General features: G+C 42.2%; 3 protein-coding genes across 5 annotated transcripts; 1 reads left to right on the forward strand and 2 right to left on the reverse strand.

The window, feature by feature from the left end:
* Nucleotides 1-11,714: 11,714 nt before the first annotated feature.
* Nucleotides 11,715-18,924, forward strand: klc3 (kinesin light chain 3). Of its 2 annotated transcripts, none has more exons than XM_085370418.1 (13): nt 11,715-11,924; nt 12,526-12,591; nt 13,570-13,734; nt 14,339-14,414; nt 15,367-15,512; nt 15,601-15,683; nt 16,339-16,426; nt 16,683-16,784; nt 17,364-17,537; nt 17,658-17,808; nt 18,373-18,556; nt 18,643-18,709; nt 18,825-18,924. In XM_085370418.1, the coding sequence occupies exons 1-13, from the start codon at nt 11,715-11,717 to the stop codon at nt 18,906-18,908; spliced, it is 1,596 nt and encodes a 531-aa protein (XP_085226544.1). In that variant the 3' UTR covers nt 18,909-18,924. The 2 variants fall into 2 exon arrangements, with proteins under 2 accessions (XP_085226544.1, XP_085226545.1); XM_085370419.1 differs by having other exon boundaries at nt 17,658-17,757; nt 18,382-18,556.
* A 3,258-nt stretch (nt 18,925-22,182) lies between these two features.
* ercc2 (excision repair cross-complementation group 2) lies at nt 22,183-30,414 on the reverse strand. Its single transcript, XM_085370417.1, has 23 exons — nt 30,271-30,414; nt 29,922-30,021; nt 28,924-29,001; nt 28,780-28,842; nt 28,540-28,653; nt 28,331-28,447; nt 27,787-27,903; nt 27,429-27,552; nt 27,206-27,302; nt 26,874-27,007; nt 26,490-26,658; nt 26,265-26,383; nt 26,090-26,159; nt 25,848-25,917; nt 25,247-25,348; nt 25,044-25,107; nt 24,798-24,919; nt 24,379-24,471; nt 24,165-24,237; nt 23,948-24,018; nt 23,603-23,746; nt 23,326-23,469; nt 22,183-22,863 (listed from the first exon to the last, which is right to left on the reverse strand). The coding sequence occupies exons 1-23, from the start codon at nt 30,273-30,275 to the stop codon at nt 22,771-22,773; spliced, it is 2,283 nt and encodes a 760-aa protein (XP_085226543.1). The 5' UTR covers nt 30,276-30,414; the 3' UTR covers nt 22,183-22,770.
* Nucleotides 30,415-31,522: 1,108 nt separating this feature from the next.
* LOC146619356 (cdc42 effector protein 3) lies at nt 31,523-41,247 on the reverse strand. 2 transcript variants are annotated; one of them, XM_085370627.1, is made up of 2 exons: nt 41,135-41,247; nt 31,523-34,688 (listed from the first exon to the last, which is right to left on the reverse strand). In XM_085370627.1, the coding sequence occupies exon 2, from the start codon at nt 34,214-34,216 to the stop codon at nt 33,308-33,310; it is 909 nt and encodes a 302-aa protein (XP_085226753.1). In that variant the 5' UTR covers nt 34,217-34,688; nt 41,135-41,247; the 3' UTR covers nt 31,523-33,307. The 2 variants fall into 2 exon arrangements, with proteins under 2 accessions (XP_085226753.1, XP_085226752.1); XM_085370626.1 differs by having other exon boundaries at nt 41,131-41,247.
* Nucleotides 41,248-54,366: the final 13,119 nt, after the last annotated feature.

Genomic DNA, 54,366 nt, shown 5'->3' on the forward strand with positions numbered 1-54,366 from the left:
GCGAAGCATTCATACAAACATGCAAGATCTCATAACAATCAAGGATGTGGCCTTTACCATTATGTTGATGTATCTGTTAGCACTGCAGGTTTATTTGTGCTTTTGAGCAGTTATGCTTCCTGATTCCCAGACATTGTTTTGAGCATTAAGGCAAGAGACACGGAGTATTTCATAAACTCTGTTTGGGTCGGCTTCAGCGTGATAGTAGATTCTTATTCACAGCAAAGGCTTCAGGGAGCAGCTGAGGGCTACAAGCATTCACACATTCACACATGGGTGTTGCCAGGAACAGCTGGCAGCCTAGGCCACTGATGGCATCCCCTGATGCATGTTTGTGATATTTCTTTCTACGTTATTAAACAACAGCTTCTTAATTTGCTGTTGTGGTACTTGTATTCAGAGAAGAGAGATAAATAAAACCCAGAGGATTGAAAGTTTGTGACGCTTCAAAGGCGTGGTGTTGTTTCGAACTTAACCTGAAACAAAATCACCTCTTAATCCCTGGGATAACTTCATTAAGTCTCTCATGAAAGATGTTAGAAATCTTAGGAAGTGGCAGCAGCCAGGATTCGGGATGCTCGTGCCTTCTTAGCTTCTGATCTGGACTAACAGCTTCGAACTAACAAGTCCTGAGCCAGAGGAGCAAAAAATTATGTTAGCAGCTTGCGGCGCCTGCAAATAGACTCGGGCATTTGTAAGACAACTCTGTGGACCTGTGTGGATTGTGTGAAGGTTAAGGCTGTTACACAGTGGAAAGTGCCGGGCTCACTGAAGAAGAATGATGTATATGTATGTTTTAGTTTAGGGTAAAACACTGATGAGGACAACAAGATGTGCACTGAAGAAAAGCAACTGCCTTTTCTTTATCTAGGTGCACTTAGGTTATTTTAAAAAGTTCTGCACGTGAGTAATGTCACCTTCCGAGGTGTGTGTTATGTTCACATAAAATTCATGTTTAATTTAATTTAATTTCTATAATCTTAGTTTAGCTCTTTTTTTTAAATAAACTGGAAGTACAGAATTTACTCCATATGTTAGGAGATGAGATCTTAGTTTTTTCTTTTATCCATGTGTCCAGTGACTGCACACTTACAGGAACACTGGCTTTATTAACATTTGAAGAGCAGCACTGAACAGTCACTGATCATTGCAGAAGTTGCATTCGTGGTGGCCTGTTAATACGCTGTCCTACAAAAATAAAATAAAAACATTAGAAACTATCTGACACATTTAGACGAATTCAAGTCTGAACACAACATGAGTGGAAAAAATCATCACAATCACAAAGAAAATATTTTTCTTGAAATAACTGTGATGAATTTTTACACATCAGTGCAGAAATGTTTCATTATTGAAAAACAAAAGTAGAGATGCTGAACTAAACTAATACGTATGTGGCCGCAAAATGCAGAAAACGCAATAAATTCAATTTTCAATTCATTTCAATTTTATTTATATAGCGCCAAATCATAACAACAGTCACCTCAAGGTGCTTTATGTTGTAAGGTAGACGCTACAATAATACATACAGAGAAAAACCCAACAATCATATGACCCCCTATGAGCAAGCACTTTGGCGACAGTGGGAAGGAAAAACTCCCTTTTAACAGGAAGAAACCTCCAGCAGAACCAGGCTCAGGGAGGGGTGGGGCCATCTGCCGTGTCCAGTTGGGGTGAGAGAAGTAAAGGTAAATACATTTTGAATCAAGTAAAAAATTTATTAAACTTAATAAAGTCAAATGCACGAACTTACTCTCAGTAAGGAGATGATTTGCATGTATGGTTGGTTGAAATTAGAACATTTTTCAGAAAGTTCTTCCTGATTTTAAGAGACTCGTCTGTGTTTGTAAATCAAAGTCTGTCCAGATGTTTGGAAGTGTGAATCCTTATAGTCCAACCTGACACTGTGGCTAATGTATTAAATATATGTCTTTGTATTTTCATTTTATTTAACAGTAGAAAGTAAAAGATTTCTTTCTTAAACTTGCCTAAACTTTAAACACACGAAAATAAAACCTGAAAAATTATGTAAGTCACTGCTATCAGGGGTTGAATGTGCCCTCATGCAGCATCACCGGTTCTCAGAGCGTGTTTGTCAGTCTAGTGTCCACATTCAGTGATCAGTAAGTGATATCAAAACCAACAGAAAATGGACACAAAGCAGGGAGATTTATCGAAGAATGACAGGAAGATGATGAGCCATCACTGCAGCATCACTTTTGTGTGAGGAACACAGTGGGAGGGGTTTTTCTGAATACAACATCATGCAACTAGTTTATACGCTTTTCAGATCCCAGTTTGCGACTGTCTGTGATCTTGGTGTGAATCCTGTGGAGGCTGTGGAGGTGAAGCTTCAGTGAAACACGAGCTGCTCGTGAGGGGAGCTCGAGGGTGAACCATGGAGGTCTATCTTTAGCCCCGCCTGACCGGCCCTCGGATCTCCAGTGCCAGTTCTCCTGATTGAATTGCACTGACTCAGCCGTAAGTCAGGCGTTCCCTCGCTCTGTTCATTCATTCGCCGTCAGTTGAGTCGACGGAGAAGAAGACGGTTTAACAGACACACACCAGGAAACAGTTAATATTTAACAGTTTTGTTGTAAAAGACATTGACGATTTATCTGGGATTAACTCACAGTATTTATTATTCATAATTTTCCTTCACATGTATGTCTTTATTTACTATCATGAACCTGAAAAGGCTTTTTAGGCACCTGCATCTTGTTTTTTTTAGCCATGCCAGCAGCACAGGGATAGCCCTGTTGGGTGAGCAGGCCACCTCTTTGGTTCACACCTGCTTCATGGATTGCAGTAAAACTTGATATTCAGAAGATGAATCATGTTGACCTTGATGATCTTGTCCTTTACATTTCATCTGCCCAGCTCTTTGGTTTCCAACTAAATGAAACATATTTCTGCCCAGTGCTTACTAACACAAATTATACAACCATGCTAAAATGAGATGAGGAATATAGCCTCAACATGCCCTCAGTGTAGAGCGAGCAGATCTGACACATATGTTCTGGCCTTGCCCACGATCGTCTCCCTTATGGTTAAGAATTTTTAACATTTTCAAAGACAATTCGTACATTATGCTCTTGCATAATCAACTACTTCAAAAATCAGTAAAAATTAATCTAAAATAAGAAAGGGGGGAAGAGCGATGTAGCTTCTAAAAACATGGATGTTGTTTCTGAGTCTGCAAATTGATGCTAATTTAAAGTGCTCTAAAGCTGCATTTTTAAAGGCCATCAGGGGGCGACACGTGTGGTTCCTAAAAGACTTCCTATAGCAATCTCTGAGGGAACAATGCTCTGCCCTGACCTTCGTTCACGCTGAGACTGAAGAAGTCACTTGGACGAGTGACGAAATGTTTCTCCCACTGAAAACGCTACGTCCAGATGGACAGAACCTTTTGGGACTTTTATGGGGGGACAATAAAGTATATTGTATGGTATCGAATTACTTTTTTCATTTTTGCTATGTCCTGCTGGGAAAATCCCCATGAACCTGCACTATTTCTGATGACCAGCAGGGGGCAATCGCTGTGGCTGCAAAAGAACAAAGAAGTCCATAGGAAAACAACTCTACTGCCCTAATTGGAGTTGAATGTATGTTATCTTTTATGTACAGACACCAAATACCTGTGGAATATCTGCATGCTGAACTTTTTTTTCTCTACCTTAGTCTTAGTCTACCCCCGATCATTTATTTCTCATTTTAAATCAGCAGTGTTGGCCAGACCGCTGTGTGTGTGTGTGTGTGTGTGTGTGTGTGTGTGTGTGTGTGTGTGTGTGTGTGTCCGTTGCATAATTCTTTGAGCATGCTCGTTTACATAGTGAATCCCTGAAGTGTTTTAATGTGTATCCTTGTCCATGACTGTGCATGCAAACAGGGTGCAGGGACTTCCTTCCTGTCAGCTGCTAGTTGGATCGCCAGCATAAAATACCAGCACCTCTGTAATCCCAGCTTTGATGTCAGTTTCTCATCTACCTCGCCTTTGCACCCAACCCCACCCCCGCAAAAAAAAGAAGAAAAGAAAATAGCATTCAAAAAATATTCAGACATCTCTTGTCTTGTGTCGCAGTCACAGGCGACTCCATATCTGTCATACATGTGATATTTAGCATGTTATGTGTTCGTTAAAAAAGTGTAGAAAAATAATTAAGGATGCAGAGTTTTAATGTTGGTATTTTTAGTGTTGAGGCTGTAATGATAGGCAGTGCTGCTAATGTGTCCTCAGAGCCAGTCACAGTGAGGTGACAGCAAAATGAAATGATATAGGATATCCAGTCATGAAAGTAAAGTGTGTCTCATTAGAGATGTGTGCGTATGAGTATGTTTGAAGATTAAGCCCCTCAATAAAAAAGCTTTCGTTGACATTATATTAAATGATTTAATAAATACAAATTTTAAACATGCCAATTAGAAATGGAACACTTTGCAGAACATTAAAGAAATAAGGCAATGAGTAAAAACTGCTGCCTTAAAGCTGGCATGACTTTACGTTTCGCTGACTCAGCAGCCAAGTCTTAACACATTATTATGAAGGTCATTTTGGTTTATAGAAAGATCTAGAGGGCTGAACTGATTCGGTGGGGCTTAACCTTTGCAGTGCTTGTCCCCACAGGTCCTCAGTGTATAGTTTTAAGGTAACACCAGTGGTTCCAGTGCAGTTACAGTCAGAGAACAGTTACTATTCATAAGCTAAGCCATGAACCAAGGAGAGAAAATTAACCAACCATCAGCTGTCACGGTGCAAAAAGCAGGCTACAAACTGGAAAGGCCACCAGTCTATCACAGGTCTAACACAGAGACCATTCACGCCTACAGCTGATTTAACCTAACATGCATGTCTTTAGACAGGCATGGGGAAAAGATGCATAAAGGCTCCAATCACCTGGTGGAGTCAAGCCCAGGACCTTCTTCCTGGGAAGAAACTGTGCTACCCACCAAACCAACATGCTGCCCTGAAAATAAAGCAATCATTTTCATTGTTTCTTAAGTATATACTTTAAAATGATTGCTTTGTTTTCAGTCGTTGGAGGACCTTTGTAATAAAAGTATATTATTAATACAAACTGCTGCATATGACTTCTTTCTTTTCATGCTTTTGACTATTGCCTCACCCCCAGTCCTTGTCTGGGGACTTACAAATGTGAAAATATATGGCCTAATAAAAAGACTCACTTTCCCACAATCCTTCTCTACCTCTTCTGCTCTAGATGTGCATGACTAAGCCCATTAGGTCCTCCTGTGAGTCATGATAAATCTAAGTGACAATCTACAGTTTGAATTACACATTAAAAGACACTTAAACGTCTCAGTCTGACTCCTCCATCAGCTGGTGGGCGGCGGATCTTTACTGATTCAGTTTCAGAGGCAGGACAGCTTTGCTCTTTATTATTGTGTTTAAAGTCGCCCTCCAGAGACCAAAGAAATCCCTCAGAGGAGTTACACAATGGCCTTAATGATCGACACTATTTTGGTCTTTAGAAAGTTCCACTCAGCCTTAAAGGTTGATCACTCGTCTAAACAGCTGTGGTTATATACATGTAACGCCTCATCAACATCCCTTCATTTATCAGCATTTGCTTTATTTTTCATAATATGTTACTGTGGTTATTCTTGTATTGTTTTGTGATATTATGGTTAAGTTTAGCTGTGCTGCCTGCAGATGATCAGCTGTAAACAGTTTGCATACATCATTTCCACCTTGACAAACACCAAATGTGGTTTAAAGTCCATTGTAACTAATAAAATCAATTAATTTTAGTAAATTTCCAGTTTTTGCTGTTCCTCTGAGGCTGATGAGTTTCCAGGATGCACTGCAGACTTCAGTGATTACTGGGCTTCCTGTATTAAAGTTTATTTCTTTATTACAGCTGCACAGAATACTGAACCTAAAGTTATGTTAGGAGCCAGTGATGTTAGTAAAACTATTTAAATTAATTCTGGAACTGACTAGCTCTACTTTAAGACGTATGACCTGCGTTTACCTGCAAAATGTCAGCGAAAGACAAACAAAGAGACTGCTTCTAGTTATTCTCACCCAGTCTGCCTTTGCTCCTGTAAACAAGGGTGTGTGAATTTTACATTGTCTCACACTTCCCTCTACACACACAGACCCACACATACACATTTTTCAGATCCTGTTTGTTTGCAGTTGTCTGTTGTTAAGCTGCTGAGCCGCAGCCCCGGTGACTCCCATTAGACCTGCTGTAATGCTCATTTGACTTTAATAAGACTAATGCTGGTTCAACAGTGACCTCTAGGTCTCTCTCTCACACACAGGCACACGCACAGACCACCCAGTTAATCTGACTGAAAGGACGTGCTAATCTCTGACAACGCAGCAACAATACAACAAAATGAGAAAACAGAGGAAGCAAACAGGAACTTAAATAAACCACAGCACCGAAGGGAGCCTGGCTGTCAATATAACTGCGTCTCCATGGATACATAGCAAAGCTACAACCACCAACCTTTTTAAACACGGGACTGTTTTAAGCAGCAAATAGTCTGCATTTTAAATGATAAAGAAACCAAGATCCAAGTTTGTTTGTTTATTTAAATAAATAAATAAGTTTACACCCACAGTTGTCACTTGTAAGGTATAAGAAGAGAAAGTTAAGAGCAGAGAACAAACAGATGACGTAAATATAACGAAATGTTATGTGAACATATGACTGATTTTACTTCAAAAATAACACTATGATGCTAAACTTAGCCTCAGATGTGCATTCATCCTCACTTTACCTTTACCTTTAATTTTTAATCGTTTAAAAGTTAAAGACAAAAGATAAAGACACCAAATTTTAAAATACACATTATTGTCAATATTTTACCATTAATATTAATATTAGAGTTATATTTGACTAATTCATATTAGCTGAAAAAAGATAGATAGATAGATAGATAGATAGATAGGCAGTTCGTCTCTTCTGCAGATAGGTGGCTTTGTCCTGGGACAGGACGTCACAGTCGCGGTGTATGATGGGAAATTTGGGATCAGGTAAGCTTCTGCAAGTCGTTCAGCAGAGCGGACACAACAAACAGACAAATACCGGAAATCATGCGAGTTTACCTTCAAAATTAAAGCCTTTCTTTCATTATGGATTTCTCTTCCTAAAACGATTAATATTGGGGTTTTTAGAATCAGGGATCAGGGAATACAATTTCTTGATGTGCAATTTCTACAGTAATGTGGAGCCATAATACAGCTTCATTTGTCCATCGTACTGTGGAACCCTTGGGTCAAACACAGCATGTTATGTGTCTTTGCTTGTGCTGAGAAATGCCCATCATAAATGTGTTTTATGGAACATGATACCAAGGAACAGAAAGACAAATTATATTCTTCAGAATTGGCGAGCACCTTGTGCCAATTTAGTCTAACTGATTAATAACTTTACCTGAGGGAGAAATAAAATGCAAGCTGTGTTAAAAATAGTTGTGAGGAAAAATATTAATCCATCCATTCATCTAGTGACAGAATGCAGAAATCAAGCTCATCTGACAGGAATTCACTTTTCTCAGTGTTTCCAGTTACTTTTCTTCTTTCGATTGCTCCATTTATGACTCACTGTAGCGGATCATCTGTCTCGTTCTCACCCTATCACTAGCATCCTCTTCTGTCACATCAACATGACACACTCTGCATGTCCCTCCTCAATACCTTCTCTTTTCCTTCTGCCTGGCATCTCCATGTTCATCATCCTTTGTCCAACACATTGTTGAGGTATGCAGTCATTAATTATTTTATCACTAATAATTGCAGTTTAACATTCTTAAACTGAAAATAGATCCATTGATTAAGAATATATATGGATTAAACAACAATCATAGAAGTACAAGTGAAATCAAGAAGTACAGGGTCCCGTGTACAACATTTATTTTGAAGTCGATAAGCGGAAGTTCAGTTCTGCTAAAGCTAGCTTGATGCTATTGGCTGCGTAATGACAGGAGGAGGCGGCAGGTGAACGATTAACAGCGTTCACTTTTCTCCGTCCCGCCTCTTTAAAAATAAATAAACTGAAAATTACTGTGAGCGGAGATGTTCCGCAGTGACTGACGGGCTCCAGTTTACACATAAAAACCATTATTTCATTCAAACTGTGGATCAACACGAAAGCGCGCCGCGGGAGTTTGGACTTAGCAGGTAGGCTATAAATAACTGTCGGTTGTTGTGGATCTGAAATGAGGCGCAGCAGTCTGTGTGAGAGAGACATCTTTTGTTTTTGTTTTTTTATTGTGTTGTTGTGCAGGAAGATGTTTCTGTCTTGTAGCTGCAGCAGCCGGTGGTGTTTAGACTCAGTGGACACTTTTAAAACTGTTGACAAACACACAGCTGAAATGTGCTGTTGAAATGTGACGCAGCGCTGTTTGTGTCCAGCAGCATTGTATTATCACCAGCGTCCTTATAAAGGTTGGAAAAGACACTTAAATCCATCATGGCTGCTTGGACAGATGGCCAGACATCTAGTTATAAACACATGGGCGGATTATGAGATACTGGGGCCCTGGGCACAAACATGTCAGAGCCCCCCCAGAGGAACTGTCAGAGGAACTACAACCCCAGTGGCTGCCACTGTGGAGGGATAGGGTGGCACATAATACACACTGGTGCCCAATGAAAGGAGCCGCCAAAAGAAGAAGCAGCTCTTGTTTGTCCATGTAGAAGTGGATTTTCTGTCTTGTCAACTTGTTTCTATTATACATTTGTTTTTCTTAATCTTAAAAGTCTTAAAAGTGTGATCCTGTATTAATGCAGTTGATGGCATGACATGCAAAAAGAGGTGTTTAATAGTGACTAAAGTGACCTTCATGTTGTTTGTTTGCTTGTGAACCCTCGTATTTAGCTCCAGAGGCTCACTTCGCTTCTGTGTGTGCCCAGAAGAGATCAGAAAAGAGGAAACTGAAAGCTATGAGTTTTTCTTTGTGGTGAAGTTGCTGACAGCTGTGAATTGTGTTTCTGGGTTTTCTCCACAACATTCCTGTAGCGGAGTAGCCAAGTACTCCCTGACAGTGCTGAATTACAGTGTTCTTTACATTTTTAATCCACTTTACATTGAAAAAAGTGCATTCAGTGAAACCAATAAGAAATCTGCTTCTGTGTAGTTTTAGGTTGGAGTTACCTGTGAAAGGTAACTCTCCTCACACACTTTGCTTTGAGAATTAATCACATTTAATACTGTTTAAAACCAGCAAGCCTTAAAGTGGACCGAGTTAACACAGGATCTGCTTTTATTCAGTCTTACTGACCTTTCACTGAGAACGAGTAGGTCTTTGTGTGGACACAAAGACCTACTCTATTTACCTTTGTAATCAAATTCAAATTTTATTTGTCACACACACAACCATACACAGTATGACATGAGGTGAAATGCTTGGAGCTGTGCAATGCAATGCCCGACCATTAAATGACAGTGGTTTTACAGTATTTACAATTTACAGGTTATACAAAATTTACAGATTTAACTTAGAAATTTACAGTAAAAAATGTGCAAATAGCAGAAAGAGATTATAAATTATAGGAAGTGTGCATGAAGAAAAACCAGAGTGCGTGTGGTGATGTGATGTGTGTGGGAGAGTCCAGTCCTACACCTGGTTCAGGGCCCGAATAGCCTGGGGGAAGAAGCTCCTCCTCAAATTCAAATTCAAATTCAAATTTTATTTGTCACACACACACAACCATACACAGTATGACATGGGGGTGAAATGCTTGTAGCTGTACAATGCCCGACCATTAAATGACAGAAGAAAAGTTTTACAATATTTACAATTTACTACAAAAATTTACAAATTAACTTAGGAATTTACAGTAAAGAATGTGCAAATAGCAGAAGAGATTATAAAGATAAGGATTATAAATTATAGGAATTATAGGATTATAGGAAATGTGTGGTGGTGCGTGTGGTGACGTGTTTGGGAGAGTCCAGTCCTACACCTGGTTCAGGGCCCGAATAGCCTGGGGGAAGAAGCTCCTCCTCATTCTCTCTGTTTTGGTCTTAAGGGAGCGGAAGCGCTTCCCAGACCTCAACAGTGAGAAGAGTCCATTGTTGGGATGGGAGAGGTCCATCATAATCTTCCTAGCTTTGGACTTGCACCGCTTGGTGTAGATGGACAGCAGGTCAGGGAGCTCTGATTGAATGATGCGTTCGGCTGAGCGCACCACCCTTTGCAGATCTCGTCTGTCCTGCTTGGTGCTGTTCCCAAACCAGGTGCAGATGTTTGACGTCAGGACGCTCTCGATGGTGCAGGAGTAGAAGTTCTTGAGCACCTTCAGTGGCAGATGGAAGTCTCTAAGTCTTCTGAGGAAGAAGAGACGCTGACGGGCTTTCTTAACCAGGGTGTTGATGTGACAGGACCATGACAGGTCCTGAGCGATGTGGACACCCAGGTATCGGAAACTGTCCACTCTCTCCACTGGTGTGCCACTGATGATGAGGGGTTTGTAATTCCTCGCCTGCTTTGTAGTGAAGTCCACGATCAGCTCCTTAGTCTTGCTGACGTTTAGGAGGAGGTTATTCTCCTGGCACCAGGTCTCCAGGTTCCTAATCTCCTCCAGGTAGGCCGTCTCGATGTTGTCGGAGATCAGGCCCACAGCAGCAGTGTCGTCAGCAAACTTGACAATGGAGGTGGTGTCGGATGTGGCTACACAGTCATAAGTGTACAGTGAGTACAGCAGGGGGCTTAAAAATCATTCTCTCTGTTTTGGCTTTAAGGGAGCAGAAGTGCTTCCCAGACCTCAACAGTGAGAAGAGTCCATTGTTGGGATGGGAGAGGTCCATCATAATCTTCCTAGCTTTGGTCTTGCACCGCTTGGTGTAGATGGACAGCAGGTCAGGGAGTTCTGATTGAATGATGCGTTCGGCTGAGCGCACCACTCTTTGCAGATCTCGTCTGTACCTGCTGTATTTATGTCTAGTGGTCCCTCACTCAGCGTTATTGTGGTTTTAATTCTTTGACTAAATAGAGTCTAATATTTTGAGACTGTTTTCTATAAAATGACTATAGCAGAAACGATTTTGACTCAGGAATCTCAGCTAGAAGATGAAACACATGTCAACATGTAGGTATGAATGAGACCTACAGGGTGATGTGACCCTTGAAGTTTCCTGAAAAAGCAGCAGACATGGTCTTAATGAATCATCTATTGCACTATAAGTCAGATTCTGAGTGGTTGTTCCTGTTTCCGTTGGTCCCAAAGCTTGTTGCTGTAGTTCTGCCACAGCCCTCGCACTGAGGGACCCTTCAGCAGGCACGAGGCTGACTCATCAGAGAGTCACTCCCTTCATGGGGCTGGATTCAGATTAAACAAACATTATCAGAGTTTACTTTTGCTTGCATTTTTCACAGACCTTCCATGTAGTCTATTTATCCACCAGCTGTGTCACGTATACACTTCACCAACAGCACTTTTAAATTATGCTTTAAGCCACCTTTCATATTTTAGAAAATCCATCTGTGTTTACTATTGCACTGCTGCTTCTACTTCTAGTACTTCAGCGGCTTCAGTTACTGCTGCTGTCAGCTTCTGTTATCACTTTTACTCATAAATATTTCAGCTGCATGTAGCACTGATCCCCCTACAGCTCTCACTCTGCCGTTACTGCTAAATAAATGCATAATAAACTCCCACTGCAGATAATGCTGTAACGATGTGCTGTTCTCAGGTCGGTCGCAGTGAGAAAAGGAACCTCGGAGCAGCAGCCATGTTGTCGGGGGAGGAGATTCTGTGTAGCACGCAGCAGGTGATCGCAGGGCTGGAGGCGCTGAGAGGGGAGAACCGCAGCCTGCTGGAGAGCCTGCAGGAGGCGCTGGAGAGCCGGGCGGTGCCAGAGAGCAGCAGCGTTGAGCAGGAGAAGACCAGCATCATCCACCAGTCGCTGGAGAGGATAGAGCTGGGGCTGAGTGAGGCAAAGGTACCACCAGGAAATAAAGAAGCAAGCAGTCGCAATGAAATCTTGTGTCACACGTCTTTGTCTTCAAGCTTTTTTTTAAGGCTGAAATGGAAGAAAATAACATTCCCAGATAATTTAAAATTGAACTTCTTGTACTTTACATATTAAACAAAGTGATTTTTTTTTATGAAATAGTTTTGAGTTTACGTTTAGTTTTAATTATTTTAACTGACTGTGTTTTTATTTGAACAAACAAACGTGTTTAGCTTGCCAGGCGCAGTTATTTTGAAAAAGAAAAATTAATTTTGAGACTTGCATTTCTGTCATGAATGGTTGATGACAAACTTAAATGAACTGACACATAAAAATATCTGATGTCTGTCATTTTTTATTATTATTTTTTATTTATTTATTTTGTTGTTGTTGTTCCTGTTGGTGTCCCGAGACACTGATGACTGTTTTTCCTTTGATTTGTTTTGTCTGAAGCCGGGCTGTTGACAAGTTTTGAGCTCATTTACTGAAGCATAGTCGTTAAGTCACTGATCTCCCTTCATGGTGCACGCAGTCTTCTTTCTGTTGTTTCTGTTTCTGTTGGGTTTACATTTTTTTACATTGTCTTCAGGTGATGATGGCGTTGTCAGCTCACCTCGGTTCTCTGGAGGCAGAGAAACAAAAGCTACGAGCTCAGGTGAGTTTGTCGAAAAGACCTGTATACTTGTGTTGACACTCATCATAGGCTGCTTCATTTGGTCTCCCTTTTTAAATGTTTGTTAAAGCAAACATCTAACTTAGCATTCACCTGTCATGGAGGCAAATTCATATATCCGTCTTTAGATTCAAGATTTGAAGCATCATATGTCTCGCCGAAGAAGAAGACGTCCTCTTCACCAAAGAAACAAAATGCAAAGGAGGAAACGATGTCTTAATAAATTGTCTTCCTCTCCCTGCTCATCTCACTCAGGGCTGTAACACATGCGCATAAACATGCTAATCTAGTCCTAATTTAGTCAGCAGATTTGTCTTGTCAGACTCCTTTTACTCCCTCCACCACAGTAGTTAGAAAAGCATGCTTCACACCCGGCATTGACAGCTGAGGTAAACAGTGGACTGACAATCTGCCACAGAGGGGGAAAAACTGCAGTATGGGGTCACTTTGCTATCTGTAGAAAACTCGCTACAGATGAACAGCGGCAAGAGCTTTTGAAGTGACTTGGATGAAAACATAACTGCAAAATATTTAAATGGCACATATTAGTTTTTTGTTTCTTATGTATTGATTATTGTTGATATTTTTCAAATATGTTAAAATAGAAGGTGTACAAAAGCTTTTTTTTTTTGTAATGAAAACTGGTAGAAATATGCTGGCGGGATGTGGCTGAATGTAATGTTTTTGATCTCTCTTGGCTGACTAAAACATGTTTGTCCTACATCGGCCACCGTAGCTTAGATTAGCACTCGAAGCGCTAAGAAAACAGGATTCAATTGGCTGCAATCTGCATTCTCCTGATATCTACTGGTGAAAACGTTACACACTGTAACTTTAAGCATTTAGATATGGCAGTGTCTCCGTTTTTGTTGCATGGCTCCTTCATTCTCTTGCCTGTTTCCTTCCTCTTCTCTTTGTTATGTATCATCCTCGCTCTCATTTCTGCATCCTCCCTCTCAGGTTCGTCGTCTCTGTCAGGAGAACCAGTGGTTGAGGGATGAGCTGGCTGGCGCTCAGCAGCGGCTTCAGGACACGGAGCAGGAGGTGGTCACCCTCGAGGAGCAGAACAGACACCTGCAGTTCATGTCCTCCATACGCAAGTATGACCAGGATGAGCCGCCTCTGGTGAGGACAGAAAACATGCTAACCCACATATGTCTGCAGAAGAGTCTGTTGGTATTTACCAGCCAGCTGAGAGTTTGAGTAACAACAAACAACCTGCCCTTCAAGATGAGTAACAGGGAGAGTCAGCGCTTCGCTGTGTCAGCACAGGAATCTTAACCATGGTGTTTGTGTGTATATTCATCAAATTAATATGCTGAAAGTTTGTCTGCAGCTGGAGGTTTGGAGGACTTTACTAAAGCTGTTGTAATTATATACTGGGCAGAAGGACGTCATGTCCCATCTCAGCAAGTTTAGCAAGTTTTTGCTGATGTGTTGGCAAACTGTTTAAGCTCTAATGTCATAGAGCAACATTAGCATTCATTTGGATTCCAGCTGGTTTGCATCTGATGAATGCACCACCAGTTTTCACTCTCTCTGCTTTAGCTTCACTCAGCTGCCTTCCTGTCATTGCCAATTAGCGTGTAGGACAGTGTGCAGTTGCGGGTTTATCAGAGCTCGCTGACAAAAAGCAGCTACTGAAACGGATGAACCATATAGTCAACTTTTAAGCTTACCGTTAGTACTGCTGTCTTCTAAGTCGTGCTGTGTGTGTTTCTTATTTCAGGATGACAAAGACACTTCCTCCAACAAAGAGTCTCTGGATGACCTCTTTCCTGCTGAGGATGAGGAGCAGTCTTCGAGTGAGGCTCTTCTAGGCTTTGAAATGTGTTTTTATTATCGTTTTGAACACCTCCCTGTCTCCAAAATGACAAAACCCTTTTTTTGATAGATTTTTTTTGGATACAGAGGAGGTGTTGAGTAAATGCAAACTGTTTTTAATTTAAATTAGTCAATACATTGAGCGCCACTCTCATCGTGATTTAGTTTGAGTGCTTTGAGAAGTGTCAGCGTTGAAACTGGAGGCAGATACTGGTTTACATCTTCACTGGGCATAGATAAGCTCAAGGTGTAACTGTTGCTTCTAATCCTGATATCTGAGTAACTGCTGACACACAACAAACGCATTTTATCAGCTTACACATGAATTTAGAGCGCATGAAGGTGGAAGCATGAAAGCGATCTGTGAATCTCTGTAGTGTGAAATACGACGCCAGTCTGAAGTTATCTTTTAGGACAGCGGCTTCCTTTTAGAAAATGGTGAAACATGAGTACGCATCGCTACCTCCTTTGACTTTTGTTTTTTGACAGCGTTAAAGCCTGACAAAAACTTAAAGATATAAACTTTAGTGTTTTTAGAGGTTAGACGACTGCAGGTTGAGTGTGAGTGACCAGGGAGAAAAGATGAAATGGGAAAATTAAAAAATTTCGCCTGCATTTATTGTTACGCTTAAACTTTTCAATTATGATCAATTTTACTTAATTGCCTAAATAGCAGTGCAATTATGCAGCCAGTTTTCATGTAATACATCTTTATTTGGGCTTAACACCATCCATCCATTCGTCTAAAAAATAGTTTTCATCATACTTTATTTGTGAGACATACAGTATAGAAAACAGGTCAAATTAAATATTAGGTTCCACCCTGCCTTGTTTTTGGTCCTCTCTGTTAGACCTGTTAAAATGATCCAAAATGGAACTGGGCCCTTCTAAAGTCAGCATGGTCTTGCTTTTATTTGTTTGTTTGTCGTTTAGTGTCCCAGCCTCACCACAGCAGTGCAGCAGCTGCAGCCCAGCAGGGCGGCTACGAGATCCCCGCCCGCCTTCGAACGCTCCATAACCTGGTCATCCAGTACGCATCCCAGGGACGATATGAGGTCGCGGTACCGCTGTGCAAACAGGTGGGAGGGGCTTCCACTGTCCTAACTGTTGCTAACCAAAACAAATCGCCTGACAACCATTTAAAATGACCTCATCGTGTCTCCGCAGGCTTTGGAAGACCTGGAAAAGTCCTCTGGCCACACCCACCCAGACGTAGCCACCATGCTCAATATACTGGCGCTGGTGTACAGGTGATGTCAGTTAGCATTGCAAAAGCGTCTGTATTGGTATTTACAGCTACCGCGGTGGCACTATCAAAGCTGGGTTAACCATTCGAGGTCTTCCAGACGACTCAGAGTTCATGCTTTATTTGTTCCGGTCGAGTACGTCATGTGACTCACCTTCAGTTCAGAAATGTCCTCGCGGCTTTCGTCTCGTCTAACCCATCAGTGCCGTTTGTCTAGCTGGTGCACGTCGTTTCCTTCAGCTCTGCCGGCAGAATGATGCACTTTAAATGTTAAATGTCTTCAAATGTTAAAGACGTAATGATGCTGCAGATAAAGTGATTTATTATTCAGTTTTAGATGGGAAAAAAAATGGTTTGTTGTGCTTGTATCAGTTGAGGTAGGCGTATAAATGCTTTTCCTGCCCGGTTTGAGCCGAGCGTCCCGTGTAAGCAGTTGGTGTGCAGTAATTAAGCGGATCAGCTTCTCTGTCATCAGCATTATATTGCTCTGACTGGTTGTGGCTTTGACTCTGGCTTGTGATACCTGGCAAATTTGAGGTTTAATAAAAGTTTCTTGTAATAGATGATAGATTATCTGAAACTCTTAGGGAGGAAGTGTCCTTAACAAGCCAAACGCTTCTCACTGGGTGAACAGTGTGGTTTGTGTTGTTTCCCTGCAGAGATCAGAACAAATACAAAGAGGCCGCCAACCTGCTGAACGATGCTTTGGCCATCAGGGAGAAAACTCTTGGGATGGACCATCCGGCTGTAAGTTACTCGGCTGCACTGGAAGAAAACTTATAATGAGGCGGCTAAAACTGGTTTCAGCGTTCTCTTTCATCAGCGTAAACATGAAACATAAAACCTTGTGGGTTACAAGAATTTTGATCCTCATTTGTTGTTCGTTGCTTCCGACATGCCTGACCTGCAAATATTGGCTCCCTTTGTAGTCATTTCATGTGGTTTAGACTTTAGTGAGTGAGCTGGTGTGTATTTGTGTGTGTGCGTGCATGTGTGTATGCAGGTGGCAGCGACGCTCAACAACCTGGCAGTGCTTTATGGGAAAAGAGGAAAATACAAGGAAGCAGAGCCGCTTTGTAAAAGAGCTCTAGAGATCAGAGAGAAGGTAAGAAAACACCTTTGTATTACAACAGATATCCCAAATTCCTACTAATAACTCACTTTAACCTTAATCTGACCTAGATTATGGATGCCCGACTTATAACAGACTAAATGTTTTGCTAATTTACTTCCATCCATCCATTCTCTGCTGCTTATCCTTTTCAGGGTCATGAGGGGGTCTTAGGGTAAGAGGCAGGGTACACCCTGGACAGGTCACCAGTCTGTTGCAGGGCTAACACATAGACAACCATTCACACTCAGGTTAATTGGAAACTTTAAATTATCTGCATGTCTTTGGACTGTGGGAGGAAGCCGGAGTACCTGGAGAGAACCCACGCACAGGGAGAACACGCAAAGACCCCAGTCTGATGGTGGGATTGAACTCCGGAGGCAACAGTGCTAACCACTGTGCCACCGTGCTGCCCTTGCTAATTTACTTAAACATCTAAATATGTCCTCTATCTTTCGATGTCACAGAGCTGAGTGAGCAGGCATCCCCTGTATCACATACTGGAAGTGTTATGGAAAGAGTAACTGGTTGATCGTCCCTCACCGTGCACCTTTTTTTTTGTCGCCTCCTCAGGTTCTTGGTACAGATCATCCAGATGTGGCCAAACAGCTGAACAACCTGGCTCTGCTGTGTCAGAACCAGGGGAAGTACCAGGAAGTGGAGCAGTACTACGAGCGCGCTCTGCACATCTACCAGAGCAAGCTGGGACCAGACGACGCCAACGTGGCTAAAACCAAGAACAACCTGGTGAGAGGAAACCTCGTTGTCTGGATTACTGAGGCTGTTGTTATTTACGATATTATTATTTTTTTCAATCATCATTTAAAACCCCCCCCCCCCCCCCCCCCCCCTCTCCCTCTCCCTCAGGCATCATGTTATCTTAAGCAGGGGAAATACAGACAAGCTGAAGCTCTTTACAAAGAGATCCTGACTAGAGCGCATGAAAAGGAGTTTGGGTCTGTTGAAGGTACAAACAGATTACTTCATGTAACTGCTCATGTTTATGTAATTGTTCTCGTGACACGATGACATTTTAAGAGCGTGAGATAACCACAAGGGATCAGTTCCACCACTGAGTACTGAGAAAACTACCTAACGCTGGCATAACACATTCATTTTTATCATTTTAACATGAGCTGTGATTCATTCTGCTCAGTTTTAGCTTTCTGTGTTGTCTTTGTGTATTCATGTTGAATTTGGCTAATGTACCTTTTTTAATGTTTGCATGATTCGCATTCAAATATACCCTATATTTACCCTATAAGCCCCGGAGTTTGTCCTTAGGGGCTTCTCTGACAGCAGATACATGACACATAATAGCTTCTTTGCCTCATATACTATTTCATCATATAAGTCTCAGTCAGACTCTGTGGAAATCTGTCATTTTTGTAGTTTTATTTCAGCAGTTTTCATATTTTTTAAATGTAGGTCTGTCTCAGTCTTTCTGCAAAAACAGTTTTATTTAGATTTTTTTTGTATACTGTACAGTTTTATATTGTTCTTATCGTATTAATGTCCAACTGTGTCCAAAAAAAGAAAGAAACTTCAAATTTCAATGTAAACAATTGCTTGTTTTATGTCTGTTGTCCAGGTGACGGGCGTCCCAGCTGGTCCGGCGTGGTGGAGGACGGCGGGTCCACACAGGACGGACTTAAGCGCAGTGGCTCCTTCACCAAACTCAGAGAGTCGATCAGGCGAAGCAGCGAGAAACTGGTCCGAAAGCTGAAAGGAGTCGGAATGGAGGAAACAACCCCAAGGAATGCTGGGTAAATGCTCTGTAAACAAGGTGTTTTAGCTCCAGCTGAATGCTGAAAAGCCACCTGATGAACAGTTTGTTCTGCCCCGTTTTCAGGATGAAGAGGGCAAACTCTCTGAATGTTTTGAACGTTGGCGTCAGAGAAAGTCAGGATGGCAGCGAGGTGAGCAGACTGTTAACCACACAGTCTGAAAACCAGAAATCTGCAAGCATCTCATGCACATTTAAGATAAACGTCACCTCTTAAGATACATTTTGTGTTTTTTTTTGTTGATCAGTCGAGCCAGCTGACGGATACTCGAGGCCTGAGCTCCAGCACTCAGAGTCTGATGAGAAGAGGCTCACTCGGTGGGAACAGCTAACGCAAAAATAAGAATATCCCCTAAAAACGCAACACCTTTCAAAGATGACGATCGGTACAGAGCAGTGTGTTTAATCAGTGTGGGAACATCAGGCCTGAGTGGATTCATCATTTTTAGTCTTCAAGGAAAAAAAGATAATTGACTCGACTAAGATGCTTCCAAAAATCTGACTTTTAAAATTAGTTTGTTTCATTCTAAAAACGCACAATTTCAGTTTTTTCTTTTTTAAAAAAAAACAAAACAACAAAGCATAAATAGAGGGCTGGGTCATGTGATGAATTTTAACTTGACGTTATCGGAATTGCACTATGACATTTTCTTCCGGATCACTTGAAGTTTTAAATCCCGTCATTCCTGGTTTTAGGTTCAGTTCTATGATTTCCAGTTAACTTTTGATCTTGAACTCGTAGGACCTGGCGTCCACATATGTGGACATCACATTTTGGGTTGTCTAGACCACAATACAAAATTTTTCCCCAATCAGCTCAAATAGCAAACAGAAATTAAAAATGCATGCCATGAAAGAGTTCGCGTCTTAGCAGGTTAATTTTAAGTTGTGCTAAAATCACTTTAATCTAGTTTAAATGCATTTCCCCTGCAGACTGTGTTTTTACACAAACGTGACCACGTTACACTAAGGAAAGCGGCAATCTGTAGGTTAACATTTGAACTATGGGAAATTTTAAGACACTTCACTTGATGCTTTGATACTAAAGATCATATTTTTTAAATGGAGTTGTTTGTAATTTGAGAAGCAGTGCAGGGATGTAAAGTTCTTTACACAATTTTTAAAATGTAAAGTGTAATTTTACGTTCGAGGAAGATGATAAGCTATCAAAGTTTACACTGTTTAAAGTAAAAAAAAAAAAAAAAAAAAGGTACGTGTATTTTGCCTTTAAAATGTGCTGGTCATGTATAATTTATATTGTTAGACTGCTGCGTTATTGGACCAGAAGTCCTGCTCGGACATGATGAAAATAAGGAACAACTTTAAAAAAACAAAAACAAAAAACAAGTAGGAGCAGTTTCAGGATTCCAGCTGTTGGTTTGCACCTTGTGAAAACAAATTGTCTTTACAAAAGCAAATATTTGACTTTTTAACTTAGTACTTTTTACAGTCAGTACTTTTGCACATATGTACATAGGTAATATCTTCTAACTGCTTATGGATGTAAATCATTCTCTAAGGCTACGTTCACACTGCAGGCGAACGCGCATCAAATCCGATTTTTTTGACCCTCTGCGACCCATATCCGATCATGGTGTGACAGTGTGAACGGCACAAATCCGATATTTTCAAATCCGATCTGGGTCACTTTCGTATGTGGTACTGAATCCGATACATCTACATTATTATGTAAATAACAAAATAACTTAAAGCAAAAATTGGGAAACGTCAAGTCCGAAGTCTTTATATTAAGGGCCATCAGTCAAACAATATTGTTTGCTCTGGGTCTAAACAGAGCGCGTTGTGTGTGACGTCTTCTTTTGTGCATGCGGGTCGCTTTGAGCGTTCACACTAGAGCGCGTTTGCTGTTACATTTTATTTGTAGTGTGAACAAGCAGACAAAAAAAATCAGATTTGATCAAAAAATCGGAATTGAGCATTAAGACCTGCAGTGTGAACGTAGCCTATGTTCAGTATTTATTGATTATCCGTTTGTTGCATTTTGAATTTCAGATGTGTAAAAGTCTCCTTAGGTTTTTTGCTGTGTGCCCAAATGTCAGCTTTGGCCTGATAATATTAAACTGGTTTTGAGGTCGAGATGAAAGTCTTTACTGAAAGCCGCCGTGTAGATTTATACAATGTTTCCAAGGCAAAGCACAAGAACAAGTAGTAAAAATAGCAGCGGCGGTACAGCTTTGTAGCCAAGTTGAAAATGTTTCTGGCAAACATCACTGATGTCTAACCAGGAAAGTAATCAAATCATGAGACAACCAACAAGCAATGAGAGAGGACGGGTGGATCGCTCAGCAGCCGAGTGATACATAAATATGATGGTGCATTCGAGGCTTTCACTCTACGCTGGTAGAAGTAGCATTATCAACTACTGAGGTAGCCTACGTTTAGATATTGATGTATTCTTCTAATGTTACATCTATGCTTTTCACTGAAATGCCTGAAATCTACTACTACAAAAAGATTCAAATAATGTGGAATGTCATTCTACTTTCTGATATTTATTAGAGATATTTTTTTAAACTAGTTGAACTGAAGATTTGTTACAAAGAGCGTTGAATAACAAGTTTTACACAAACCCTAACACCTGAGAATTCTGATAATAGACTGAGTCCCTGAAAGCAGCATTACCACCTGATCCATGAAGATTTTCATTCCATGAGACTCCTCGTAGGAATCTTGTTTTGCATTTACAGTGGTAGAAGACAGCCACTGCAGTCTGTTTAAAGGGCTGAAGTCGCACCGTGTTAGCTGCTGTTAAACGACAGTCTGTTACAAGCTGAGTGAAGCACATGTAAGAATGTGGAAAAGATGAATATTTGTTTTATATTTGCAAATTTGAGCTGTAATAAATTAAACTAAGACACCGATAACCCTTGTATATGTGTGTTTTTTCAGGGTTTCATAAATTAAAGCCCTTTTTTGTCTAAATATTAAGATCAGCGAGTGATGGATGAACACTTTCGATTCAAACACTTCCCACAGAAGAAAAACACAAGTCAGCTGTTAAATACAAACATTTATATTCCAGCTTCCTGGTTGGAAAACAGTATAAAACAGCATTTATGTACAGCTGCAGTAGAAAAGGAACCTGACAGTATTCTTGTCTGTATGACAGACGCTGCACAGACACCAGTGTTAGTGTCACATCTCTGATGCAACACGCTGACCTACTGACACATTTCACCAATCAAAAGAAATTTAAAAAAAAACTAAATGAATTGAAACTTCTGCATCACGGTAATGCTGAAGACTGAAACACGCACATTTAGAACTTAGTCAGTGTATATTTGTCTTATTTCTAGTCAAAATTATCTCATTACACTTAAAATAAGACACAATCAGCTACAGGGCAACATTTCAGTAAGCTAAAGGAACTTGTTTCAAGACAGTGAATCTTGAAACTAGAGAAAAACTAGAGATTTTTCACTTGTTCCACTGGCAGATTTTTTTCACTTAATACAAGATATTTTAGCTTAAAATAAGTGAAAAAATCTGCCAGTGGAACAAGTGAAAAATCTCTAGTTTTTCTCTAGTTTCAAGATTCACTGTCTTGAAACAAGTTCCTTTAGCTTACTGAAATGTTGCCCTGTAGCTGATTGTGTCTTATTTTAAGTGTAATGAGATAATTTTGACTAGAAATAAGACAAATATACTTGGTAAGATTTTGAGTTTTTGCAGTGTGTTGCTGGATTTTCTGTAGCATGTGCGTCTGCAGAAGCAAAGGCTTCTTCCTTTGATTAATAAAGGGGAAAATAAGTTTCATGGCAGCAGTTTACTGCTCCGTACTTCAGTGAAAAGCTGAACAGAGTACTGAAATATGTACTTAAGTGGTTCAAAGGTCTGCAGATGGTCTACTCTGCAGACCGAGTGCAACCTTAAATACTGACTGACCCATGAGCGGCTTTGACTGAGGCTCACATCGTTGGTGTGGGAGCGGCTCTCCTGTCAGAAGTCATTACTGTCACCAGCAGAGCTGAAAATACTTTAAATACTTTTACAGTATTTTTACCACTTGGGGAAAAACAGACACTTAAAACATAATTCTGAGTTTTTCCTTCCTAAAGTTAAGGTGGACCTGCCCTTTTAGAGCCGACCCATATTTAACCCTAGTCTGGTGACAGCTGATGACTCGGTTTATGGTGCTGCTGTGGTGACAATGTCATACGGTTCGTGTCACCTTCAGGTCTGATGAGCAATCTGAGTGATTTTCTGCAGCATTTCCTCCGACTCCAGCTGCTCGAGAGTCAGCAGAGACAAACCCAACTGGTCCTCCTGGAGAGAAAGAGAGAAGCAAGCATGGCTGCCTGGTCAGCTGTTGTCCGGAAACGTCAGCGCTCATAAGAGCTGTGCAGCTCCGTGCAATTCAAACTGCTTTACAGCAGCATTTATTCATCTGATCAACAAAGTCAGGTGGCTCATGATCTCGATGGCAGTGGGTTGATTGTTCTGGTGCCAGAGTTGTGCCAGTAAACAATCACACCAACAACTCGTCAGACACTTTAAGATTAATTTGCTAGATTATAAAACTTTTCCCCATTTAAGGTATTAAATTATAACATTAAGTTTCATTTAGCTTCAGAAATGAAGCAGACTCTTAGACAAGAGGACAGATGTTTGAGCCAATCACGGGGAGAAGATCACTAAACCCACTGCTTTGCTCCTTTTAAAGCCAGTGAGTTGTCCTGTGTTTGTTTACTCGTTGCAGTGGTGCTTGTGATGCTTGGCCGGTTGTACCTGTCTGAAAGGCTGAGCCATCTGCCGCAGGAAGTGCTTGGAAAGCTGCACGGCCTCGTCCACAGTGAGGTTCAGACTGCCGTCGTTGATGTGCTCCTGAATCCAGCGGGGTAGCTTCCCACGTTTGTCTGCTCGTGCGTAACGCTGCAGAGCACAGAGGAGGTTAGTACAGGCTTCGCTCAGCTACTCCAGCGTCAAACTCGAAGGACTGCTGCTGTGAAGCAGAGTGTAGAAGCCTGGAGTACTGCGGCAGGATCAGACAAATATTCAGACACACCTTGTCAGCAAAAATCATGAGTCCATAGTCAGTTTTGCCTCGGATGGCTCTGCCTACGCACTGAGCCGCGTGGCGCATGGCGTCAAACGTCAGAAAGTCGTTCTCCCTGATCTGAAACTGATCCCGAAGGTACTCCAGCCGAGCCTGAGTCGAGTTACAGAGAGAGAAAAACCCTTAGGGAATCACAACAAAACTATCCAGACTGAGAAAAGGGAAAGAACACAAACTAAAATGTGTGGTTTTGTTACTCGTTTGATAATATAAATCCTTAAATAGCAAACATCACACAAAATATGAATAGATTTAACTTTCTGAGCTTTGACCCCACACAGAGGTGACTCTGACCTTTAGGATGCGGCTCTGCGTATAAACATACGGCACTCCAAACATGATGACAGCACGGCCATAATGGTGCACTGAACAGAAAACACAACGAGACTCCGAGTCAGCGACAAAGCGCACGTTTGCTTCACCTTATCGTCTCCAGCCACGCAGGACTCTTCTTCTGCTGTTTGCTTTAATTTGTCCTGCTGGAGCCGCACAGAGCAACTCGATGACTTACCGAAATCGATCCCTTCAGACACTTTTCCTCTGGCCACAGACAGGAGGATTGCTCCTCGGCCGTTCTCACACGCCTAAACAGCAGAGACAGAAAGGTCAAAGGTCAAAGTCTGGTACCAACACAAAAGACCTGAACATCTGTTTGTTTGTTCATGGCTCAATTTATGATTTTGGTCTCTTTGTTAGTTAAATACTACTACAATAATGGGTCTGACCTCTTGGTATTTCTCCAGGGCCATGCTCGTCTCTGCAGCATCCTGAGTCTCGATGAAGATCAGCTTGTTTCTCTGGATATTCTCCAGGATACCCTGCAAGCGAACGTGACCCCAGAAACAACAAAAACACACAAAATTAATTTACTGTTAATATATTAGTTACTAAACGGACTGGGATTAAATAAGAGAATGCTTCTTCCTGCTCATTTTTGAACATGTAAAGTTATCTACTGTGATTATTTTTCTCTTTATGTTTTATTTTGTTTGTGTTTTTTTCCTTCATTGTTCTATTTTTTTACATGTTTAAAATAAAACCACTTCACAGATTACAGAAAGATATGTCAGATTTCTACAGCTTCACAAAAGAAAAACGGCGGTTGTTTCAGTTACTCAGATGCTTGTGGATTACACACACTGACCTGTTCATACCAGGACGCCACGATGTTCTCCATGTAGACGTAGCTGGTGAAAAACGCCACAATCCCATCGGGAACGATCGCAGACATCTCCAGAAGCAGGTTACCATAATTCCGAATCACAGCTGGAGAAGCAAACATGAAAATTATCTCGTTACATGTTGATGAAAACACAGCGTTGTCATTTGTAGTTGTACGGCCTTTGATTTGAGAGGTCACGCTCAAATAGCACAAGTTATTTTTACTAACCGAAATCTTCTCTGGTCTCAAACTTGGAGCTCAGGGCCACCTGGTCGTTTCCTCTGCCAACAATCTGTGGAAGACAGAAACAAAGTGATGGAAATGTTTATGTTTCTCTCCTCTTTTTGTTCATGTCTCCAAGTTGGTGCTGCTTTTGTGACTCCACCCAGGACCACAGTTGGGTTTTTTTCATATTAAGTGTTGTTACAGACCAGAGGGCAGAGGCAGGTGCGCGCCAGTGTCATGGTGAAGGACGCCATGGTAACCGGGCGAAAGTCAAGGATGCGGGGATAGATGTCCAGGGGGGAAAGTGTCTGAAGAGAGGAGAAACATCAGGGGTAAGATGGTGAAATTAGATCAGGCTTTCATTTAGATCCTTCGAATCAGATCTTTCATTTCAAAGGCTTCAAAGAGGCGATGACCTGATGTCTGTTGACTCAGGAACAAACGAGGTGCTTCTAACGGCTTCACTTAGACGTTTAAAACTAAGAACAAGACACTGTAAGAAGGAATTCAGACTCCTGCACATGTAAGAAAAACTCAGCAGTCACACGTGTCGTTGAATAAACAGCAGGATTATATTTCAAGACATAACATGTTGAATGGAAGTTTTACAGTATTATGATGTTATTATCGGAGGTCTGCAGGGAAAAAAATGAAGCGAGAACTTCACCTAATTTTGTTTCAAAGAATAAAAAGGAAACTTGATTACTTCACTCACTGTGCGGACGTCACCAGATTGTTTTTGTACCTTTAATGAATAAAAAATGTAAATTAAATGTCACTGGACTGAAATGAGCAGGAAGTACGCACCCCTGAGGTGATGACGACTGACTGGAATCTTTGGAAAACTGGTTTGATGGCTATAGACGGGTCCATGCAGCTGAGAGGGGAACAGACAAACACACTGACCTGTGATACATAGATATCAACCTGGCATCTCCTTTTGTGTTAAAACGCTTTGTGTAAAAGAATGAAACTAAATGACAGTCACAGGTAATCTCCTCTGCAGACGGCAGCACATGAACTTGTTCAGAATTCATTGTGCAGCTCACCTGAAATGCAGCACGGGGTTGGCGATGGTCGGAGTTCTGTCTTCAAAGGGCTCGATGATGATGGTGAAGCCTTTTTAGACACAGAGAGATACTACAGATCATAATCCAACAGCATCTGCGTTTATTAATGCCACCGTGTTACTTGGAGTTGAACAGAGGCGGGACTTTTTACTACCTTGGCTGTAGGTGCTGACGAGAGTGGCGAAGTTCGAGATGAGAGTAACAGCTGAGAAGTCTGCGATGTCGGCGATCTCCAGAGTTCGAAGCAACGACTGCAACCGCTCTGCACAAAACCTGGAGATACAAGGAGGATGGATCGGTGATAAAGAGACGGGAAACAGAAACAACCAAGAGACTAAGCGAGGCTGTTCGCATTCGCAGAAAAGAAGCTGAAACTGACCTTAGAGGCTTGCGGTCGATGCAGACTTTTTCGAAAATGTCTTTAAGGAACTGCGGCGCACTCTCCTGTACGACGTGTTGGACCCTCAGACGAGACTTCAGATACTCCAGGAAGCGTCTCATGAAACCTACAAAGTGCTCGGCTGTACGAATAGAGCCAGGCACCGCCTCTGACAGAAAGAGAGGAGGATAGTTTGTGCTCATGTCTACAATAAGATTCGGCTCTTCATCTAAACCGTCCAGAAAGATTACAGTTCCAATGTTTGGAGTTTGATGCGGATGGAGGACTTAATAGAGACAACTTGAAATGCTTACTACCAAACTCTACTTCTAAACCAGCGCTTCAAAATTTACTCTGAGCTGAGAGAACAATTAAAGGAAAAACCTTGAAGGATTTCATCAGGCAACACCGGATTTGCGAGGTAGATGTCGGTTTCTCTCGCCACATTGGCTTCCTTCAGCCCCTCCACCAAGCGTCTGTACTCCTCCCTCAGCTTAGCAGCATCCGTCTCCTTTATCCTATAAACACAGGCAGATTACAGTAGCTTAGATTAATACTCATTCGTAAGATTTCCTTATTTTCTGTCTCTTTAATCTGTTCTGCAAAATTACAGCCAGTAAGAGGAGCAAAGACGTTCCAATTATTGGTGCAATCTTTCATTCGTTCAGGAAAACATGGATGCATTTCCATGTTGCAAGTGATGATGCAAGCATTACTTGTGTATGGTGTTCTGGAGAGTGTCCACGTTGGTCTGACAGCGGTCCAGCGTTCGCCTGGTGATATTTACGCTCATGGAGTCGATGCACACGTTGTCTGAGGAGAGAGTGAAAGAAAATATGAATTATTTTAAATAATTACTGTAAACAAATTCCTAAAATAGACAAATACATTCAGTTAAATGCACCGAATGTGCATATTAGACTCAGATTAATTGCTCACCGATATTATGAGCCTCATCAAATACCACTACAGATTTCTTTGCCAGCTCTTTAGACACCAGATCAGCTATCTTGGGGTCCAGCAGGTAGTGGTAGCTGTACACCACAATGTTGGCATGCAGGATCTGAGAGAAATCAAGAGGAAACAAGCTTCAAGATACAACATTAAACTCTGGATTATTCAGTAATGAGAAGCTGGCGTGTTATCATTTATTTTCCAATTAGAGCAGCCAGTGAGAAAAATGTTTTTCCTATAAAAGCATGCAAACAGCATTTTACATGTAATAAAACACTCAAAATCTCATTCATGTTCATACACATTACATGGTCACGGATTTGGCGTTTTCACAGTAACTCACTGAATAGCGAGCCAGATAGTAAGGACACCAGCCCTTCCTCCTGCCAAAGGCCTTGAGGTCATCAAGGTTGTAGATGCCAGCAGGAAGAGGCACCTGTCGGCCGACTGAATCGAACTCCTGCAACACAAACCAGGTTTTCCTGTTTCCCAGTTTTCAGGCATTGCAAACCTACACAGTTTGTATCTGAGACTCATAAAACTTTATCAGTTCCTGAGTTCATGTAGGCGACAGCCAGAAAGCAAAAACACTTTTCTAATCTGCATATCTGATGGTGTCGAGTAGTGGCTGGATTTAGATTTTCAGGCTGATTAAATGCTCCTAACTAATCATGTCGAGCCAGTACGTTGTAATCATCCAGCACAGAAATGAAAAGATTACTAAAGAATAGAAACCTGAACTTGTTTTTAAACTTTTAATCCATAAAGATCAAACCCCACCCGTTACGTTGAAGCCTGATGCTGTCATGTCATCAGCCATTACAAAAAACAAAACAAAAAATAACTTCTGCTTCTGCTGAAAAACACCATCTGATGTGAGTTCTTACCTCGTAGAAGCGACAGACGGGCACGTTGGGGTTGCTGTGATGTTGTGCGCGGACGTACGATGCTGTCAGACTGTGGCACTTCCCATCGACTTCCTTACCGAAGCGCAGAGAGCTCACCTGTGTGAAGACAAGCGTGTCGGTCACTTTTGAAAGGAGAAAGCTGAATCCTGAATCGCTCCTCTGGCTTTGTGGGATGCAGGTGTTCATACCTCAGGGTGGATGCAGAGGTTCTTCCTGGAGGAAAGAGCAAGAGCCAGGAAGTTGTTGCTCTCTCCTGTTTCTTTAGTGTAAAACTCCATCAGCTTCCTCAGCTCCTCCACAACCTCATCGGAAAGAATCAAACACAGTCTGAGACGTCGGGGCTTTGAAAGCTTCTTCTTGTTTAACTCAAAAAGAAAGTTACACAGTAGAAACACGCTTCACTGACGACTGATTTGACGTCCACTCACCTTCTCGATCTCTGGAACTGTTCTAGAGCAGTAAATTAACTTGGTGACCTCCAGAGGGAAAGCCTGAGAGAGAGAGAACATATTTACATGCTAATCTGCCACCAGCTGTTAGTATGAACCGTTTATGAGAGAGGCTGAACTCACCCTTTGGTAGGCCACAATGAGGGACAGTAGAGAGATGGTCTTCCCTGTTCCCGATGGCATCTCCAAGACTCCATGACCCTGAACAGGAACAGGTTCGGTTAACACAGAAAGCAGCAGCTGAAAGTAAACACTTTTAAACACGTGTGTGTGTTTGTGTGTCAGTGGACACACTGTACTTCCCTGAAGGAGCAACACAATACGACACGATGACACAAAAGGTAAAATCTGGACTAAACACTGTAACTTTAGGAATCATCTCTTCACCTCCAAGGAAGAAAAGGAGGAAAAAAGTAACTCAAATTTCAAAATACATACATGCATGACTGGAAGAAAAATGTGAACTTTTCTTTAACTGGAAACAGCAAAGAGCAGAAAATATGATCATCCTAAATAACTGAAATAACAACTGGATAAAAAAGATGACTCGTCTTCCATCTTCTTCAGACCAAAATGAATTTATCGCATCGCTTCCTCCTCTGTCCCCAACAGCAGCTGTACAGGCTTCATATATCACATGTCCTCCTTCACCACATCCATTTCTCTGAGTCCTTCCTCTTCTCTCCTGCCTGGCAGCTCCATCTTCAACACCCTCTGACCAATATATCCACCATCCCTCCTCTGCACACGTCCAAACCATCCCAGCCTCTCTAACTTTGTCTACAAACAATCTCAACCCTCTGATGTATTCAACTGTAATCTAACCAGCCTGGTCACTCACAATGAAAATCTCAACATCCTCAGTTCAGCCTCCTGTCTTTTTTACGGTGCCACCGTCTTCAAACCAAACATCATACCAAGTCTCACTACCATCTTGTAAACCATGCCTTTCACTCTTGCTGATATCATTCTGTCACAAAACACTCATCTCCATGCAATCCACCTCATCTCCACTGTTCATTACTCGCGTTCACACGTGTCATCCAACCCAGGGTATTTGTGTAGATAGGAGCACTGTGCATGAAAACCACACCTTCAGATTAACCTCTAACGCCACCCACCTTGGCATCCAGCGTCCTCTTCAGCTCCAGCATGTAGGAGTACTGCTCGGGGTAGATGTAGTCATAGGGAAAATACACCAGCAGACCCTCAATGTTGAGCCTGCAAGGAAACAGCAACGATGTTAACAGTGCACAGCAGCTGTACAGGCTTCATTCTGGACTATCTTTAAGCCAAGTATGTGTGAATGAGTGCGAGACATCTAAAATAAAAGTTAAAACAGTGATTTGGATAAACTAGAGCCACAAAACTCTGATTTTATGTGGACTTGGCTCAGGTATGTCGCAGTTGCTGGAAACGCGCTAACACTGAAAGCCCATGTTGTCTGTTTGTACTCAGTAAAACACTCACTTCATCTTCACAGCACGTTTAGCGGAAGCTCCTCTTCTTTTTACGTAACTTGTGTTATTTTAAAACAGTCATTAAAATTTGAATGTGCGCCAAAAACACAAAACAAAACGCCGCATTAGCAACGCCACAGCCTGCTACAGCATTTAATTCTTCTTCGTTTATCGTTTGAACGCTATCAGACGGATTACCGCCCCCTGTAGGCCAAAAGGAAAACTAAATACTCCTCTGTAATGCTTCGAAGTTACATTTAAAACCCGTTATTTAATCAGTTTATAGTTATTATCGCCTTTTATTTATTTTATTTATGTATTTACATTTAGATTTGACTACGACTACTTCAACTGGAAGTGTTAGCCTGCTGCTATCGACGCTAACTTTGACCACATGCGAGTCATAACAATTTCATTTCCGGTGAATAGTTTGAAAAAGAAACGCTAACATAAATGGTATACTGTGTTGCCAAACATCGACACAAACAGCTGTTACATCTTACTGTGTAGCTGTAAATGTGACTTTTCGGTCGTCTTGCTTGTTACGTTATAGTTGTAATTCACAGCTGTGCTTTCTCCATGCTTTCGTTCATTATTTGGGCTTCAGCGTCTACAGCAAAGGCATGCATGTGTTGGGTAATTTCATTATATTTTGTGTTATTTGGAATACCCTATTATATAACTTTATTTTCACAGGCTTTTCCGGAAGTAGTTCTAAGTCAGCTGCATTAATGAGATTTTAGTCATTTTAAAGAGTTGCCATTCCAAAGAATGACCACACGGGGGCAGCACATGGCAATAAAATCGCCCTTGTGCACACTAGAATCACTACAGTCCTTTCAAAATACTCCTATTGGGATGAGTTTTTCATCCGCTACCAAAACAAAGCAATCTGAATTCTCAGAATATATTAATAAATAATTTTAAATAGCCAGTCAACAAAATTACAGTCCTTTGTTGTTGTTTTTTGCTTTCCATGTTCTTCAGTTTCACACATATTAACATTTATTATACAGATTTACACTTTTACTGCACCTGCGCTGAATTGAAAACTAGTTTTTAGTGGTTTGAAATTTAATCTGAAAACTATTAAAAATGAATCTTTTTGTATTTTTTTTGTAGTTACATCACTGTGGTTCAGGTTTGGAAATCTTTATTCACCTCATCGCTGCATGTGAAAAACACCCATAAAGTATGCCTACTAGTGTTAATGTCTGTAAAGTGTGTGTCTGCAAAGAAGCAACTGCAAAGTTTTTGCAGTAGGAAACATTTTATTCGTACATTTACAGATTAATTATACATCATAGATGACATTTGAATAATAGGCTACTGTGAACATGCAGACAGTGAACGTCAGGGAGGCAGAGAGTGAGCCACAGCATGTATAAAGACATATCTCAAAACTCAAAGCAGCACCTTTTCTTATTCTTACCCTTAAAGCTTTTAAACAACACCAACATTAAGCATACCCAGCTTCTCTCTGATGATATATTAAAAAAAACAACAACAACAAAAAAAAAAAAAACCACAAGGTTAAACCTGCCAGTGAAATGTTGATTAAATGGGATACAATCATATTAGAGGATGACAGTAAAGTCAGCAGCAGCAGAGTTGATGTAAAAGAGTGGAGATGTCAACATTTCATCCCCAAATCACACCTTAGAAAGCAAAGATGAAGAATTTAACCTGCAGCATTAAACTAGTAGTATTAGCAGTTTGTAGCTTAGTCTATGTATGCAATGTTAACTCTGCTGCATAAATACACATTTATCCTGAAAGAATTAATAGCTGTGCAGCTGGAGATTCCTCCTGTTTTCCCAGGCCGATCTGGAGACAAATATATTTGACTCTGCAGAGAAGTGAGCAGGAAATCCTCAGTGAGAGTCAGATTAACAGGCGATACAGATTAAAGGGAGCAGTGGTGATGTTACTGCAACTGTGCTGGTTAACTTGGAGCAGGGCTGCCAACTTTCTGCTCTCAGTTGGGGTGAGATGAGGGCAGCGATGTTTATGTGGGACAATTAAACACACAAAAATGATGCATGTCACAGGTGAAGGACAGCCTGCATTTCCTCTGATAACTTGTTCGTTTTGCACACTTCTCTATCCCACGCTCTCAGCTGGGATGTACTTGTGGATCAGCGCAGCTGTTTTACTTTTCTATACTAGGTCCATTAAAAATGTGGGAAGCTGTCTCAGAATGTGGGACAGTTTTAAAAGACGATAATCTTTTTTGTGTCATTTTTGGATGCCTCCTCGCTTTAAATAACCCAGAAAGAGGAGCAGCGACGTATTTTAGGTAATTTTCAGGATAAATCTGCCAAATTTGTTTTGCTGGTAAAAATTCTAAACGCCTCTTGGCTTATTTTATTGGTTAAATTAATGATTAAAGATGTCGTCCTCCTATACAGCCTGCTGTTACGGTAAACATCCATAAACACTGTAAGTTGAAAAGTTTTTTTGAAAAGCTTTGTTGCAGGGTTAATTAATAGTTCTAAATAACTAATACAGTTAGCTCTGTTGGACTGTTTGGTTAAATATGTGCAGCTGTTTCGCTGTGGGGACTCCCACATGTATCCTTGTGAAGCTGCAGGTATTTAATACACTCACAGGAAAGACTTCCCCCATCAGCTGAAAGCAACAGGATGCTTATGGACCTGTTTTGGTTCTAAAATGGGCAGAAAACACCTGCCCAAAAATAGATGCAAATGGGTGTATTTGTTTTAAATAAAGGAGGGTCTGCAGGTTTGTTTGGACACCGTGAGAATGATGGTGTGCATGTAACCGTTGGCAACCCCGTGTTATAGTTTAAATGTCTATGTGCATGAGGTTCAGCTTTGAAGGCTCGAGCAGCAACGTCCTGCATTTCAAGCTTCTTGAAGTCTTTTATCACCTTCAGACTCGGCTCTCAGGAGTTGGTGAAAAAAAAAAAGTTCTCCTCCCTCCTCCGTCAGTCCCTCCATCTTTTGTCTCCATCAGTCTGTTCAGAGTTTTAAAGGATATATTAAACCATGTATAAATATATCTTTTTGTCTCATTAATCTCAATCACAGCTCGCAGTGGTTTTCCTCAGCTTTGTAGCGGTCCATGATGCTCAACACATCCTCCAGGATGGATGGGCCCAGATCCAGGTTCAACCCCGCAATGGAGTCAGAGCGCGACACACCAGAGGGCTTTGTGAGGCCGGCGTGGTGGAAGACGGTGCAGGGCGACTCGCTGCGTTCGCTCCGAAGATCCTCGTTGCTCAGGTAGGTGTCGGAGTCCAGGCTGAGGCCCCGGCGAACGTCCTGTGGCCCGCAGATCTCTGACATGGAGTCCTCGGAGGAGCCCTCAGAGAGGGAGCCGGAGGAGGGGACGAGTCTGCGGATGGCTGGGGAGAGGGAGATGTCACGGCAAGGCTCAGACGCCAAGCGACCCACCACGCCGTTCTCACAGAGCGACACAGTCGGGTGCTGCTGGCGCTGACCGTCTCTCTGGCTGCAGCCATTGTTCTGTTTGGGGCTAGCCGCAGGAGGCTGCTGATGGTGGTGGGAGGGACCATCCAGATGGAGGCGCGGCGGTTTGGGTGGAGCCTGTTCGTGAGCGATGAACACAGGCATGGAGATGGTGTTCTTCAGCAGGCCGCTGGACGAGTGCTGGTAATGGAAGCCGTTAAAGGCGTAGCTGTGCACGTCATCTTTCGCGGTGAGGCCCTCTCCCAAGTCTCTCTCCATGCTGTGCGAGCGGGCGTGGCCGTTCTGCGTCCGGCTCGTGGGTGGCAGCATGTCCATCTTACCCTGGAGGAAGCCCACGTCTCCAAACATGTCGCCCTCGCCTTCGGGCCCTACGTGTGCGCTGTGACGCACGTCGCCCAGCGGGGGGCTGATCATATCACCTGAGAGGACGTCCCGGAGCTTCAGCTTCTTTCCCTTCTTGGGAGTCGTTGTTTTTAGGTACATGGGCGTCTTTGCAGGCATCTTGATGTGGCGGTTGGGTTCCTCGGGCCGTTTGAGCTCCAGCAGGAGAAATTCAGCGGGAAGCAAACAGTGCTGAGTTGATAAGAAGCTCTCTTGGCTGTTTTTCCCCACTCTCAGCTCAGATATTCAGTCTGTTCTGCTTCTCCAAGCGAGTAAACAAGTATTTAGGTCGGTCAGAGTAGCGATAGCAACCCGGCGGTTGAGCCTCACACTGACATGTGACTCAGGAAGGGAGAGGAGAAAGGTCTTTATCTCAGATCAGCTCCCTCTGTCTTCCCCTCCTACGCAGAAAATCCATATCAAAGCGAACGCCGAGCCCTCGTCTCCTCAAACTCTCGTCTTTATCCCGGCTCAGGCAAAGAGCACGCAGGGGATCAAGAGTGGGATCTCTGGCTGCCTTGCCGTCTGCTGCCCGGTCGGTCCTCCAAGTTCCTCAGAAACTTCAGGAATGTGACATCAAAACACTGGAGATCTGTGAGGAGAAATCAGAGCGAAAAGGGAGTCAAAAAGCGGCTGAAAGAGATCGAGGGGGAGAGGAAAAGCAGATAGATGGGACAGAGTGAGGAATGAAGCCGGGGGGAGATTTACAAGCACTTTTTCAGAGAGCCAGAGGACACTTGAAGGAAAACACTCCAAGAATCCACAGTGTTTGCTCAGAGGGCCCTGCCTGCCCCACACTGTGTGAAAATGTGTGACTGGAGGTCCTCGGGCTGCTCTTACAGAGTCACGCATTAGTCTTGCATTCCCAAAGACCCCTCAGCCTCATCAGTGGAAACAAATTACCACACTGAAACTGTCGGTTTCAAAACACCTCGTGCCTAATCACAGCATCTCATCAGGAAATAAAGTGTCTTTCCCGAGAAAGACACAGGGAACACCCGAAGCCTCGAGATCAGAACTCCAGTTATTTAACTGGTTAAACATGTAGAAGTGCAGGTTTTCAGGACCACAGTTTATCCACAGCTCTTCAGTTTCCACTCTTTTACTTCAGTCATAGCAGATTAAACCTACTAACACTGAGAGTCGCCTCACCAATGGTTAGAAAACAATAAAGGGGTGAAAAAACAGGGAAATATCCGATACTGACAAAGTGTCTGAGGTGAGAATTTGTTCTATGCTCAGTAACACGCTGACATTATGCATCTGTGTTAAATTGCTTAGGAATGGAAAAAACCAGCTAGTGTGAATGGCTGAAAGAGGCCAGTAGTAAAAAGCAGTTTGTGTGTTCAGTAAGAGCAGAAAAGAGTCAAGTGCCAGTCCTTTTACTCACTGAAGTCCAGTTTTTACACCTACAGTGCTTTTAAAAAAAAAAAAAAAAAAAAATGTATTAGAGCATCTGTCATAAAGACAAGTACACAAATAATTTAGATATCTGTCAGAAAAAAAAGACTGAATTTACGTTTAGATACCCAAATCTGAGCCGGCAACCTGAGAAGTGAGAAATTAATCAAGCATTCAACCGCTAAAACGAATTTATTGTTCGTGTTTGCAAAAAAACTAATTTGGTGTCTTAATTAAAAAAATGTTTTAATATTTTTTCAGTATTTTTGGTAAAAGTACATTTGAAAATTCACAGATAACAACAATTATTATAATTTAATATTAAAAATTTAAAGAGTAAATTACCATTAGACAAAAATAATAGCTAATTACCAGTTCTGTTAATTTAGGGCAGCTGAGGCATAAACCTTAGATTGGGTGATCTTAAAAAAAACAAAAAAAACAACTGTTTTAGTTTTTGATTTTAGTTTATTTAAGGTTACTTTAATAACCCTGGAAACGGCAGTACTTCCCTTGGTAAAAGCTACACTCGCTCTCTCGCTGTCATTTTTGACACCGTCTCTGCTGCACAGAGCTGTTGCTTTTGCTTCTTCAGTGACCCAAAGACTTGCATTCAGACAAGCCTCCATCATTTAAAAAGCGAATTAGAGAAAAGCTTTTCATGCATCGTTTAGAAAAACAGAAACAGCAGAACCAGTTCAGAGCCATCTGGTCGTATGTTAAAAACCAGTTGACCCACTTTTGTTTTCTTGTATAATTTTCAGATCTTGTGAGTCAAATTGCTGCTTTATGTGCGGTCTCCGTGTTTAGAAAAGAGAGAAGCACGCTCGCAATGAGCATAAAAACATTTTTCTTTAAATCGCACAGCCGTCATGTGTTTCTTGTGACTGTCCGACCCTCACTGGGTGTGTTTACTGAGGAAGTACATTGAGAATACTTTGGATTGCTTAAACAGATCTCTTTCAACAAATAAAATCTGCCGTCTTGAGTCATATTCGTGCCTCCGTCTGAGTGAAAAAACTGTTTATCAGCAGGGTTGATTTGTGCAGCTCTGAATCGTTACTGTCCCGGTGTTAAATCTTTGTATTTCTGATGACTCTTATCAGTTCTGACTCAGTCGTGGTTATTTTTCTTTAGCTTTTTAAATACGTAATAAACATTAAAAATACCAGAGTGAGATTTTTAGCTCAGCTTCAGAGTTTCCAGCACATCACAGAGGCATCTGAAGGGGACCTGTGAATCTCACACTGGGGTCAGACTGAGGTCAGGTTAGAGTACAAAAAACATGCGGCTTGAAATTTGAAAGAGGGTCTGAAATGAGTAAACTTTGAGTTCAGTTTGAGATTGAACTGTTTGCTTCTTTTATACAAGTTGCTTCACTTCTTCAGAAATTCTCAGTCCTCCTGTGATTTTGCTCTGGGACAAACTCTCATCAGTTATCAGGATTTTATTTCCGTCTTTTGGTATTTTCCAGCTGCCCCGTCAAACGGAGTTCTTGGGAAACCGCCGGCACAAACGGGAGAACTTCAGCTTTGGTGGAGTCTTTTCGCGTTGCAACATGTATCCTGCGACACATGCAGGCCACCCAGGGGACACGCTTTAATGAGGCCTGAAGTTTCAAAACACTGCTATGTGGAAAAAAAAGATTCCTCACAGGTTACACCCTGGAATAAAAACAGTCAAACGAACAGGAGCAAACACATGCAACACAAGTGAAATTTGCTTTTCTCAAATTCAGTGAACAGAAGGAGAGGGGGAGGTTTCTTTAACCAGCATTCAGAGTGTGAAAACAGAGAGTGTGGCTCTGGGTTCAGGTTCATTTAAGACCGAGGTCAAACTTCACTGTGCTGATAAATGATTAGAAACTATGCAGCTCTCATTTATTCTTTTAATCAAACCAACTGGATGTGTTTTAATAACATTACAAGTAGTTATCCTCTCTGTCAAAACAGAGCCCACTGAGCATTGGTGGTTTTTAGATATCGGAGTGAAAAAAGAAGTGAAATCTTATTTAAAAGCTGCTAAAAACAACTGAGATACACTCCCCGGACGCTTCATTAGGTACAGCTTGCTAGTACTGGTTTTTCGTTCAGAACTGCGTTAATTCTTCATAGCACAGGTTCAACAAGGTGCTGCAAGCTTCCCTCTAAGATTTTGGTACATATTTAGTTGACAGCGTCACACAGTTACTGCAGATTTATCAGCTGCACATCCATGATGTGAATCTCCTGTTCCAGTACATCACAAAGGTGCTCGATTGGATTGAGGCCACTTGAGTAACTGTCTGAGATGATTTGAGGTGTGCGACACAGTGTGTTGTCCTGCTGGAAGCAGTTATCAGTAGATCAGCATGGCTGTAAAGAGATGGACGTGGTCAGCAGCAACACTCAGGTGGACTGAGGACTTTAAATGTTGGTACTAAGGAGCCCAAAGCGTGCCAAGAAAAGCTGACAGGAGTGCGCACTGTGGTCTTCTGCTGCCATAACACATCTCCTTCAAGGTTTGATGTGCTGCATGCTCAGTGATGCTTTTCTGCACAGCTATTTGAGTTAGTGCTGCCTTCCTGTCAGCTCAGCGCAGTCTGGTCTTCTCCTGTGACCTTTGACATAAACAAAGCATTCTTGCCTAGAAAACCGACGCTCATTTTCTCTCTTTTGGACCCTTCCCTGTAAATCCTACGGATGTTTGTGTAAGAAAATCTCAGCAGATCAGCAGCTTCTGCAACACTCAAACCAGCCCGTTTGTCACCAACAACCACACCACACTCAAAGTCACTTAAATCACCTTTCTTCCCTTTTCTGATGCTCAGTTTGACTTTTAACAGGTCGTCTTGATCATGTCGAGAGTTGCATTAATGAGCATGTGAACAGTATAAAATTAAATTGCTGTCTGTATTGAAGGATGGTGCAGGGAAACGGTCCGGGCAGTTAAATAAAGTGGCTCCAGTTAAGCAGACCTGAATCATTTGTTGTACCGTCTGCTTTAATTAGCTCAGCTCTGACACACGATGGTCTGATGAACTCAAATCTCCGGGATGAAGACACACGGCTCTCTTCTGTGATGAGCAATCGGAAGTTCAGACAGTGTCTGACGGGTGAAAACACCTCAAACCCTTCCCCCGATACTGGCAAAGACATGAAAGGGTAACTTCCCCACTTATTATTAACACTCCAGGTGTTTTCAGCCCAGTTAGCGTCAGGCCTCTATGGAGGCCTAAAGTGACACTTTAGGCCTCTATGGAGGCCTAAAGTGACACTTTAGGCCTCCATAGAGGCCTAAAGTGACACTTTAGGCCTCTATGGAGGCCTAAAGTGTTAATAAGTGACAGAGAGGAGACTGTTGTGTAATGTTATTAGTGAGGAAATTCAATCACTGAAGTCATCACCATCACACAGAGAGACGCTCACACTGATGGCTGGGACAGACTTGAATTACTTAATACAAGATCACAAGGAGTGCAATTAATTATGCAGCCAGTTCCCAAAAGATCAGACAACCAATCGCAGCGCTTCTCATTTTTTAGTAGATCTCTCTAAAACCAATTTCTTATCCCTGGCTTTTACCACACACACGTGTCGGGTATTCCTGTCTTGTGGGGACATCTAATGCTTTCCCTAGCCCTTTACCCTAACCATGAAAAATGAATGGCTAACCCTCACCCTAAACCTGACTGTAACCCTGTCACCAAAAGGACATTTTGAGTCTCAAAATGCCTTCAAACTGGTGGGCACCAGGATTTTGGGCCCCACAAGTAGTAAACTTTCAATTTTTGGTACCCACAAAGATATGAATACACGCTTATACACACGTACCCCTACTGGGAGCTTTGTAGTGTCGATGAAGCGTGACTCCAATGTTTGTTGTCCTTGAGCTCAAGCGTGGGTTCCCAGCGCAATTCTGTCTCAACCACAACATCAACATAAAACTGACTGACCTCTGAGCCTCACTGCGACACACCGAGGTGGGCATCACATACATGTGTACTCCTATTCGCCCTATCAGCCTAAATACGAACGGAGGGAGAAACTCTCTCAGACGGCTGGTTGGGATTTCTTTGCATCACCTTTCCTGGAAGCTGGAATTTGGGCCACTGCTGATGATGCAATCAACCACAGAGGAGGCCGAACTAACATCTGTTTCTGCTCTCAGGCCCAGTTTGTTTAAAGTCTCTCCACCAAAACGGACCGGAGCCACCCATGAGTCCTGTCATCTCCTGGGACAAACACGTACTACACGCCTGAACGCGCGACTCTGCGGCTGCTTTCATTGTTGTTATTCTCCGCAGAGTGGCGCGTAATTGCGCTCAGCAGGCGACTGTTGACAAAAGCTTTTATTTTCTCCTCCATTAATCCGTTTATTTTTGCCATAAAAGCAAAGCTTACTCCGTCTGTTATCTGGCTGTTTTCCCACAAGGTGGTTTCACGCTAATGCAGTTTGTGTCTGAGAGCTGATGGTGACTAATTTTCCATCTATCATTCGTGCCGTGGGTGTACATCCAGCCTGCTTCTCCTTGGCTGATAACTCACAGCGATTATTGCTAAGTACAGTAAAGCAGACTTCATGTGAAACCCCAGGTGACGCAATGTGCGCTGTAACGAGTCTTTAATGTTGAACAAACCCTTTTTTCTGGCTTTAGGTTTAACGTTACTGTTCCTCCCCCACCCGCTCATAAATGTCTGGAGGATAATAATCAAAAATATTCTATTTTTCTATTCTATTCTATTCTAAAATGCTGCCAAACTGAATGAAGGCGAACTCTAGTTAACTTCCCCTCTCTCCCTCCGTGCGCGTTATGTAACTGCAGCCTCTCAGATCATCCCATGTCCTCCTGAAGCCTTCCTGCAGCTGACTGATTGGTACCATTGGAGCAAATCGACACATGCAGCCACAGATACAGGTCCAGTCAGCTCTGACTGACCCACGAGGCTTTTGTTTTCAAGTATTAATAAACTTTAGCCGATATACATACATATTTTTTACAAAAACAAAACATCAGACTCTTACAGCGAGTGTCTCCTGGCTGTGACCTCCACTCTTGGGTAGTAGTTTGCTCCTGAAGCAGCACATGTAGCAGTGACGTGCTATAAAATAGAGTAATATGTCAGCCTCCCCCGTCTGGGGAGGGATGTCTAAGGCGCTTCTTCTGCAACACTTAATCTTCTTAGAAATTAGATCATCGCGAGCCCAGATGGGGAGCGATTGTCCAACATCGCCTATTCTGTCACTGCGCGGTGAGTCAGAGTTGACTGGTGGATGAAATAAGAGTCTGGCTGTATTGTGTCCCCAGAAAAAAAGTATTTTAGAAATTAAATTCATTAAACACGCATAGCTTTACGTTGTTTATGACGTCAGGAGTCGGGGACACGTGCTGAAACCTTTATTTTTAAACACTGCGTTCCTTCAGATTTGTCTGCTCGTTGAGCCAAACTGCGCAGGCAGCGCACGCTGAAACTAAAGGGAGTGCCTCTCAGAAAACACACACACATGTTCATAAATAAAATCACACACTGCTTCATTCTTCTTATTTTTGTTACACAAAACTACAAATCTCCTCAAAGTGTAATCTATGACCACAAATCAACAGCTGACCACACAAAAAAAAGATAAAATAAAGTGATTTATCTGATATGTACCTACAGTTCCGTCATTCTCCGGGAAATAAACCCACTCTTCTAGTTTGGTTGTAAAATCCACCGACACAGGGCTGAGGTGCAGGGCAGGTAAACCTCTTAGTGACGGCTGATTACTGTCTCTTGAGCGCTCTGAGCGGAGAAAGTAAACTGGTCACCTCTTCTTCCCTTACAGGAGTCAAGTCTGCAGCACTGAGCAAGGAATGCTTCCGGTCATGAATTTCAAAATAAGGTAATCCTCCTCTAAAGCAGCGGTCCCCAACCCCCGGGCCTCGGACCGGTACCGGTCCGTGAGTAGTTTGGTACCGGGCCGCGAGAGTTGAGGCTCAGGTGTAAAATGTATGGTTTTCAGGGTTTTTATCGGTTTTCAGCGTTATTTTGTTATCGTTTTTATTGTTAACTCTGTTTTCCTAGGTCTTTTCATGTGTGTTATGAATAAATCTTTTTTTCGATACTGGTTCTAGTTTTATTTTGTTATATTTATCCGAGACACCTTAAAGGCCGGTCCGTGAAAATATTGTCGGGCATAAACCGGTCCGTGGCGCAAAAAAAGGTTGGGGACCGCTGCTCTAAAGCGCTGTCGCATTTTGTATCACCCACCACCCTTGGACTCAGTGGGGACACTAAATAAATAAATAAATAAAAAGAACTAAGGCAGTATAAAATAACCTTAAACGTGATATTTAATCTTGAACATTTTTTGAAATAAGTTACTTGTTTTATAAAATATAAATATAGCCCTGTCTTTGAGAATCACGTTGATAATGAACCCATTTAACGCCTTTTAATCAACACAGAACTCATTTTGGCAAAAACGAGTGTGGGCTTTTATTTTTTAAAGGTAAAGATTAGCTTCCGGTGGCACTGAAGGCGCAGACGCCGTGATTAATAAACTGTTACATGAGCACGTGGGACTGAAACCACCAGAACTTCTCAGATAACACACGAGCGACAGTGTTAATCATACAAATGACCGTGAAAGAGCAGCGAAGCCGCCGAGACACTGAGGCGATGAAACACCTCTTTGATCTACAGGTGCGAAACCATAAAAGGTCACAGGTCACATGGTGAGAATTAGCCTACTATCAGGACGTAGATCCCAGTTTATGACTTCTTTACTGCAGAATGAACTCGTTCATATTTAATTGATCAGTAATTAAATCATCCCCACTGACCCAGAGTGAAACTGAGCAGTTTACTGACCATCTGTTCACTTTAACCAGCCAATTACAGAGCTCTCTTACTGTTGATCTCCTGATGTGACAGACTGTGGAGGTGATGAGGGTACTGCTCTTTAATTTGATTAGCAGCAGGCGCGAAACCACAGACCTGCTGCTTTGCAGTCAGCAGCCAGCCTGATGCAGAGTGATTCAGAAAACAGAGCAGGTCTCTCGGATGCCTCACCAGACTTTGTTTAGTGTTCATAAAGAAAAATATGGTGAGACGTTTGGAGAGCTGTGAGCTGCATTCAAAATCTCAGCAATTCACCCTGCAGTTTCTTTTTTTTTTTTTTAGTTGAGCACAGAAGATAAATGCTGTCTGTATTAATCTGTTTAGACATCATCGTGCTGTTAGGTTGGGAAATATATCTGACTCAAGGAATGCGACTCACTTAAAAATATCACGACAGAAAAACATTTTGCTTCTGCTCAACTTGGTTCTGTAGTATATGAAGTTATCACAGAGTTTTTGTGTACGTGACTTCATATACCGACGGCTAACGGTTATGTTAATGTCATATATCCTTCTGTTGTATCTAGGTCAGTGAAATAAACATTTATCCTGTTGTCTCCACAGAGCTATAAAGTCTCAGCATTACAGGGAATAATTATGCATTTTAATTGGCCTTCAGTTTATTTTACTGCTGGAGCACAAAATTTGGAGGCACAGTCTGGTGCTCCCAACAGCATTGGTGCTGGGCATAATTGCTGCAAAGTAATGAGGACTCAAATGGAGAATGCAGACGTTTGCTGTTCGCAGGTCAGATTGCAGACACATCTTGTTTACAGCTCCTGAAGGACGCCTGCAAGGCAAATTAAACCCATTCCCTCTTTGCTCATCCACTCGAGTGTGCTTTGAGCCCTTCTGCAAAGAAACGCTGGCGTCTTTTCCGCTGAAGCAGCATCACACAATAAAACTGCACACGTGCAGAACAACCTCCAAAGCACGGGAGATGTTACTTTGGGGATTTGAGGTTTCATTGTGTGCGTTTCTGGAAGCGCTTCATCTTCTTCTGTGACACACAGGGAAGCAAAAAGGGTCCCAGAAGTTCAGCAGCGGTTAAATCTCAAAGTTTTCGGTGGAATTCCTCAAAGCGAGACCAAAACGACTCTAGCTTTATCTCGCTTGCCCACTGTATTACTCTCACTCGCTATCTGCAAGTGTTTGAAGGCATGTGGAATGTGTAAACTAGATAAGCAAAGAATTACACAAGATGTGGTTAGATCACTGAATCGCAAACACACACAGATTTATGACATCACCTAAGTAATTCAAGATGTAATCAGGGCAGTATGGGGTGGGTCCATCTGCAGATCCATGAGACCACTATCATTTGTCTCTCCCTGACACACACACACACATACAAATGCACAGGCCGCCAGGCCCCCCAGGTGCTGCCCCATGCAGAGACCCCCTGAGAGGTTGGTGTTTCTCCACTTCTTAAACACAAAGTCGGGGGTGGAGGTTTGTGTTTGCATTCAATAACAGAGCTTAACCCCAAAGCAAGGACGAGTGTGAGGTCTGTTTAAGTTATTCATGTGAGAACAAAAACAAGAAGGCTATTAAATTAAATCTAAAACTATGAATTGCTTTCATATGAAGCGTTCTGCTTTGTTTTTTGCCTGCAGTTCGTTAAGAGAGGGAAGAGAAACAAGAAGCAGAATTGCAGGAAGAAGGAAAAAGGTTGCATTTCCTCACGCTCTGGAACATGGCACCACGTTGGTCCTGGAAGGCGATGCTGGCAGGCAGGAGCACAGTCAGGGCCAGCCTGTCCTCTCTTATTGTTGGTTATTACGCAAGAGGCTAACTCAGCCAGGTGGAATTAATCTGTCCCCACGAGACACAGATTTCACAATAAAAGACCTGAGATTAAGTTCCAGTGTCGAGTCATCTCAAGACTCACTTCCCAGGAAGATTACTTTCTGTTACACACAATTAAATCTCCATAAAACTCATTTAAATGTAGATTCTGATCATTTAGTATAAATAATACATATCTGCTGAAGTTACACAATATTTTTAGTCTACAGTATAAAATTTAGCTCCCATGGTTAGTTTCAAGTTCATTATTTAAGATTTGTATTGATGTGAAATGAACAGTGCTACTTAACATCTGCTCATTTATTCTTGTCCTATTAGCGCTTGAGTCAGTGTGTCTTTTTTATCTGTATTAGCTTCCTGAAGTACTTCAGATAAACCCAGAAAGCCATAAATCTCAAAAATGCTGTAGCCTCACTGGTCTTAACCCACACAGTCCAGCATGCAGCCCTGCAGTGGCTCTTGGTGAGCGTAGGCGTGTACTTCCATTTCCAAGCAGCGAGAGTCACGAACAACATACAACGGAGACACAAAGTGACCTCATAGGCAGGAATTCTGGGAATCTGTGAGTAAATGAGCCTCCATGTGTTTCCATTTAGTTTGCAGTGATTGAAGCAAACTGCTGCTCCTCAGGGGTGATTGGCCGAAGGAAGAGGGAGAAAAAGAGGAAAATGAATCCTGGAAAACAGACAAGGAAAGGCAAAGAGAAGAGGAAGAAAGACACCAGCTTTGAAATGAGGTAAAGGAAGTTAGTAATACTGACTTGGTTGGAAGTTAGAGGAGTCAATTTCAGATTATATTTACAAATTTCTTTGGAAATTTTATCAAGCCTTAATAATTTAACGGTAATCTAAAAGATCAAACTGGAATTTTTAAAAGAAAAACACAAGTACACATTCATAAACACAAACACGAGAGACATAAACAAGCCCTCTGAGTTTCAGCAGTGAGTTTCGGCCCTTGACAAAGATACATCCACTGTGAGGACCTGCAGACTGGCCATTTCACGTCTCTTTGCACGTGTTTCTGATTGTTTTGTGGATTTTCACTGCCTTTGTGGTCCTGTGTCTCTGGGTAAGGTGAGAGAAAATATCTCAGAAACTACAGGGTTTGAGATTTAATATAAACAGTCATGTTCCTGATTAATCCTATGAAATATTTTGTTCCTCTAGCTCCAAACGCAGGACAGAATTTGCATTTATGTTGCATTTATTAGGTCAAAAACCACTTTACAGCCACCTGGGTAACATCTATAACACTCGAAGCATTTAATGATGCTGGTTTCTCTTTATTACAATTCAATTCTTTCTTATATTCTTCCTGGCAACAACAACAATGCCTGTGGTTATTAACCCTGTATCACCAAGTCTATCATCTTTGATACACAAGCTTTTGAGACCTCTACATCATTCATGCATAAAATACTGGATGTAACAAAAATGATACAAATTAAAACTGATATCTGCAAATTGATATTTTGTTTCTTTTTTACTTTTAATTTGTCTGAAGGTTCACAGTTAAACTTGATTTTAAAAATCAATACACGCTAGTTTACACCCAGCGTCACGGGTGGATGGACTGAATCTATAGGCGGACGCTCCAACGGTAGAATGTTGGTCGAAATTTAACTTCGAGGGGATAAAAGCTTTTTCAAACTTTTTTTTTTGGGCAAAGCTAAGAAAGTTTTCAAGCTTTATTCATTTATTTAAAATGAAATGTGTCAGCTGAGCTTATAGATGCGGTTTTTATGTACCAGTGATTGTTGAAGATTATTTTCAGCTCCAAAATAACTGCCCTGATAATTAAAGTAGTCTCTCATGTGCTATTGGAGGGAGCTTTGTGAAACTGATAACATGTAGATTGCATGAAAAAAAGGCTGACTCAGCCGCTGTGACGTCACCGGCTGTGTTGTAGACAGTTTGAGAGCCTTTAGTTTGGGATTTTGGTCATTGCCATATTTATCCAGCATCTGTTACGAACCATCATATCACAGTAAATGTAAGTCTGGTTTTTGCAGCGAATCGGTCATCGCGTGTAAAATAAAACAATACTGGAAAAACTGGATGCTTTAAAATGTGTTTAGTTCAACCAAAGGCTGACACGAGGGCTGGATGTGAGGTCACTGCCTGCTCATCATGTAGTGACTTGTATCCACTTAGAGTATAAAATAAGCCTGTGGATAAACTACTATAAATATTTAAATCAACCTAATCTATCTGTTGTTGCAACACAGGCAGCCCCTTTGATAAATTATCTTGAACATCCTCAGACTGAAGACATAAAATATCAGAGAACAAGATGTCTGTGAAGGTTCTCAGTCATCCAGGTCATCGTAGTCAAAGGAGCTTGCAAAGAAAAGCGTCTGGACTTCTTTAAGTTGCTTGAAGACGTTTCACCTCTCATCCGAAACTCTGGCTGATTGGGACCCACGCCCAGTTTCCCACCTTGGCTCAGGCGATTAGAGGATCATCAGGGGGTCCTTTTGTCCCTCTGTGGGGGGTCACTCCCACTAGGTTCATATCTGGGACTCTCCACCATTTGACCTTAGAACTGAAGAAGCTTCTCGGATGAGAGGTGAAACGTCTTCAAGCAACTTAAAGAAGTCCAGACGCTTTTCTTTGCAAGCTCCTTTGATCAGAGAACAAGTAAATTCAGCAGTGAACAGTACACCGCTCCTTTAAAAATAACCACATGGATCAAATTAGCCAGATAAAATCAGCTGGCGTGGCTTTGAACTGTGGGGAGTTAAGTTAAAGTGCTTCATGTGCCACTGGGCTTCCCTGCAGATTGACACTGTAAATGTCACGCCATTTTTCCAGCTGGGTTTCCCAGAGAGTCGCCCGGCGGTGGAAACCAAAACAATGAATGATGTAAGAGGACTGAGGGCATGAAAACACAGGACACCGTAAATGTGTCACTGTGGCCTTAAAATATTCAGCTGTTAACATAAATGCTTGACAGAGACGTGCACGCTTACACAAATACATACGTTCACCTCGACAACTGCAGTGTGTCGTTGCATTAGACATAAACCTTGCTCCTCCAGCCTCTTCAGCCTCCTTCCTTTCCCACAATGCTCTCCTCTTCTTTGGTCTCCCTGCGTTCCTCCCTCTCTCCCTGCACTCCTTCCTCTTTTCCCCCTCCTCTTCTCTGTCAAGGCTCAGAGGTCATGTGGAGGGTCAGAGCCCCCGCCCTCCTGGAACAAACACACCGAAATAAATAGCAGCAGAGAAAGAGAGGAAGGGAAGCGGCCGGATGATTGCTTTTCTACTTATCGCTGTGCCTGAATGAAGCAGGGAAACAGGCTGTACGTATGCGTCCAGAAATTCATTTTGAAATCTCGAAGGTGAGGACGTGTAGCATGGTGCTCACTTCCTCACAGGGGTGTTTCAGGGTCGAAGTGCAATTCAGATGAGCTGGCAGAAGAAAGTTTGCCCGCTAGTGTCAACACACTTTTAAAATACTGGAAGTGCACTCAACAAAACTGGAGGTGTGTTGGTACAATTAAACACACAAAAGTCCTATTATTTCATTTTTATTCATATATATCGCCAAATCACAACAACAGTCACCTCGAGATGCTTTATGGTAAGATAAGATAAGATAAGAGGGTTCGAGTCTGACCTGCGGCCCCTTGCTGCATGTCTTCCCCTCTCTCTCTGCCCTCGCTTTCCTGTCCTTTCTCCACTGTATCTGTCAAATAAAGTTGTAAAAGGCCAAAAAAAAAAAAGGTAAGATAAAGAACCTAGTAGAGAGAAACCCCCAACAACCACTGATAACCAAGCATTTGGTGACAGTGGGAAGGAAAAACTCTTTTAACAGGAAGGAAACCTCCAGCAGAACCAGGCTCAGGGAGGCATGCGTTTAATTACATTAAAGGAACAAACACCACAAAGACGGCTGATAGACACAGTTCAGATTTTAAAATGAGTTTATGCTTGAGCTTATCACACTGGCACTCAGGGGTTAAAAGTGACATCACAGCTGACACGTGCGGCCGTTTTGCCTCATGCACCTCGATCATCAAGACAGTTGTTGCTGTTTTTCCTAAACCAGCACTGATGCTGTTTTTTCTGAGTTGCAATCATGAGGCGTATGCTGCAGTAAGTCTGGTTCTGAGGTGCCATTAAAATCGTTTATGGGGCTGCGGTGACATCACAGTTTATGTGAGCGTTCACCAGTATCAGCCATATTCGCTGTTTGCCTTGCGGCCTAGATGGCGCTCTCCTGTAGGCACTATTTACTAATCACTACACCTGAAGCACTCATCAAAGCAGACTAATGCATGGGTTCAAGCCTTAATGTAAATTAAATAAGTGAGTTATATAGTTAAAAAAATCTCCCATTCACTAGAGACCAAAACTGCAGTTGTTTATTTCTGGGATTTTTACCATTACGGAGTTTTGGAGCCAGCCTTATGTGGCCATTAGAGGAACTGGAATTCTGAAGTAGCCTCATTTTTTACAGAACTTACAGATTTTCAATCTATCGATGCAAAAAAGCTTTCCAGCTTTCCAGTTTCCAAGTTTTCTCATCTAACATTCGGCTGAAAAATAAATAGGTGGATTTCCCAAAATATCAAACATTTCCTTTGAGGTTCAGTTCAAGGGTTAAGGTCAATTAGTTTCATGTTAGCGGCAGGTTCAGGGGCTATATGAAGAGTAGTCGAGTTTACAGTCCAAACACGTGTGTTTATATGCGAGTGATTGACAGACAGCATAAACCTGGGAACCTCAATAGTTGAAATACAAGACAAACAAACATCCAGCATGCTTTGTTGGTCCTGGAACGTTTCCAGGGCAGCTAAGGTGTGTGTTTGTGTGTGAAGCGTAGGAAAAGCAGAGGAAGCTTTAAAACAGTCACCAATGTTTATCTTGTAAAACATCAGGCCTGAGAAGCAACCGGTGCTTATGTGCATGTGCTAAATCCAGCGTATGTGTGTGCATGTCTGTGTGTGTTTGTGTCATTTGGATTAAGAAGTGTGTATCTCCATTCTTAAGAAACATCCAACAGAGGCGAGTCCAAAGTCCGGTGCCAATGTTTACTGCACTGTCTGTTTAAGTGTGTGTTTGTATGTGTGTATTTCTGCGTGCGTGAGCGCGGTTCTGGGAACACGCCAGCTGTGGATAGCTACTTTTAAATTTGGCCTGTGGACTGGTTCAGTTTGCTCCACAACAGGAAGTTGAGATGTTGATGTTGGGAGTCTCTGGGAACGGAGGCCTCGTGCAACACTACAAGCTGTGCCGACGTCATCTGAAACGATTCCCCGGAGTTTAATAAAAGTCGGTGAGCTGCAGCTCCGTTTGAGGAATGTGTGTTCAAGCCTCTGAAATGTGTTCACGTAGCTTTGGCAGCTTTCTGAATGGCAGGTCGTGCTGTCATCTTCATTTAAAAAATATTTTAATTGGTTCGTTTTCCTGCTCTTACCAGCAAACTTAGCTGAAGATGATTGTGTTAAATGGTTTAGGGTCATTCAAAGCTACTGTGTGTATTTTCCATCGGCATGCTGCGGCATGCTTTAACAACGCCGAGGCATTCTTTGCTCAGGCGATATCGTCCTGATCGCGCAATCAGACAAACTAGAGTCATGAACACATGGGTGAAAAAAAATAACATCAGCTACCCGCTTTATATTCCAGTCAGACACATGGGACATTTTTCACAAATGTAATTTAAGATTTTAATGTAATAATTACTACAAATAAATCTTAAGCAGATGAGAATCATTGATATTTCTATGTTTTGGGTCTTAAAATGATTTAATGAACCTCTAGGCTTGAAAAATAAGGCCAGCGTGGAAGGGCCAAAAACAGCACTTCCTCTTTGAGGCTGACTTCCAACGTGTGATGACGCCCATGTTGAAATACTACTTTACAGCTGAAATAAATTTGTTTATATTCTGGTGGAAAATTGTTTCTTCCTTCATAAAAACTGTGCAGTGCAAATATTTTTATAACTCATCCAGGCTGTCAAGTGACAAGTGTTTTGATCCAAGAAGGCGTAGTTCTCTGCTGATTAACAGAGGTGTGTATCTGTGCATCCATCTGTGGAGGGCTGCTTGCTAATCAAGTTCGCTAGCGTTACCTGTTAGCTTCACACGCCACCCTTTTGTCCAAAAATGGCACCTTCGACTTCCATTAACTAACACCGTAGCAGCAAAAACACAAACACTGAGTCTAAAACCAATGGTGACGTCACCGTGGCGATAGCCATCTTACATATACAGTCGGTAAGTGGGTGTATTTATTTACGAGCTTTTTCTCCTTCAGTGATTCACACGTATACGGCAACTATATACAGCCTAGACCTGCTGAAGTCTGCTCCATCCATACTTTGGCTTCCCTCACCTCCATGCGAGGGTCAAACCATCATACCTGTGATTTGACAAAGCATTCATCATCCTGAGCCACAGCAACCCGACCATTTTCAGGTGAATGTTTCTTTTGCTCATTAAGCCACTCAACACTGATCTATGAATCATTTAAGGATCAAAAAAGACACCTAACATAAAGAACCAATTTTAAACTGTATCTTTAGACACTTTGTTACTTTGTCATGAAAACATTTGTTCCATTTCCTCCTGCTGAATCCATGAAAATGCCACCGATAACAGGTCGGCAGGTATAAAATTCTGTTTTTGTACTGACGGGGTGATTTACTTTAGCCTTAAAGGTCCAGATGAAAGACAATACTCGGTTAACTTTCCTCCTGTTTCAGCCGAGGTGCATGGTGACACACTTTCAGACAGTTTAGGACATCACAAAACTTCACGAGGAAAAGTCTACATTAAAAACAGGATCTTATTTTGAAAACATCCAGCCCCTGATTCTCAAGACATCTGCGCTGCATTGCACAGACTCTGTTGACTGTCCCTTTCTAAATAAACAGTCTAATAAACTATCTCAGATTACACTCAGGGTTTTGGCTTAATAACTTTTAGATGTTTACATATTTGCTGAAAACATACTCCAGGATTTTATATCTCTAAGAGCTCTCTCCCAAAATCCGCACAGCATTTGAAGAATGACATTAAATGTCAGTTTCAGGATGGTTATCAGTGTAGAGAGGAAAACGTTTTTCTTTTTTCAGACTCTGGCCGGGCTGAGAATGTGATGTTCCTTTTGGCTCTGACAGGAAAGCACAGCATTGTTTAGTTGCACAAGCGATCCATCATGGAGGAGGAATGGGACCAGTACAGAGGATGAAGAGGAAAACGGAAGGAGATATGAAAAGAGTTTGTTTTGATGGCAGCAAGGACAGTGACCATCAAACCATGAACTGTAGTAACCTGAGCACAAGGAAAGAAAGAGAGAAAGGAAAGAAAATGAGGAAAATAAAAAGGACAAGGGAGGAAAGTAAATTTTTAAAAAGGAAAAGAAAGGAGGAGTCTTCCCAGGATGGGAGCAGCAATGGGAGGAATTTTTTTTTTTACACCAGGCACAGGAAGCGGCGTAAATGTTTATCTTGTGGGGACCAGTTTGGAGTTATAGACCTTTGGAAGGCTTCCCACTTTCTGCCTTCAAACTGCTGTTTGAGGGTTAGGACCTGGTTCCTGGGTTCAGGTAAGAAAGAGTTTTAGGTCAGGCTTAGGGTAAAGGTTCGGGTCAGGCATGCATTGTGGAGAGTTAGGATAAGAGGCTAGAAGAGCCTAGGGAATGCAGTATGACTGCCTGTGTGTGTGTGTGTGTGTGTGTGTGTGTGTGTGTGTGTGTGTGTGTGTGTGTGTGTGTGTGTGTGTGCATCAAGGCCTCGTGGGAACTGCAAACTTGACAATCCCAGACTCTTAGTTTGATGAAGTGGGGGCTAAATGCTGTTATCTCACACACACTCTCACCCTTATGCAAAACAACATAACATACATGTGCTCAGGCTCTCAGTTCTCCTTGAAGTCTGATCGTTTGTTTGTTTGTTGGTTGGTTTGTTTTTCAGATAATGTGTTAAATCAATCAGCTGTTGATTTCATCATCTCACATTATCCGCCTGTAAAGTCCAAGTCCCAGTTAGATATCGCTGACAGCATCAGGAGCAGAGTTCCCACGACACTCTGGGGGGTCTAAAGGTCTCCATAATAATCCAGCAGTCTTTAAAAACATCTAAGTGGAGGCTTCACAGACAGAAGCAACCAAAACATCAGGACCACTGTAGTCAAAGGGACGTCGTTATTTCCATCTGCATATACATGATTCTGTTTTTCCATGTGCACATGTGGAAAGCGTGAGTCCGAAAGTAGCATCAAGATCCCAGCACCGAACAGAGCAGGCCTCAGTGGCAACAAGTCAGATATGGCATCCAGGGAGGAGGTGGGTTGCAAAGTAGCTTCACGTTCACTATACAAACAGACACACTTATGCAGACAGACACATTTGTGGAACCATAAATTACGCTTAAAGCAGCTTGAACAGCTCCACCTGTATGTCTACCAATTGGATCTGTTGAAGGGTATCAGCTGAGCCATCAGCTGATGTTGGTAGGAATTGGCTGAAATGGACGGTGTGGTCCAGAAGTAACACAATTCTGCATGAAAACATGCAGAATTGCAGGGTTTCTTTCGTCCACATGTCGCGTTCATTCAAGGTAATTCAATCAGAACATACAGTGAGTATTTCCAGCACTCAAGGTTCTTTGTACTGTAAGTTAAAGACCTTTGTTACGTCCCTCTGCAGCTTCTAATAGTCTCAGTGTTTTCAGCTGGTGCTAATTGGCCACACCTAGTCAGGTGTGGATAGAAGCATACCTGAGGCAAGCTTCCCGGCAGTGCACTAGTCTTTGCCTTGGTGGCACCAGCCATTTTAGCCAACCTGGTTTTCCATTTTAGGATGAAACCTCTTCTCACCCACACTCTGTTATTCATCTCTGTTTTTATGTTGCGGCTTTTGAGCCGGGTCGTAACAACCTTTGAATAATAATCTTAAAAAACCCAATATTCAACCAACTGTCACGGTCTGGCTGGCAGACCGTGGGGATATGGGGAATGAGGACCCAGGCGCGGTGCTCTGTGTATAAACAGTGCGTTTATTTACAGTGATGGAAAAACATGACAATAAATCCCGTGCTCTCCCGACTCCCGTGACGTGTCCTCTTCCCAGTGTTAGTGCTCCTGTCTCCGCTTCTCCGTGATGAGCACCCCATGCTCGCTGCCCTCTCGTCTCTCGCTACTCCTGGGAACATAAGAGAGAGGCAGCTGTCAGACATGCAATAATGCAGGAGACTCAAACTAAGAACTGGTCGAGAGACTAACGTGAAGCCACGCAATGATCCAGCGTCGGAGAGAGCTCCACCACACTATCAAGTAGCTCCTCCGACGAGGCCTGATCAGCTGCAGGTGTCACATGGTCTTCAGGTGTGGCCAATCACCTGCCAGGGCCACACCCACACAGACACATATGCAGGGAGAACGAGGGACAGCAATACAAAATACATATATTATAATATTAGTCCAAAACTGCTCAGTTTTGACACAAACCCCCTGTGAGAAGGCACTTTGTGACAGTGGGAAGGAAAAACTCCCTTTTAACAGGAAGAAACCTCCAGCAGGACCAGGGGAGGGGCGGGGCCATCTGCAGTGAACGATCGAAGGTGAGGGAGGGCAAAAGGGCAACACAAACAGTGTGGAAGAGATTTAGAGATTAGTAATAACTAATGATCGAATACAACATGGTGTATAAACAAATAGGAGATTGAAGAAGAAACACTCGGTGCATCATGGGAAGCCCCCAGCAGCCAAGGCCTATTGCAGATAACTAAAGGGAGAGTGAGTCTAAGGGTTCATTCTGGTCAGGATTATCTAATCCAGATGAGTTTGATATCAAACCCACCATTTGCTACACTGTCACAAAAAATGATCTCAGGGTTGTATTTACTGTAAGTGAAATGATGATTAATACAAACAGCCACACACACGAAGGCCGATACAACACAGATACTGAGCTGTGAGGCTGATCTATAGGAACACACACAGGCACTTATGTGCACAGGCACAAGCATGTCTTCCACAAAGGCTCCAGTCACATGTTGAACAGATACATACCAGCACAGTGATGTCAGTTTGTTCATCCCAACCTCACACTGCTGATCTATTCATCGGAAACTCTGCAGCTGAAGGCCACAGTGAACACTGCCAAGTCTTTTAGCTGTCAGAGTCTCTCAGAAATCATTTGTTCTTAGGGTCTTCTGACGTCACGATAGGCTGTATGAAACTCA

This window comes from Diplotaxodon limnothrissa, linkage group LG14 (genome assembly GCF_057381915.1).
Source record: "Diplotaxodon limnothrissa isolate DT_005_m linkage group LG14, D_limnothrissa_male_GT1.1, whole genome shotgun sequence".
Taxonomy (NCBI): Eukaryota; Metazoa; Chordata; class Actinopteri; order Cichliformes; family Cichlidae; genus Diplotaxodon; species Diplotaxodon limnothrissa.

Coding starts and splice junctions, on each gene's coding strand:
- LOC146619356 (XM_085370627.1), bottom strand. CDS start 34,216: ATGCCTGCAAAGACGCCCATGTACCTAAAAACAACGACTCCCAAGAAG.
- ercc2 (XM_085370417.1), bottom strand. Junction 23,747..23,947: donor CGCAGAGCCGCATCCTAAAG/GTCAGAGTCACC, acceptor AACTCGACTCAG/GCTCGGCTGGAGTACCTTCG. Junction 23,470..23,602: donor TCATGATTTTTGCTGACAAG/GTGTGTCTGAAT, acceptor TGTGCTCTGCAG/CGTTACGCACGAGCAGACAA.
- klc3 (XM_085370418.1), top strand. CDS start 11,715: ATGTTGTCGGGGGAGGAGATTCTGTGTAGCACGCAGCAGGTGATCGCA. Junction 16,427..16,682: donor TTGGGATGGACCATCCGGCT/GTAAGTTACTCG, acceptor GTGTGTATGCAG/GTGGCAGCGACGCTCAACAA. Junction 16,785..17,363: donor CTCTAGAGATCAGAGAGAAG/GTAAGAAAACAC, acceptor TCGCCTCCTCAG/GTTCTTGGTACAGATCATCC.